Here is a 72,089-nt window from a genome sequence, read left to right as displayed (position 1 = left end):
GTTTTTTGTCTTTGGTGGTGAGCAAATTAAATTTACTGCTTTTCTGTAATGCCACCGAGGTTTCATGTCCTGTGTCAGCAAAGCAGTCAAGGCGGATGCGAAGCGTCATTGAACAGGTGTGCTAATTTGTTGACTAAATACGGAAGCAATTTTTTGCATAAAAAATATGTACACATACATATATATTTTTAAAGAGGATTATAAATATTTGTTCGGCAGCAAATAAGTTTTTAAGCATTTTTAGGTTAACAACCTTGCTGAAGGTCGACGTTTTATGCAACGAATGAATGACAATTTCTAAAATATTTTTTTTTATTTTTGGTAAGAAATCTCATATTATTAGTTATGTGCGACTCAAAAATTATAATTGGTTAATCGGTAACAAATCAGTGTTATCCATCGAAAATAACTTACTTATCTATAAGCAAATACTCCGACCGATATGGAGCTATGGTGCACAACTCTGGGGCTGTACTAACACAAACAATAAGAAATTCATCCAACAATTTCAAAACTAATTGTCAAAGCGTCTGGGTATTGTAGATATGCTGATATAGAGCGTGATCTAGGCGTAAACTCGGTTAACGCAGAAATATTAAAAATTGCAGCAGCACCCAGCGATCTTTTAAATTAGCCAATACTCTCATAGCAGTTTTGTAATTTTGTAATTATTTAGTTAGTTCTTTTTTTTTATTTGAACTAGTTGAATGTATAAACAAATTAAAAAATTTTGGGTGAAAAAAAAATTTGTGATTTTAACTTCCAAAATTATTTTTTATTTTACCAAATTTTTAGTTATTTTTCCTGTAATTTAACTGTTTTTAGCAAATTAGTGCGAAAATATATTTTTTTAATTTTTTTTAAATAAATATTTTTTTCGATATTTTAATAATTCTTCTTCTAGTTTGCAAATATTTCAAGCAGAGCCGCTGATTTCATAAGCATATTTAGTTTTAAAGTGCAAAATAATTTTTTTACTTCACAAATTTTGTTTTTTTGTTTTGTTCGCTAATAACCATTTTCTAGCGATTAAGCTAGAAAATATAAAAAAAATTTAAATTAATTAAATTTTTAGTAATCAAGCTAAAACATATTAAAAATAATTTAATTTAAAAAATTAAAAAAATAATTAATTTAAAAATTTTATTCTATGTTGATTATTAAAAATGTAATTAATTTAAATTTTTTTTATATTTTCTAGCTTATTAAAATATATTTTTTTAAATTAAATTTTCTTTGTAATTCTGTTAAAAACCTAAGGCAACTTGTTTTTTGAATAATAGAACATATAAAAATATAAAAAACTTTAGACTGCAAATATTTCATGCAGATTTCATCATTTCATTAAAAAATTTAATTTTAAAGTGCAAAATATTTATTTTTTATAAATAGTTATTTTTTATTAATAACACCGGTCAACAAAAACAAAATTTTTTTATGGGTTTCTGTTCTCATGCTTGGATTCTGATTCTAGACATTGAAAAACACTTAAATATTAATTTTTAGCTCTTAAAGTTTGCTTTGGGCTGATCTACATCGATAAGTATATTAAGTATATACTCATATGAGCATAAAAGAAATACAAAAAATATTCACTTTTAGACAATAATTCCTTGTTATTTTACATATACATATATTATTGTTTATCACATATCTTGAATAAAAACGACTCTTGTATCTAAAAAAAAGTTTTCTAATTATAATCTATAGTGAAATTGTAGAAAAAATATTATATAAAAATCAGTCATTTCATGCTTAAAAATCGAAAAATTGCTCTAATTTCTACAAAAGCAAACTTTAACCGGAAAAAAAATTTTCCCCTTATTTTTGTCATAGGAGAAACTCAAATTTAACATGTAGATGTCAGACCCAAAAATCGTGTTGACCGGTGTAATCAACTTGCGAAAATAATTTTTTTATACGAATTCTATTCAAAAAAAAATATTTTTGATATAAGTTACATAAAAGAATTCCATAGTGCAAAGATTTAAAATAGAAAATCTGATTTCATAAACAAAAATATAAATCAAAAGTATTTTTTTAATATAATATAATATTTTTTTTAACAAAAACTTTTCTTGAAATATAATTTTTTTTTAGTGATCGATATTTTCAGAAAATTCATTTAAAAAAATGCGTAAATAATTTTTTAATAAAAATTTCTTCAAAAAAATACTTTTGAGTTTTATAAATTACATAATGATAGTCCGTAATGCAAACATAATAAACAAAAAATCTGATTTCATTAGCAAAAATATGTTTACAGTATTTAATAATTGTAAGTATAACATTTTTTGTTTAATTTTTACATAAAATAATATTTTTAGCTTACAGTTATTTAGTGTTTAAAAAATTCTATTAATAAAACTAATTTTTTTTTTTTAATAAATTTAAATTTCAGCTTAATAATGTATAATGTAACTGGAAACCACTTTTACTTTAATATCTTTAGTTAACCAATTAGCCAACTTCAAAGTTTATTTAAAAATATCATTTGTTTATTTTTTAATATTCACCTAATAACTATATCGCTGCAATTTGCATATTAATATTTAGATGGATGATCGCATACTTTACTTAACTTATAGACACATCAGAGAGGATTTTACGAAATTAGCACAATGAGATCACCTTTAAGGTTTACTGTTAACGCCGCAAACACCCCTTGTACGCTTCTAAATCAAATTTTTGCTGACAATTTTCCACTTAAATGAACGTGATTTTATTTATTTACTCTTCATAGTGAAAATCAACTTTGACTTTATTGCGCTAAAGTTTATTTATTTAACTGCTATTAACCACTACTTACACATACATACATATACATACATACATATGTACGTACATGTACATACAATCGGCGGGATATTTCAGGGCATGACGCAGTCGCGAATAGAGTTTAATTTGTATGACTCATAGGGAAGGAAATGAAGTAAACTGCACACATACTCGTATTTATATATGTTCGTATGTATGTATGTATTAGGTTAGAGGTATGCAATTAAATCGCCAGCGATCGTCCATCAAAAGCTTTGTGGATCATTCTTTTACCAACCGCGTTTGATCGTTTATCTACGCTTGTCAATTATGCCACATAATGTGGCCCCATCGCTTGCGATCTGCAGCAGCCAGTCCGGCAGTCGGCAGCAGCATTACTGTCGATCATAAACCAAATGTTTACTTCGCCACAGTATATGTATGTGTATACGTGTGTGTGTGCCTAATAACCTCCTTTGATGGACAGTTAAATAGAGTATTCGCCGCATGAGGATTGAATGTTTATTGTTTTGACAGTTTTTCCTCTTCTCGCGAAATAATTAATTGAATTTGCATGCCTGGCGGCAAATTAGCTCCACAGCAAGCTGTTGAATGACATTGATATTGAAATTTTATTGGATTGATTTTGCCCCTGAAATGTATTTATTTTCATAACGTTTTCAATTAAGCTGGCAAAAAAATTATTGTGAGAAGAAAACGGCGCAGCTGAGTTTATTATTTTTGTGAGTAATTCTTGCAAAGTTTTTAATAAAGGAAAGCGATTAATGAGGATTGCGCGGTGGGGTTCTAAAGAATGTATATGTATGTATGCTCGTATGAATGTAAATATGTATACTTTAACGTAAATTTTTGTTAAAATTGGTTTTTGAGGTTATGTTCCAAATTTTTCTACCCTGAACAATGTACTCTATAGTTTGTCACTAAGTTTATAAAACCTAGAACGAAAAGTCGGAGATCCTATAAATCATATACACTTATAAATTATGTATACCTTCTAATGATAAGTGAGATCTCAGCTTCTTCTTTTTTGGCATAGACTTCGCATACTCGATTAGAGACGAGTTTAACCTGGTAATTAGGTTAGTAGTTATTGAGATATCGTTATGAAATTTTGCATACGTCCTTTTCTCTCCTTAAAACTGTACATTTGTTGGAACCGCTGAAATCGGCCTACTATAGGGTCCAGCTGGACTACTTCTTTATATGAAAAATGTTTTATAAATTATTGTCCAAAGGAACACTACAATCTTGGAACATATTATTGAGATCACACCCTGCTATAGAGGTAGCTGGCGTATAAGCTCATTTTTCAAAGTCAAGACAAAGACAAAGATCTGTTATTGCCTTTTTATGTTAGAAGAAATTCATTTGTTAAGGATATATTAGCTTCGCTGGTCAAAATTAACGTTTTTCTTGAATTTTTAATTTATTTTTTTTTTTTTTTGTAATATTGAGATTTACACTGCCGTACGAATAATTTTTTATTCGAAATTTTAACATTTTGCGCAAACTAATCATTTTTAGTCGCTTGCAACGAGAAATCACAAAATTTTGTAATAAATTGTACACACTAAAAAATTCTGCTATCGCATGCCTACAATCTCATTACTAGGGCTTTCGCATTATTTTTTAAGCTTTATGGCCAGCTTTGAGTTATTTTCTTGTTGATTAATTAGCTGTCGCTTTGAAAGGTATTAAAAACTATTCAAAATTGTATTATTATACGTAAATGCTTAGTTGTTCATTGAGTGCCTCAATGAATTAAATTTTTTTGTAATATTTTCACATAAAGCAAATGCCCGCATAGGTATTGGCCAACTCGAAATGTCACGCGTTGACGTATTACCCGCTCCAATTGTAAGTCAAAGTGACACGATTTCGACTGCCACTGACCATTTGCCAGCCCGAACACACGCACACACAAGTGCATACAAACACACCTTTTGTGTAAAGCAATGTTTCATAGAGCGCAGCGTGTAAACCTTCCTGCATTCCACACATACATACATACACGCGCTTATAAATGGGGATAATAACGCTAAAAGTGGTCTACTGTGTGTCATCTTGTTACAAATAAATGTCTATTTGTCCGACTGTCAGGTCGCTCTGTCCGTCTTTATATATTTTTTTTTTGGTTTCATTATTACACATTGTTTGTTGTTGTGTTTTGGTTATGCCCCTTGTTCGCTTATTGACTTCGATCCTGTTTTATTATTTGTTGCTGTTGTCGTTGTTGTTTCCTCCGTGGGACCCGCTTTGTTTGTGCTAACATATCCAAATATTTTGATTGCGGTTGAAGATGGCTTTTAAAGTTTATTACGATTATTAATTGTATGAAGATTTTCTAGATCTGCTCGAGGTGAATGCGCGAGTTTATGTTACCCCCAAAAAAACAAGAAAAGCATGTCCATGAAACCGTCAGGGCACTGTGGAGCGAGCTCTCTTATTTTGAAATTAACTCTGCGTTTTATGACTGCTGCCTCCGTTGCTGTTGTTGGAATCGTTGTTGTTGTTATTGTTGCTGCCTGGTAGCGTGTGTTTTTGGCCGTGTTTTGCTTGTTGTTGTATTTAATGTGACAAAGACTAATGGAAGGATTAGCTTATCTTAAGTATGTGTGGACAAAAATTTGTACTTATACCCTTTCGATTGACTCAGACGGGCATAAATTTTAACGCATGCAACACACACACACATATATATATTCATAACACATGTGTACATGTGTAGATATGTAAATTGATTGTAATAAGAAGAGATTATAAATGAAATGCCAGGCTATGCGGTAGGAAAGAGAAGCTTAAACAGGTAACACAGTAACTTTGAGGGCTTACTGGGAAATATGTTAGGTTAGGTGTATAAAAACAGCTGATAATCACTAATCGAATTATCAGATAATACCGTGGCTCAAAAGTGAATTCATACGAAATTTTTATGTAGCTTTAATGTGAGCTTGCTGTGCGTGGTGGTGGCAATGTTGCCACAGATAACACGCTTAAACGTCATTAATTGAATGCCAAGTCATTAAACGAAAGAGAGAAAAGGGTAAACAAATACAATGTGAAAAGGAAATTTCAACTTTACATTGCCAGAAAGAAACCCGCATCAATTCATTGCTCAGGCGTTAAACGCTGAACATCATAAACCACCTACCAACTGGAGGCGACTGTGGTCAGCGTCCAACCTTGTCAGCGGTCGTCAAAATTTCTCAACTTTATGAGGTGTGATTACGATTCACCACGTTGAGTTATTGGTCGCTTATTTGCTCGTCGTTGTGTTGGCGTTTAACGCCGACAAACTCACGGGAATGATTTGCAGTAATGCCGCGGCGCGAATGCTTAACCTGCGCACATATATACACATATGTATATATGTATGGACATATGTGTGTGATGATACTTAACCTACTCGCATGTGTAATGTGATAGGCGCCGCACGAATGACGGCTCACAATAAAAGCCAAAACCAAAAAAACGGGCTGTTGTTGTTGGCAAACAAAAACAATTTGACAAATGATGCGCCAAGACGTCTTCGGTTGTAGGCAAATTTGTATGCGAAATATCATAAAGCGAAGTATCAAATTGATTAATAAAAGTCTTAAAAGCCCATAGTAAAGCAATAAAACAATAAATACTAAAGTATCTCAGCATAAAGTATCAATAACCATCAAACGGACGGCCAAAGCGTTCGCGTTTTTGTTGATATTTTTTGACTTAAAGACTGGCTGGCTAGCTGGTCAAGCACAAACCGACATATACGCGCTTCCATGCAAAATATATATGTATGTAATATATATACATATGTACTTATACATATGCATGGAGATCCAAATGTTTCAAGCGAGTAAGTATATAGACACATATACATATGTATATCAATATGTGCCATATATGCGCCTACAAAAGTAAGGTTTGGCAAATATTTATATATATACATACATATGTAAATCGCTTTGCATGTACCAGCTTCAAGCTTGGATTAGCTAGCGCTGATGAATTGTTTGGCTTTTTATTAACTGCAAAAACTCGATTTTTCGTTTTTTCCGATTTTTGTTTGCGGCGTAACGTCGTCGAGGGCACATTTGGCTTCTCGCAGATGTGTTAAGTATATGAAAAATGGAAACATGTTGCTGTTCCCACGCCAATATGCCGCTTTGTATTTTCGGTCATAATCAGATGCTGTATATTTCTGATATTTTCGGCTTTCAGCCGGTATCAGTCCGTCGTAAATTGCAAATGCCGTCAGAGTGATTTATGTCATAGGTGATACAGCGGCTTAATACGTCTATGCAAATACATACATACATACATATGTACGTAAACATTTAAATATTTATATAAAAAGCAAAAATATACATTTAAAATATTTTTACATTTCAATAAGCAAATACGACTTATTTTGCATATCTGGAGAAAAAGTAATTATAAGTAATTACATTACATTTTAATCATTAGTATCTAGTATTACAGATTGGATTTTATTTATGTTGAAAATGTAATTATTAATAATTCATGACGTTTTAACCAATTCTTGAAAATGTAATTGTAAGTAATTGCATTTTATTTTAACCATTATCAGCATTACAAATCGGATTTTACTTATTTTGAATATATGGAGAAAATGTAATTGTAAGTAATTGCAACAAATTTTAACTATCGATAGAAAATATTGACTAATTACATAACGTTTTAACCATTGCTTTCATTACAAATCGAGCTCTCATATACAAATACATATGTGCATATTGTATAACCATAAGTACTTTACTGTTAATACACATACATAAATGCATTTTTCGTGCAAAAAAACAAAAATGCACCTGCACTCACAATATTGCACATTTTTCATTCATTATCTATATCATTAATGTTACTGTAATGTAAACCTCAAAAATACAAACATAAATAAATAATAATTAAAAAAAAATCGAAAACATTTATGTACTCATTTTATTAGCATTTTTAATAACAACAAATGCATGTCTGACATTCCAAAACTATAACAAAATATGCTTGAACATCAACACATTTCCTCGCTAGGATTATTCATATAAATTTGATGTGCTTATGAAGCATGTCAATAATCAGATCATATTACTTCCCCTCATTCAAGTCAGACTAAGCATACAAATCGTGTAATTTTAGACGTTTATGTGGCTTTGTGCCTTTTTTCATTGGTTTTGTTTGTTTTCGGCGCGTTTTTTCGTTAACTTTCTCGAACATACTTTTTTTCTTGTGGAAAGAATGCATTCGAGTTTACTGAAGTGAGCGCAATGAATTGAATTTCTTATTGATTTAAACTGACAGTTAACAAATCATATGGATTATGATTAGAATTTAATTATTTAACCGGCATTTTCGGATCGAGATTTTGGTAGGAGATAAATTGTTTGATACTTATTACTAAAAGATGGTTAAAATTAAAAAAAAATATATATAATAAAAAAATTTATTTGATTTTAGAACATTTTTTTAAATAGACATTTAAACATCAGCAATTTTTTTTTATATTTGAAAATGAAAAATTTTCTTTTTTGAAATACCAAAAAATCTTAGCTGTCATTAATTCGAAAATAACCTGGTCAATGTTTGTAAAATGTATTTTCTTAAAATTTTTTACTAATTTTAATTTTTAAATTTTTCATAAAAAATATTTAGATTTGTAAGAAAATATTATATTTTTGTATAATTATGTAAATGGCTTGTTATATATTGTTTGTTAATTAGAAAAATCGATATTTGTTAAAAAATCAAAATTTATTCATTCAAGAGGTTCAGAGTAATAATAAGTAAAATAATAAAAAATTTAATTTATATATTTGTTTAGTGTATAACCGAATTTTATTTAAAATAAATGAATTATTAAGTTGTATTTAAAAAAGTTCAACTATAATATGTTAGAAAATATATATACATACATATATAAAATATTTCCAAACCGGAAGCTAAGTATTTTCATGAATGTGTATTTTTGTCGAATCAATAAACAGTTATCAAAAATTTAAATATCGCGCACGTTTAAGAAATTCCTTATCTAAATTTAGTAGGAAAGCTTCTGCGCTACCTCTTCGGCTACACACAATTTTAAATGCTATAATCGTAGCTAATGCAGCTTAGTTGCGCTGTGGCAGCACCAATACACACAACCACATACTCACACGCACAAAGATATGAGCACAATGCATAACAACTGACAATTGGTAGGTGTGCAGTAGTTTGTTTGCTATAAATATTTATGTCATTTTCGATTTTCTACTTCAACTCGCTATCCTCGTCCTTGACTACACTCTCCGTTAGGTTTTTGAAGCTCCTGCTGTTGTTTTTACGATGCGACACCTAACATATCACTGTGCTGCTGAATGTTTACACACACATAAACGCGTGCACACGCGCACATTATTTATTGTTGACCTTGTAATAATTTCTCTCCCACACACACACACATGCACACGCAAACAACTCGGATTAATGCACCATAATAGGTTAGTATCCTTCGAAAACCTAGTATGGCGTCGAATTTGTGAGCTGAGTCCCTTGGCCCATCCATTATGGGGATGCTCAGCGTCTTGACATTGATAGCGGCCTTGACTGCGATCATCGAATGGCAATGAAAAGTCGTTTGGACAAACACACAGCACTCGTAGCTCCTTGCCGTTTGCTATTTTGCCAATTGCCACTTGCCACTGATTGCTACCACCATTAACCTTTTGACTGTCAGTTGCTAAGCAATTAACACAGTTTTATTATTTATTTATTGCTTGCCTTTATTATGATTCCACGCTTTTGTTGTGCTTTATTGTTACCGTGAAGTCAGTAGCATTTGTCAAAGATGGTTGATGTAAATATGTTTGACTTGCTTGCCAGCGAAATTTCTCCCGAAATTGGCACACCCGTCGTCTTAACGCATAATGCTTAATAAATGTCAACAAAAGTCCGCTATTGTTGAGTGAGATTCCCAATCAGCAGCGCAAATTCGAAAAGTTATTAGAATTCTTAGAATTATTTGCGAAAAAGTGGTGATTCAATTGAATTCCTTATTAGAAAGTCGAAATTTTATTCATCAACAATTCATTGACATTTGAAAATCTACAGTTTAAGTCACCGTTTGTCGGCTTTCAAAGAATTGGCATTCGAAAATTTGCAGTTTTAGCCAGCAGTTTTCATTCTATGGTTTTAGCCACCGCTTGTCGACTTTCAAAGAATTGACATTCGAAAATTTATAGTTTTATCTAACGTTTTTGGGCTTTCAAAGAATTTGACAGCATCAGCTGTTTTGCTGACGTCACATTTGCAAATGCGCACTTTCATTCACATTCAGCGTCCGATTTCTTTTCGCACAAAAATTTTGCACTTATCCTGCTTTATATTTGGGCTGTCAAGTTTGCTTGCTTTTTCTCAAACAATATTGGGAACAATATTCGTTTATTATTTTCTCTGTATGTTGTATTCTAACCAGAAAAAAATGCAACATTTTTTACCCCTCTCAAAACCTAAGAGAAAGAGAGTTGCTGAGCGACCTTTTATTTATGGTTTTTGTTAATTATTTTTATATTAAGTTTTTCTATTAATTACTTATCGTTAAATTTCGTTAAGTTGAAAATATAATATTTTTTACATTTGAAACATTATATCATATTATGATGTCAATGAGGCAACATTTTCATCAAGAAAAGAAAACTCCAAGCGTTAATAAACAGCATTTCAGCACGCGCAGGGGTTTCTGTGTGTTTCATCGTTGTTTTATGGTTATCGTTTCCAAGAACATGAGTATCTCTTGCGAAAGCCACCTTTCTCGGAAAGTTGACTGTTGTTCACCTGTTAGAAATTTGCAACTAATCTAAACTCAACAATCAAGGTAAGTTCATAGGTTGTTTATAGCTTTGAAAAATAGTTGTAATAAAAAGCTCTTTAGTCAGCACTTTTCAATCGGAAATGCATATTTCGATAAGAAGCAATTGGAAAACTGCGTAGTAATAATATTTTGTCGGAAATTGCCAGCAATTAATTAATAAATTTTTTCTAAGCGATTGAGGTATTTCGAGTGGGTTGAATTATGGGCGGCTATTAACTCAAGGGTTTTGTATTAAAAACGAGATAAACATTTAGAACGGATTTGAAATATAAAACGTTATATGTGGTAAAATAAAAAAATGAAAAAATAAAAGAAAACAATTATAAATAATAAAAAATGTGCAGAGTTGCATTTCGCATAAAAAGCTTACAAAACTTTTAGGCATGTTTGATTCAATTAGAAATTATTAATGTATTTGAAATGCTGAATTTTAGTTGAATTAAATATTTTTGAACAAGAAAAAAACGTTTATAAGGCTGAACCAATTAACAAACCCGATAGAGTGTGCAAAAACATTAAAAATTTCACTATTCAGCGATTTATAAGTTGGAATATAGGGGTTCTGCTTTCTTATGGCTTCTTAAAGGATTATCTATCCACGTGCGAGCTTTGATCAGCATCTAACCTAACCTAAACCTAACCTAACTATTCATCCATTTTTTACAATTAAAAAACAAATTTTTTTGCAATTTAAATAACTAAGCGCTTTTAACCAGATTATAATATTTTAACGACCATATGTTTTTGCGCATGACATTCCCCACTTGCGGAAACAGACTAATATGGCCGATAAGCATTGCATATTTGTGGATATATGTACATATGTATATGTATGTGTGTATGTAAAGTTATTCAACGACAATTTTTTCCATGGCATTGAAAACAGGAAAAATTAATTACGTGCTTTAGTACAAAGCTAGAAATTATGCTAGCGTAATCGGCATTAAGCTTTTCGTAAAAACAAACAGTTATATTTTTTATTAATAATTATTACCAACTACCGCTGGCGATTAAAATTTTTCGGCAAATTGAAAAAAAAGACGGGGATTTCAAGCAAAAATAGAACGCTTATATTAACCGTTATGTTGATAAAGAATAACGCTTAAAAAACAGCTTAGCGCGTATACTTAGTATACTCATCTATATGTGCATATGTATGTATGTATGTATATACAAATATGCATACATGTGTGTATGACTTTGCAATTGGCAGCTAACACTTGAGGCGCCTCTTACCGCGCACCGCAGCATTTTTGTGGATTTTGCCCGACGCAGGTGGCAAAAAGGGCGCGATGCGATTAAGTACCCATGTCCAGCACAATGCACGTAACCGTTATCAGGCGCGTACGTACGGCACACTTTCTGAACGCATTGACCAGATAAGATAATCGCATACAGCTGTCAATGCTTGTGAGTATATGACATATACAGGTGTAAAAGCTATGAGCCGTGTTGGCAATAATTTATTGAAAATATTTTATTACCATTTCAAATGCTTTGTAATGGGAACAGTTGCCGTTTTTTTTATTGTTTTTTATTACTATTTTTTATTATTACTTTTAACACTTTAATCAGCTATTAGCTTTTCACGCTTCCTTATCAGCTCGTGCGCATTGTTGGTCGTTTTCATTAAGTAAATGCAGCTAAGCGGGTGGACATACTCACAAACCAGCAAAGCGTGTTAACCAGAATTAAGTTAGGTATGTGCTGGCAATAAATAACGGATGTGTGAAGTATATATTGAAACAATAAGCTATTACAAGTATGCCGCGGGGTTTATCAACTTTCACACACGCGCACACATACAAACCACTAACAAGCTTAATAAAATCGCAACAAGCTAATAAATCAAAATGTTAACAGTTATCAGTGTTTAATTAAGATTTTTGATTATATATACATATATCATTATCGGCGCATCGCACGTTGCCCTAATGAATCATATACGTGAGCTTCTGACTACTACAACAAGAGCAATGCGCTTACCGTCTATACTCCTATTATTTATGGTACAAATGTACCTAGTTACAATACGTTTATTGCCGCTTTGTATGACTAAATATCAAGCAAAAACGCTTTTGGCCTACATAAACACTACAAATGGTATATATGGCTTTTGTATACTCGAGAGTTTATTGCACTGAATACTGAATTCGATACGCCTACTCAAGGGCGTGCGCAAAAATCGCCCGCGTCCACTTTAGGGGGTGGTGTGTCGGGCATAACGTCACCGAACCGCACTTCAAACTAGCCACGCTGATAAAATGTGTCAGTGTATTACAGTAGTGATGACTTTTACTTTTACTTTCAAGTTGAGGATTTTTTTTTCAAATTGCTAACACTCCAAAAACCATATCAGCACTTGAGGTAAGCATAGTTTTAACCCTCTTTAATATTATTCGCTCTACACTCCATGTTTAGTGGCTGTTGCTCGATAACAGAAATATTTATTGCTAAACATGTGCATTTGCTTATTTATTTAGTAGATATTTTTATTTATTTACGATTTTATTTTATTAAATAAGCACTAAATATAAAGGCATGAAGGCAATTAGCAGGTAAACATTCATAAATTGGTTGGTTATTGCTCTTAATGATCGTAAACACCGTTCTGTGAACGATAACATGCTAGTAAATAGAATCATATTTAATATGCATGCATATATGTATGTATGTATATGCGTATATATGTATGTACATGTGTATATATGTATGGACATGTATATATACATATACTCGTATATGAAAGCACATATGTATATTTTTCTTGGTTTAAAAATAGTTTTGGTCCTAATGTGTGTACATATGAATGATTTGGAGCTCTTTTGGTATTTTAAAAAATTATAAAAAAAAAAAAAAATAAAAAAATATAAATTAAATTAAATAATTACTATTTGTTTAATTTTCCGCATTTATTTACTACGTTAATTTTGATAGTTAAGATTATATGTATATCAGTATTTCTATTTATGAGTTTCTATTTCAAGTACCAATGCGCTTAAATTTATTTTAGTGAAAAACTTACTAAATCAAATTTTTGACTTTAACTAATGTATTTTTGCCTAATGTCACTTTTAATACATTTAAATTTTTTCCTAACTTTAAACTAATTTTAAGCATAATTTAAATTCATCATTTATGATTTAAACTTTTTTTAATAATAAAATATTGGGTAAATGTTTAGGTTAAAAAATTACATTTTTTACATAAACTATTATGAAAAATATAAAAAAAAAATACTTTTATAGCTTATAATTCGTTTTCAATTTAAAGAAAATTAATTTATAATTTATAAAAGAACTGTTAAATGTCTAAAATTTTAAAATGAAAGTTTTATTTAAAAATAACACAAAATATTTTTTGGTTAATAAAATACTAGCAAAATTTAGAATAAAAAATTAAATATTTTTCATAACCTCAGTAATATGAGTTACAGTTAAAATTAAGTTATTAAAAATTAAAAGAATTTTTTATGTTATATATTATTTTATTTAAGATTTATTTTAATGTTTACAGATATTTAAAGATAATTAATAAAAAATAATTTTTTTTTAATTTTTTAGTATTAAAAATAGTACGAACTATTTTTTCTTAAGAAAAAATATTTAATTGTATTTATTATATGAGTTTTTTTTCAAAGGTTAAAGGCGTTTAATTAGCTTTCATAACCTAAAATTTTCTTTCTATATAAAAATAACGAAAAAAAAATTTTTTTCTTAAATTTTCATCATTAGAAAAGGTATAAAAAATAAAATTCAATTTTAAAATTAAAAAAATTACAATATATAATGAAAACCTAAAGCACATTAATGGGGGGGTCTCATAAAGTTATAGGTTATAATGAACCGAAAACATATTGCTATGTCACTGTCATAACGCATCGTAAAATCATAAAATCATAAATTTTTACACTTCATAATTTTTTTTTGTTGGATTATATGAAACCCCTAAGCGTTGAGTATTGTCAATGCTCAAACTCATTTTTGTGTGTAATCGAACAACAATTTTTTTAAGCAAACGTAAACATTTATGATTTTATAATTTTACGAAGCTTTATAACAAGTTGGGAGTCCCATGTAAATATTTTTCATAAGCCGAAATTTCCAAAATTAATAGAATATTTTCGCACTTACTCAAAGAAATTGTGATTATTTTGAATGAAAACGAATTGATAATTCCGTATACTCCACACACACATAACGGTACATATTTATATGATGCTTTCTTCAAAAATAATTATAATTCTTTTGGAGATTTTCTCGCATATTTTATGGCACTTTGGGTTTGTTGCGAAATATGTTTGCAAGTACTCAAAAATAATTAAATAAAAAGCATTAATCATTTGATTAACGATCAGTTAACGTCATTTGCTTTCCCCAATGAAAATGGACTTAAAAGAAGCTCATTTCGCTATCTTTTGACATTTAAGTGCACGTCAATTGTTTTATAATCTTTCGTTAGGTTTATTTGTAATTGATTTGAGTATTTTAAGGAAATTTGAATTATGTACGTAACATTTAGCATTCTGCCAACAAAATTTATGACACTGTGAAGTGCAGTTAGCTTTGCTCATTACAAAATTTGCCCCCATGTGTGTGTGTGTGTGCACATATTTATGGGTATAAATGACATGCCATGGGATGACAATAATAAAATAGAAAAACGCATAAGAAAATTATCCATAAATATTTAACAGTTGTAAAGTGAATGACTGGAGTTATTTGAAAAGCACTAAAGTTAGTGTTTAGTGCACTTCGCATTTTCAATTTGTTGTAAATTACAGTTGGTTGTTTTTACACACAAAAACACATATACTAATTATGATTTCAAATTTTTTCTTAACATTACTGTATTTTGAGATTTATTACAGCGCAGGCTATTTAATATTTTCAGTAAATCCCCGAGTGCGCGTTGGCGAAAACACTTCCACGCCCAGCTAACGCATTATGTGATCAATTCATATACATACATACATACATATGTGTACATATGTAAACATATGTTTGTTTTTGCAGCTGATTTAGCGCTCATATACCAAGTAAAAAATCAAATATTAGCTATTAGCCTAATAACGTTGTCTAAGGTTATTGCTGAAAGGCGCAGAAATTAGCAAAGTAACAGTTATGAAAACAGTAGTAATTAATTGTTTTCGTTTATATTTAGTTTGTAATTCTCAAACCATTTATGACACATTAAATGCGCTTTTATTCCTACTCGAAGATCTGTTTATAAAATCGCCTTCAATCAACGAAACAAAAATTCGATTAAAATAACAACAACCAACTTACCCTTGACATCAGGCGATCAGCGCCGGTGCCTTCATCATCCTTAAATATAATATCGCTATTGTAGTTCGGCACCAAGTCCTTAAATTTCGGTGAATTTTTCTTAATGGGGCCCTCGTTGAGACCGGAAGCGCCCAACGTGCGCTCGGACATATTCGGTACGTGCTGTTTGAAAACCAGCGGCGTCAATTTGCGATATTTACGCGGCCCACCAATACCCCGACCCGGACCACAGCCCTCCGCAGCGGTGAAGAGCGTGCAGATTAGCAGCACAGCGCATAGGCTACGCAATGTTAAGCGGCGGCTTTGCGCAATGTCGGCAACATCAACAATTGGTGCGTTGTGATCTGTTTTGTGGGCGCTGTTGACTTGAGTACCGGCGGAAACTGGCAGTTCAGTTGCGGTAATTGACAGCCTTATATGTAGCGCACCGGGTGCGGGGGGTGCGACCAGTGGTTGTTCCACGGTGTTGCTATTGTTGTTGGACATGATCTGCTTAGCCGCACGACTGCGCTTCTTGCGTTCCGGTAGTTTTTTGCAAATTTTACAACACTTTTCGTTAGTGTTGGGCAGTTGCAGGCGTTGCTCAATATTATAATCGAAATATGGCATGAGAGCGGGTTCAAACATTTTTATTTTATGAAAGAAAGTTATTATTGTTTTATAATGTTGCGTTTGCTTTCAACTTCGTTTAATTAACTTTTTTTTCAAAATTACAAATTTTGTTTTTTGCAAAAATATTTATTGAGATTTATCATATTCTTTCATAACACTTAAACAAATGCATTTTCACACAGTATATTCGCATGCGCATAAATTGTCACACTTTTGTTCGCAATAAAAAAAAAAAAAATTTAAAAAATTTTGAAAAATAATTTTAGTTGAATTATTTTATTTTTTTTTAATATGCGAAATTCTGCACTTTTTCTCTCATCTCACGTTTAAATTATCAATGGATTTGGCACGTTTTTTTATAAGCGAACTGTTGGCCGTCTTGTACGCATGCACGTTTATTTATTTTGGCCACTAATTAGCTGCAATTTGTGACTTTTACACTTTCGCATGGACCGTGTGCACGATTGCGACTAACAAACCTTCGCAATTGTGCTATTAACTTCAACTGTGGCCGGTACTCGCAGACTGATTAACAAATGACATTTCGCCGCTGTATCGACGAAGTTGCTGTGTACTATACATCAGCCGATGGACGTCGTCGCTGCCGACGCCGCCGATAGCGCCGTTACTGTAGCTGCTGCCGTTCGCATGCCTACTTTCCTTCGCACTTATCGTGTTCATCCCGGCAGCGTTCACTAAGCGCCCAAACACCAACACATGCGCAAGCGAGCAGCACCCTCACCCACACAAGCACACCTCGAGCTGACTCGAAAGAAATTCATTTTCATATTCGAGCGCTGCGCATTTACTGATAAACCGAAGAACGAAGCGGCGCGCGCAAGCAGGTAACCGAAACATACATCTACGTAGTAAACACTGAGCCTAAGCGCACACACACACACGCATTCAAACGCGTATATATGTATGTAGTTGTGTTGGTGCAACGAGCGCTGCAAGTGTTGGTGGTTAAGTGCGTAGCGCAGTGTGCAAGGCTTGCATGAACGGCTGTCATGGGCGACAAATACATACACAAAAGCGCACAACACACACACACACGCGACAGAGCTCCCACACATACACATGCTTCCAATTCGGTTTGGCCGCGCCGTCTCATTGGACTCTTTGCTTTGCTTTTTGGCTGCGTGTTCATCAGCGCGCATTGTTGTTGTTGCAGAAGTTTTCGGCCATCAGCAAAGCGACTTGCTGTATGGCCGACGTAGCGCATGCGCGTAAAAGAGACGAGTAGTATGTCTACAGAAGAAGCTCAAACACACTGCCAAACATACGAATAACGAAGCAACCAATTGGCACTCACACACTCGCGTTCGTTTACACAAATACCAATGCAGAAATTTATAAGTGTTTGTGGCTGGTGGGTTAGTGTGTGTGTGGGTATTTAGCTTGTATATAAGAGACCAGTGAAATTGGTCCAGCGTCGTCATCTGTGAAATTAAGCAGCAAAGTCAAGCAGGCAGGCTGCCTTTAAGCCCAATTGGTGTTGTAGCGCTTTGGTTTGGATTTTTTTAACCTGCCTGGACCGTGCGCCGGCTTCTTACAAATGTTAATGAATTTTAATGAAAACTATTTCAATGTTACTCGCAATGCAGACAGACGAGGTTCCGCGTAAAGTATTTATTAATGGTTTTTGATGAAAAGCAAAAAAAAAACACATTTCAAATTTTAGAGTTGCCATTGAGAGCAAATTACAACTATATACACACTTTCATTCACATACATAAGTACATAATCTGTATAAAAATCTTGTATGTTTATTTATACATTTTATGCATACATATGTTTGTGTGTATATAATACAGTTAACAAGCTTTTATTTATTTGATTTATATATTATAATATATATTTGCATATTTATATTATTTGTTAAGCCTTTTGGGATTTCCAATGGTGTCGTAAAATTTTTATAGGTTGTGTTAGACACCCATTACTCCCGCGGTATTCATTCATTCTTTCGAAAAGTTAAGTATTGATTAAAATAATTGGAGGTGAACACGAACTCTACGAAGGAGCTAGCAACCGTTGGGCGTTAAAGAACGTCCTCAAGCAGCCAATGAAAAGCATTGGCTCCCCATTCACTGATTCTTACAAAGAAATCTAGCTGCCATAACGCAAACTCAAGAATCTTTGAATCGTTAGATTTAAAAAATTCTACAATTGTCATCAAACATTTTATTAAATTATTATGTTGTCTGTATATGAATTCCTTAAACTCAGTAGCTGAACGAACTAAAAGATAAACTATTTTTAAGGCAAATTAACAACTTACATACTATGTAGGGATTACTGTCTTCTGAGTTCCGGTAAACGACTGACCTATTTCATTTTTTTAAACAAGTCTGTATTTTTTCTCATTTTTATGTTTATATCCTTCTGTATCTAAACAACTCAAAGACTGGTGTTACAGTATTCAAAAAACAGAAAAATCTTCGGAAATTTCATATTAAAGCTTTAATTACAATTTGAATCCTATATTCTTGAAGTAATATTAGTTTCTTTGAAGCCACAAAATTTCGAAAAAGTTCTTAGGGAAACTAAGTGGAATATAACTTTTAACTTAAGCTCAGATATCTGGCTTTTGATCTTAAAATGGAAAACGATTTTTAATTCAATGTCGTTTAAGGGTTATTCTGGCCCATAAATTTTATGTATTTTTCAAACTAAGATAAAAAATTAAAAACATTTTTACTGTCCCTAATTTATATACATAATTGTAATCGACATCAAAAAAAATTAAAAAATAAAATCTGAAAAATATTCGGTGGAGTGGAGTGGAGTGGGGCCCGCCAGAGAAAAAATTTCACAAAATGGCGCCGACACCTAAAAAATTAGTTTCGAGAAAAACGATCCAATGGTCACTACACTAAAGCGTTATAACTTTGGAAATGATTTAAATTTTGAAAAAAAAGATTTTAGCTATGTATTTTAGAATATATAAACTATCGAATTATGACAAAAAAATCGTTTGTTTTTTCAAATTTCTAGAATAAACTTAAAAAGGGTGAATGTATTATTATTCGAGTTGAAACAAAAATTAAATTTTTAATTAAAGTTTCTTTTACTCCCATACAAGTGTTTTGCAAAGTTCACTATTTTTTTTCTTTTGTTCGTCAGCTCAGGGAATATACATATATGAGATAATATCAGCAAAAAGTTTTATTATTGAAAATTCAAAGTGTTTTCTGGAACCTAAAACATAGATTATGATGCATAAAGAAATTAAGAATACTCGTGTCTTACTCAGATAATTTTTGTAACTTCGGTCTTGGTACAGGTCTTAAAAAAACAGAACAAATGGGTTTTTCGGCAAAATCAATTTATTTTATTCAAAATAGTCTTCTCCAAAAGCATGTTGAACGAGTGTTTTAGCTTGTTGGCCGGTATGGCCGCCAGTATGCCGGTGCAAGCCTTTTGAATGGCCTCTACGTCTGCATAACGCTTTCCTTTCATGGGCAAATGCATTTTTCCGAAAAGGAAGAAGTCGCACGGTGCCATATCAGGTGAATACGGGGAGTGGTTAATGGTTAAAATGTGATTTTTGGTCAAATAATCGGTCACAAGCGTCGATCGAATGTTGGATTCTGAGCAATTTTTGGTCGTCAGTCAATTTGTGCGGAACAAACCGTGCACACACCTTTCGTAAGTCCATATTTTTTTAAGAGGTTATGTACATTTGTGGATTTCAAAAAAACATTTCTTTTACATATGTACATATATGGATATGTAAATATTCTTCGAAAGTTTTAAGTTGCTCCGGCATAAACACGTCTTTCTCGAAACACTGCTTTTAGAGTTGGCAATGAACGGCAAGCCTAATAAACTTGAAATTTTCAGATAACCTTCTAAGATATATCTGTGAGATAACGACCCTAGGAATAAGATTTTTGCATCTGAAGTGTAATTTTTCCACAAGTAATGCTTTTTTTGTTAAGCTGATATTTTATGCAAAATCAAAACTTCGACTACTTCTTGGAATATTAGGAAGCTTAGATGGCTGATCAAAGGTCACACGTGGACTGCTAAATGTAGCCCTTTATAAAGCCATAGAAAAGAAAAACTTCTCTGTTCGAACTTAAAAATTAGCAAAACGCTTAGTAGCCAGTACAAATTTGCACAGGGGTTTAATTTCCAGTCCCGCTAGTTCAGTGGGATGCCTGAAGGTATGCACTCCCAAGTGTTTAAGCCGTGACCTCTTAAACACGGGACATTCAAGAAGGAAGTATTGAGTTGTTTCCATCTCATTTTATTCTATACAGATTCTGCAGATAGCGTCTGGTAAGATTCGCAACCTTACAACATGGACGCCAATAGGGCAATGGCCTGTTAAAAGCACCACAGCTAGGGAGAGGCTTCTTGGAATAATATCTGTATTAAAAAATAATTCACAATTAAACAACTTTTTTTTATTAAATTTTAGTTAATTAGTATTTAGTAATTGCAAAAAACAGATATCACAAAGTAAACCCTGTAAATTTGAAGATCCTGAGAATTATTATTATTTAAGTACAAATTTTATAAAGGTGCCTTTAATCAATAAGACGCCGACATTTTAGACCGCGCTCGTATTTTACTCCACAATTTACTGAGTAATAAATATTAGTAATCAATAAAAGGTATATATTTAGTTAAAAAAAAATATGTATATACATATGTACATATGTATGTATAGACTATATTAAATGGCATACGAATGCGATGCTTAACCTTTTAACGGTTATATTCAGAGGCCATATATTGCCATTGATATATTATGTTGGAATTTATGTGTGTTGAAAGTATGCGCTTTTATTATAACAAAACAAACAAAAAAGAATAAAAATTTAAAATGGAAATCATAATTAGCCACTTTGCCATCATCGCGAGCTGCATTCTTCTGCAGACTCTGTAGAATGTGCAGCAGTTGCACGTCCACCTTCGCCGTGATTACTAGCACATACGCAGCACGACAACCACCATAACTGCCACACATACACACACGCATACACAACACTTAAATTGCCATCGATCGGACGATCAATGCAGTAGAGCAAGTACATGAATAAAATGGAAAAATATGTACATAAGTGTGCATACGTATGTATGTAAGTGTGTGTTGTTGTTGTTGTTGATGACGGTGATGCGCCAGGCTTTAGTGTTCCTGCCCATTTGCTTGTGTTGACGCTACCGTTGTGTCTGTAAGTGTGTCTGTTACTGTGTGTCGAGGTGTGTGTATGTGTGTGTGTATCCATTTGTGGCCAAGTGTTGGAGTGAAGGGGCGGAGTTGCTGTAGGAGCATATTTGTGAATGGAAATAAGAATGAATTCACATGAGAGCCAACATAATAAGCATCAAAGAAGGAAAAACCGAAAAAAGAAGCAACGCACACACACAAGCGCGCCACTGCAATAAAAATGAAAATAAATTAAAAACGAACGACAACAAGGTACCGTGAGAGCAGCATGGAGGCCGCAGTTAAAATCACATTCGATGCCACGAAACTTTATACAAGCCGAAGATAAATGGAAGCGCATATGCTATAGTTGTTTGTTGGCGCTGCTGTTGTTGCACTTTTTGTTGGCTCGCTGTTGTTGATACTGGCGGCATGCTGTAAGAGTCCACATCTAAGTATATACATATGTATGTATGTGTGTGTAGTTGGTATTTTGGGCTCCTGCCGCAACATTTTGTGTTTGTGGTTAATGCTCAGCACCGCAAAGTATCTACGAAAATATTTCATGTTCGCATGCTCGCTGTGGCATGAGGAGTGAACCATTTTAATTTAACATTGCCGCAATCACGTTGGCTTATATATTGTTACAGCTATTGTTAGCATATTGCTTGATTGTATGTACATATGTGTATGTACATATGTAATAGTGATTGCATGTGTGCGCGTCTAGTAGTTAATGCCATTGTTATCTTAACCTGTTGTCATTATATTCCTGTTTTCGCTCGATAATTGTGACGCAAATAAGGCAAAGTCGCTGTAACGCCAGCAAATGCTCCGGAAAATTGAGACAATTATTTCATTTGCACAATTACTCATGTGAAAAAACATACATGCATTAGCTAGAAAGAAACTCCGCGCTGATAAACAAATGATTATAAATTATTTAAAATAAAAATAGCTTTTCAAATCAATTTTTTTACCCCGAACAGGATATATTAAGTTTGCCACGTTTTAACGCTTAGAAAAAACCATCGGAAGACCTGTAAAATATATATAAACGGTCAGCAGGACGAGCAGAATCGCTTTAGCCATGTCCGTCCTTTCTCAGTATATACGCGAACTAGTCTCAGTTTTTGAAATATCTACCTGAAATTATGAATATACCCTAATCTCAACAATAATTTGTTCATTTGTCAGCATATAACTGCCATACAAACTGAGCGGTATCCAGAGCTCGTATGGAAAACCTTTTCATTTGACGAGATATCTACAAGAAACTAGGCATGGGTTCCTGTCCTAGACAACGTCCCCCTGCGGGTAGGGGGACCCCCTCAGGGTTCGGGGGGGGAAACCGAATATACCCGCGGTAAGGCATGCCTGTCGTAAGAGGCGACTAAGATCCTGGCCGCCAGTCTAGAGTTGTGTGGAAACTCAACTGGTAGTAACTTCGGTTACAAGGTCTTACCAGAGACTTTAACCTGGTACCACGGGGAGCAGTAAGCCCGTTGGAGGTAGCTCCAATCTGCTCATTGGGTTTGGCCCTTTGTGGAGATTCGTGGTGGTTGTGGTTAAAACCCAAATGGCGGGAAAAATTGACTTTGCCAGTTCAAATGTGGAGTTGCATTGCAACCTGGCGCCGTGCACATAGTACGGAAGAGGTTTTAGATGGGCCTCGAACCCTACCAAGGTGGTTAGTGTGTCCATGCCACACCACACATGCCAAGTTTTGAGAATTTTTTGAGAACTTCTTCTGCAGGAACTTCAATGCCATGATGAGTGTGCATCAACGCCAGGTCACGTGTTGAATCTATCTATCAATCAGTCAATAAGATTTCCCATTTCTTTGGTTTTCAAAGCACATACTTTTTCTAGAAGCAGCCGACACAATTGAAATCCATCCAATACTTCTCTAGAAAATCGCTTCTTCAAATCTTCGCCGATTGTACTCAGCAGAGGAATGTACTTTGAGACCCACATCGTATTCTTCGCAAGTTCTCACGCAGAAATTTTCGAGTTTTGTTTGTCCGCCGCTGAATCTTGGGTTTTTCATCAACTTTCAGTTCTACCGCCATTTTTTCATGTCTGCACAAAAAAAATTTCCTCATATTTCATCATTATTATCATATTTGATGCCTTTGCCAGATCGATCGATTCTTTCTGAAGAATCACGCTGAAAGAATGAGTTAGGGATAGAATATCACATAGGCAAAAAATTTCAATTATAAACTCAAATTTGTATACGGCTTTTATGAGTATCGTTGCTTTTCCCGCTGTTTCCTTATTATTTCCAGTTAATAATTTTTGTCAAAAATGGAAAATTTTTGGATTATATTTCTGTTGCTTTATATTTTTAGTAAAATTATTAATTAGCCATTTGGCCCTTGGGGCGGAGAAATTCCCCTCTTTGAATCCGCCTCTGATTATACTCTGTAGCAACATGTTGCTAGAATATGAAAACAGAGCTCAAATATTTCTTGAATGTGCTGAATCGAAGATAACATATATCACAACTTGAATTAACATATGGATAGCCATTGAAACCTCGAAAATATTATACAATAGAATCAATAGCTCTTTCCTATAAAGTTCATATTGTGTATACGCCATTTTTATCCATACATTTGCATATGAATTAGTATTTTTGCTTACGAGATACTTGTTTAAGTGACCCTAAAACTGCATAAAACTCCTGATCTGGGGTAATCGGGCTATCTTCTCAAACTCATTTTGGCTGCGATTCAAGCTGGTCTAGGTTCTTGAAAAAATCCCTTACTCCCAGCTACAAAAGTTTCATTTGTTTATTTCCATATAAATAATATACATATATGTATATTCAATGCATGTGCCCGACTGTGCTAGTTTCCAGTTACTCACACAAAAGACCATTGCTGCGATGTTAACAGCTCCCACTGAACTAAAGCAAGAAGGCACTAAGCGAAATTAAAATGGCGCATCCGCTGAAAAATGGACATAGTCGCAGCACACACTTGCGCACATATACAGTCGTATACATATATAATAGTAATATCGCGCAGTAAACTTGATTCGATTAAAGCTTGCGGCAAGTCATGCCCATAAGCGAGGGGGAGGAACGTTCGTGCAATTATTTATTAACCTTGAACAGATCGCCAATTTCTAAACGAAGGGCAAATGACTTTGTGTGTAAATATGCATACATATGTATATATTATATATACATATATACTATATATGTACATACACACAAATTCATAACAATTTATAAGGTAAAAATTGGAGGCATATGATGCATGGGCCGAATGTTCTATATTCTATACACCTATGCTATGTAATACATACATATATATGTATGTATGTGCACATATACATATGTGTTGCTCTTTGAACATTTCCGGTTTTCAGCAGAAAATCGCTGATGTCGTTTTATTACTTTGTTTATGTGGTCACAGTTATGGACTGACCATTTATACTTATGTACATATGTACACACATACATAAACTAATAGTGAAAAGAAAACAAAAGCGAGAAATCGATGAGCAAAGTAATTCAGCAATCCAATAATCGCATACTTGCCAGCGACAAAAACTTTTCTTAGAATCAAACTTGTCTACAATATACATATGTACATATGGTATACGATATATGTATGTATATACGTATATATATGTATATATATTATATACTATGTATAATGTTACACCATTTGGCACAACTTCGTACTAAACATTTTCTCATGTCTATCAAAGTCGAAGAAGCCAATGCCGGACTGCAAACTGGATGATGCCACAAGCATAGCAAAAACACCAACACTACAAGCAGCAGCAGCATGAGCACCACCGACAACAGGATCGTACTTGAATTGAGTATCGGCTCAGAACAAAGGCAACGCGAGCAATACGAGACACAAGCTTACCAAATTCTGGCAGACAGGCGATCGGAAGGTCAGAAGATCGGCCAAGTGAGCAACAGTTAAACCTAATCGAACAACAGCAATAGCATCAACAATGATGCAGTCCACAGCAGGAGCACCGCTTCCACCGGAGTACATTGGTTTGTGTGTGCATGTGTGTGTGAGAGCACGCAAGTGAACTGGAGAGTGCAAGCCTAATGGTAGTTTATGTTGCAACTTAAAAAAAAAATCAAAAAATACCATAACAACAACAGTAATGGTAGCAGGTAGATCGATATCATTATGGTTAATGAAAAATTGTAATGACCATTATCGTAGGAAAAAAAATATTAGCTGCCATTTTTTTAGTTAACCAACGAAACGAGATTTTAAATGGCGATTAACGGAAGGATATAAGTTTGTATGTACGGGCCAAAAACTGATATGTGTTATACATATAATAATAGATATAGTATATAAATAATAAAAAAATATTTTTTATTACCTACAACTATTTGCAACAAGCAATAATTCTTTTTCAATTTTTCTTTACTGGTGCAGAAACCGCTTATGCGGTTATAGCCGGATTAACAACAGCGCGCCAGTCGTTTCTTCTTCGTTTTTGTTCGTCGAGAGAGGAATTTACTTCTCAATTGCCTAGTCAGTCCGAAGTAGCACCTGTTGGCAAGAGTTATTCCGCGCTGGATTTCCGTATTAGTTTTGCGGGGAGCTCCTTTTCGTGCTGTCGAAAGCAGCTTTGAAATCGACGAAGGGGTGATGTTTCTCGATCTTCTTTTCACGGGTCTTTTCCAAGACACGGCGCTTGGTGAATATCTGGTCGGTTGTTGATTTGTCAGGTCTAAAACCCCACTGATAAAGTCCAATTAGTTTATTAACGGTGGGCTTTAATCTTTCACACAATACGCTCGATAGAACCTTATACGCGGTGTTTGGGAGACTTATCCACGGTAGTTGGCACAGATTATGGGGTCTCCGTTTTTGTGGTTTGGGCAGATTAAAAGCCAATCGCTGGGCATGTTTCGTCCGACCATATTTTACAAAGAAGCTGATGCATGCTCCTTATCAGTTCTTCGCTCGGCCGGCAATCCATCGGCCCCCGCCGCTTTGTTGTTCTTCAGACGGGTAATTGCTATTTGAACTTCTTCATGGTCGGACAATGGAACGTCTGCTCCATCGCCATCGATTGGGTAATCGGGTTCTCCTTCTCCTGGCGTTATACTTTCACTGCCATTCAGCAGGCTGGAGAAGTGTCCTCTCCATAATATTAGTATGCTCTGCGATCTTGTCTACTGAAGTCCACTATTTCTGACTGTTTCTTGATTTTAGGTGTGCACGAGTTGATCCTTGTTTTGTCGACGGTAAGACACTATGCACGAGTCCTTCGGTTTCGTTTAAACAGCGTTAAAAACTATTTCATGCAGGAAGACCCACCTAGCTTTTTGAGAATATTCGTTGATGAAACTGTGCTACACGATAGTGAATTTTTGTCTTGCGATAGTGACGTTCTCGTTTTCCAAAATGCTTAGTAGAACAATCACATTAAAACTGCCTTCAATAGATATTTCAAGATTTATTGCCCAAACATAGAACTGTAAAGGTTAAATGGATAATTTTTTCAGCTATTTAAATGGGCATACATACACATTGTATATGTATAGATTGTATATGTATATGTATACATGTAAATATAAATACATTGCACAGTTATTTATCCCAAAATATAGTTTGTTTTTGAATAGATGCCCCCTTCCAACTCCTTGTTATTTATGCACCTATTCATTCACTTCACAGACTTCACGTCTGATTTGGCAAATGACATGTTTATAGGGAACTAAATTCTCTCGGGTGCATTGCGGTAAATTGGAATCGTACGGAAAGGGCGTGAAATAAAAATTGCAAATCATTTTATTTGTTTGTCATGTAAATTGAACAATTCGCAAAAAAGTTGGAAGAAAATTAGAAAAGTAAGAAAGAAAGTAGGGAAGAAAATCGCCACAAAAGCGTTAGAATACATTGTGGTAGAAACATTCAAAATATTCATAGATATGCGAGTGATTGTTAGTCAGAGCACAAAGGTGGACATCAAATAGCCAATAATGGCGGGAATCACAACTACTGTTTGCCAAATATGCGCCACATGAGGCCCAAACAATGACGACAACAGCAGGACCGGCAGCCGCAAATCCCGGTGGAAGTATGATCAGGCAGGCGATTGTCTTTACAGCGTCTCGCTTTGGTGACACAGCATTTTCGGCATTATTGATGACAACGGCGATGCGGGGCGGAGTGACGGAATGGCACGGTCTATGGACGGTGGTCAAAGATCAAAGCAAATTACCAGCTATTTTATGTGCACAACACCACGGGCATCACTACATACAAACACACACACACGCTCATGCAACAGTGTACATTTGATAGTGTTAGGTGGCAATACAACAGATGTTATGTTTTAGGTGTTTTGTTTTTATATATTTTTGTTTTTGACTTTTTGCCTTTCACTTGAAATATATTCTGCGGAAATCCTTGAAGATTCAATGGCAATAATAATGCTTATTTTAGGAATTGCTTTACACATGCATGTGTCCATGTTTGTTATTGGTAGGAAAAAGTCAAATTTATTTCATATGATTACAGCTATAGGACTCTGAAAACCCGATTCTTAGATTGTAACGGGTTCTCTTAATTGGAACGGGAAGGTCCGCGCCTTCATACTTTCAGAGTCTCAATGAGAAAAAAATTTTCGCTTTCTTTTTGTCCCACCCTACTGAACATTGTACCCCTATATTAAGTTTGAAACAAAGTATGTAACATCAAGAAGAAAACGTTGAATACCCTATAAAGTACATATATACATACAAAAAAGATTAGTATGACAGGTTATATACGCGACATGGTCCCTGGTTTGTCTTACAAACTGATCGAACAAAATCAGATCCTTCTATGATCTGGTCGAACAAAATCAGATCCTTATTTATTTAGTAAGGCATATTATATTACAGGTATGGCTTTAATCTTTTCAAAGAACGAGATTGAACCACTATACTCTGCCATTAACACTTTCTGAACAAAATCAAGATAAAGATCTTCCTTATTAAATAACTTGAATTCGAAGTAAAGGTTGACTTTAGTGATATTGTTCTTCTTTATTTGCGTAGATACCGCTTACGCGGTTATAGCCGAGTATGCAACAACGCTGGAGGGTTTTGTTCCATACGGACGACATGGTCTAGTAGCCGCTGTCTTTTAATTCGCTAAACTATTTCAATGTCGTCGTATATCTCGTACAGCTCATCCTTCCATCTACTGCGCTTTTCGTCGTTGCCAATGCGCAAAGCACCATAAATCTTCCGCAGAATCTCTCTCTCGAAAACTCGTAACGAAGACTCATCAAATGTTGTCATCGTCCATTCCTCTGCACCATACAGCAGGGCGGAGATGAAGAGAGATTTGTAGAGTTTGGTCTTTGTTCGTCGAGAGAGGCTTTATGGACCTAAATAAGAAAAATACGACATTACCTGGAGAAATATGGAGATTTCAGAGACGACCCACTTATAAAGATTTGAAGGAATTTGATATAACATTCCTATAGTGCAAGGATAGTAAGATCGGATTACACTTTATGGTAGATAAACAAGGAATTGATTTGGTGTTATGAATAGGCATCAACGAAATTAATAGGCAACGAACGAATCAACCACTGAAGTGTAAGCATTATCGAAGCGTTTCGAATGTTAATTAAGAACAGGAAGAAATCAGCAATACCTATAATCTTTAATGTAAGTATGTATGTATGTATTAAATAAATATAAAAAAGTATAACTGTTTTATTGACATTTCCAAGCATACTTTTCGTGGTTTGTCGACTTTTCCACGCTTCGCTATTTCGGACACACTTGCCTTCACTTTGTCTCAAGAGATTCATAAATTAAAATATATGTACATCTACAATAGTAAGTATGTTTGTAAATAAATAGGTGTGTAACGTTTAACGCATTACATACGGAAAAGTGGATCAAAGAGGTTTTATGCAAAGTGAACAGTACAAACATGTGTAAGTATGCACCACGTTCTATGAATGCAGCACAGCGCAATCGAGAGACAAAAATTAAAAGTCATTATAAACGCGTTGCAAGAGTACAAGTATTTACCACACGCATTCCTCAGTAGTTGCGGTTACCGTGGTAGCCACTTCATTCACTACCGTTCAGTTGATGGTTTACACATTCATCCACTCATTTGTTTACAACACCTTGGCACATAGAGTTCCTGTGAGATATAGTGCAGCGGTGGCACAGTGCGTCATTCTGTTAAAAATTACAAATAAATAATAATTTTAATACATCGGATGTTTCGCTATGAAAGTTAAAGTTTCTATTATCGGAAATTATCTTCCGAACTAAAATAAAAAATACGACAAATAGTCAGTAAATAAGAAATATTGTTTAGTAGAACTTCATCGTAATTTTGATTTAGTAGATAGAGTAGTGACGGGGTTTTTAAGAAGAGCTCTACAAGAGTAGAATAAAACAAACATGGTTTGGGATATCAATGAAATTCTTATTCCTGTGAAAGTACATTCGATGTAATTATGTATGGAACTCGATTTCTTTTGCACGGCCACCATGGGCACTTTTGCAGAAGTCCAGACTCTGTACCCAATTTTCATCCATAAATCGGCCGACACTCCTTTTACAGTAACGTGCAGGTCTTGATCATCACGGAAGCAGTACGGAGCATATTTAGCTTATCGCTGAAGATGATCTTTTGATGAAAATACGGATGTTTTAAAAGTTGTTGTTCAGCTCAATTCACGAATATAGTACGATTCTAGTGGTCAAGCGACTCCAGTACATTCATCAGTTTGATCTTGTAAAGGCGTAGGCCAAAATCTTTTCGTAAAATTCGCCACAACGACGTCACAGAGATGCCCAACACTTGAGAACGACTTGTGAGAGACTGATTTGGATCTCCCTCAATTGATGCGTTAGCGTCAGCAAATACTCTCAACACTACGGGCACTTCTTTTCCTCACTGGCACCGAAAAATATTGTACTGTGCCTGTGGATTAAAGTTTTTTCACTGGCCGCTCAATTGTTGATCTTACAGGACGATTATGACGACCATAAATTGGTCGTAGCGCTCGTAAAGTTGAGGCCACTGACTCCGAATTCTGGGAGTAAATTTTAATAATTTAGTCTCGTTGTTGGATCGTACATATATCTTTCCATGATAAAATGGCAAATCTTACTGAGCTGTTAAAAGAGCGGGAGAAAAATATGGCGTCGTTTGCTGTCCCTATCGGTCTAGTTTTGTAGCGTCTCTATTGAAAAATTAGTTATAATTTTACGGCGAAATTGATTGCATAGAAGAAATCCTATCCCATAATGCTAGAACATATTTTGGACCCAAAAATTCATTGTCGCCATAATACCTTTTTTAAATACAGAATAATAATATGGCGATTGGGAAGAAGGAGTCAATTTTAAGCTTGTCGTGCCTAAACACAAGGTGAAAGCTTGCGAGTTAACTGAGTGTGAACTAAAAGAGAAGGACTTATGTGCTTTAGTTAGTAGGTAACAGTAACCTTCAACCCTTTCTTGAATTATGATTAAATATTTGATCTATGGTCCCTATCGCATCCATCTTTCCTAAACGTAGTGGAAATTTAACATTTGTGAGAGTGCCATACACACCTTACAAACTTATGTATTAATTTAAAGGCGCCCTGGTCTGGGGCTCCAGTCACTGGATTAATTGAGTAGCCTAAGTTCGTTTTTGAAACTATGCGGATTATGGAGCCGAAATAATATTCTTGGACATCAGATAGCAGAAGGAATGAATACAAGATTTATTCGAACTGTAGCGGAAAAAAATTTGATCGACTCAGTGGTTTCTTCAATCTAATTCTTAGACGAAATTTCGCTTCATTCCTTGATGACTATAGCAATCTTCACACGATCACTATATGTGTTTTTCAAGAATTTTCAACTAACAGAATATTGATAACTCTCTTTAGTAGTTAATAGCGTTTTCTTAGAATATAGTCTTTAAAATGTTGGTAATAGATGTCCGAATAATTCGCTGAGGAAGTAATTTTCATTTCACCTTTCTTTTTGCAGGAAGGGTCCCAAAATCCACAGAGAAAATTCCGCTCTAAGACAGGCGCTCACCAATTGTTACATTATAGTCATTTCAATGTAGGTTTAAAGCGAACATATGGGTGTCGGTAGATTCAAAAACTCCACTAGGGTTGTTGACCCCACTTCAAAGTAAGCGCTGAAACATATACAAGAGTAGGGATTTATTGATTATCATATTCTCCAATTTTGCCTATTTTAATGCAAACTTTTTGAGTTATTACATATTGGCACTGCACACTGTGCACGAATCAAGCATATGACAGACATAAGCGCATCAATCGCACACAATGAACAGCGTCAACAATGACGATAACAAAAGCGACAAAGAGGAAAGGAAAGACATACAACCGGTTGCACTGCCGACTTAGAGAGGGTTAATATTTGTTTGCTTAGCATTTTGGATTTGACAGGCAAGTGGCGCTTAAAGAATCAAATATGTACGAGCTTGCATGTAAGAGGATTCAAGTTGAATTACTTTTACATCCATACCTTTCTGCGCGTTCTTTTTTCTGTTTTTGAACGAATAACGCTTGTAAATCAGAGTCATTTAAATACCAAATGTGCCAATTGAAGTGCAGTGTCAAGTGACTGCACAGCACATGGAAAAGTGTGAGAATTTCAATAAAAGATCGGTGGAGTGATGCACCACAGACATTTAACATTATGCTGCGCATGCGCCAATGCGTTCAGGCGCATGAAGTGATTAGTGCCAATCGGAAGGAGAACAGTGAATCAGGTAAACCTTAAAACAAAAGCAAAAAACGCTTAATATTTTATTGCAATTAGACAAAGATCAGTGTTAGACCAAAAATTTTCAACTTGAGCTTCACGTGGTCTCCGATTTTCAACTCACATTAATATATAATCCTAAGAAAAAAATTTACATCTTGTGAATAATGTCATTTCATTCATCAAACAAAAAAAATGTTTGAAGAATATCAAGATTCGTAACACCATTATGTTCCTTGAATCGTAGAAAACACGGGACAACTCCTTCGAAAATTGTTGTTACTCTCTAAAGAAATAGAGATCAATACATATGGTCAACGAGCATTAGCTATAAGTCTAGAGGATATCTGGTATGGCCATTCCGGTTTAGGACTTAACCATTATTAGAAGTGAAACTTCCATGTCGCCTGTCAGGATATATAGTACAAGAGCTTTCAACGAAATTGATAAACTTCTTGTCTTACTGTGTGTATTCTGTATCTTAGTATAAACATATCAGGAATTCTTTTGATTAACATTCAGTTTTCAATTGTAATCGTAACCCAAATTTTTGAAAAATGCATAGAATGGGTATATATTCCCTGCTAGATATCTTCTTCTTTAGCCGAGTTTACAAAAGCGTGCCTGTCGTTTTTCCTTTTCGCTGTTTGGAGATTCCAAGCTATGTCCTTCCCCATCAGGTTTTTCCAACGGAGTGGATGTCTTCTTCTTCCTCTGCTTCCCCCGCGAGTACTGCGTCGAAAACTTTCTGTAGTGTTTTCGTCTATTCGGACGACAGGACCTAGTCAGCATAGCCGCTGTCTTTTAATTCGCTAAACTAGTTGTATGTCAGTGTCGTCGTATATCCCGTACAACTCATCGTATCAGCGACTGCGGTTTGGCGTTGTCAATGTCCATAAATCTTCTGCAGAAACTTTCTCTCGAATATGTACCTCTAAGGCCGACTAATAAATTGATGTCCCCATGCTTCCACGACGAGTACGATGAGTTACTTATAGAATTTGGTTTTAGTTCGTCGAGAAAGGACCTTACTTCTCAATTGCTTACTCAGTCCGAAGTAGGGCCTATAGACGAGAGTTAATCTACGTTGTATTTCGAGGCTTAAATTGTTGTTGGTGTTAATGCTGGTCCCAAGATAGACGAAATCATCTACGACTTTGAAGTTATGACAGTCAACAATGACGTGGGAGCCAAGTCGGGAATGCGACGACAGTTTGTTTGATGACAGAAGGTATTTCGTCTTGACCTCGTTCACTATCAGACTCATTTGCTTCGCTTCTTTGTCCAACTTGGAGAAAGCGGAACTATTAGCGCGGTTGTTATGGCCAATGATATCGATGTTATCGGCAGCAGTTGTACGCTTTGGTAGAAGATTGTACCCTCTCTGTACAGCTCTGCAGCTCCAATTATTTTTTCCAGTAGTAGATTGAAGAAGTCGCACGCTAGGGAGTTGTCCTGACTAAAACTTCGTTTAGTATCGGACTGCTCGGAGAGGTCTCTCTCTATCTTGACGGTGCTCTTGGTACTACATATACTAGAGAATTATCAGCAAAGGCGGATGTCACAGAAAAATTCTCAATTCTAGCATGTCAGTGAGTTGGAATGCGTTTGAAAAATACTTCAATTTCCAATTCAGTCAACATACATCCAGAGATGAATAAAACAACAACCAAAAATTTAACCCAAATATGACAAAATCGAAACAGTGGAACTGGTAAATGCAACAAAAACAAAATAAAAAAATAACAGAAAAAAATACAATGTACAAAAACATTATTAGTTTAGTTAATTCATTTATAAAAAAATGTTATCAATATTTCGTACAGTCGGTATGTTTTTTTCCAAACAAGAAACATTTTTTTGATTACGAAGAACCAAGAATTCGCAGAAATCGTTATATTGCAAAAATTCTTAATTAGCAAATGTCTGACATCACTTTTTTATATTTATTAGTAAAAATTTGACATTGTTGATGTTATACATACATATATACATATATATATACAGTGGGAGTTCTGACAAGTGAACAATGGTCTCTACATACAGTCAAATAGCTTATCAGCGTTCTTCGCATTTTAAAGCGTCCGCATAGATGAGCTTTCACTGTGCTTGCTCTCCATGACGAACGTTAGGGGAATTCACAGAATTTTAAGTGATCATAAATCTTGTCAATGTTCTGTTATAAAATTTCTTTTAATAATTTTACTCATTATTAGAGCTTTCTAGGAAATGTTTAATTGTAGGAAAGGTCAATTATATTTAAGTTCAATTCAATTTATGGAATAAACAAAACGCTAACAATTTAATGACACTTTCATTACTTTTTTATTACCTATTGAGCTTAACCTTGTCGACTTGTAGTAAGCATGTCTTTATTTATGATATTTCTATTTTTGGCACACAATTTTACTGCTAAATGTCATACTAAGTTAGACGTAAAAAAATAATTAAATTTGTGTTATTTGTGGAACAAAGTCAGCCGATTGCCTACTTAGCGCTGACAAAACGACTGCGAAAATTGCGTAGTTAAAGTTGGTATTGGCACTAGCAGTTAGGGGATTATATCATTAGCTAGTCTGAAAAAATCGTTTTATTGGGAAATTTTTTTTGAAGATGTTATCTAGCAAGAAATACTAAATTCTTAAAGTTTAATGTATTTTAGTATTTCATTCATTAAAAAAAAAAAAATTATTTGAAAAAAGGTGCCTGGCGGAGAGAAAGATTTTTTTTTGCTCAAAATTATCTCAAGACAAAAACCAAAAAACAAAAAAGTTATTATTACGATAGATGAAGATGTATGTAGAGGCAATGACCGAAGTATTGGCTTATAAAAAAATTATTTTTTTTTTGTGAAAAAGTTTATCTGATGTGGGTTTAATAAACTGAAAATATTATTTCTTCAGCCATTACCTAACAAATATACATTGTGACAAAAAAGCGCCTGATGATGATATTTCAAAAAAATTTACTTTGCTAAGTTGGTAGGACTGTCTTTAATTACTATGCCAAATATGAGCGTCATCGATCAACCTGATTTTCTAAATTTCAAATTTTGTATTTCTAACAAAATTTCATGTACCGAATCGTTTCAAATGTTGGAAAAGACCTACGGAGATAAAGTTTTATCAAAAATACAAACCTTCAAAGACGGTCGAGAGTTCGTTGAGTTCGCCCTCGTTCTGGGCGACCTCCGACCCCTTCAACTGATGAAAATATTACTAAAATGAAGGGTATGGCCCTTGTCAAGTGTTAAAGAGATGGCAAGAGACATCCTGACATCTGACGCGAGTCCATTTGAATGATTTTGGTGGATGTTTCTGGTATGAAACGCATTCTGGCTCGACTCGTCCCAATAAAGCGGAATTTTTTTTTCGAAAAGAACACCATAAACGGGTCTCTTTGGACATCCTTGATCTTGAGAATTCCGATACCACATTCATGGAGAGAGAGAAAAATCAAACCCGTTTTCAGTCAGCCGAGGAGATAAAACAAAATTCGCTGAAGGAGCTGAAGGCCATCCCAAAAAGTGCTTATGAAAAGTGTTTCGAGGACTGGAAAAATCGTTGACACAAGTGTAATGCATCTGGATTACTTTGCTGTTTGTGGGCATGTTGGCCTTGAATAGTTTGGTGAGCTTGAACAATTTTTGGTCAAAGGTGCACACCGTAGAGGCACTATTCCGGTACATTGATTGGTTCTTGATTCGTATACTGGAATGTGAAAGAATCAGATGGAATTTAAAATAGTGTTATATGGAAAGTAGGCGTGGTTTCTGTCTGATTTCAGCCACTATTAGTATTGTATCTTTGGATTGGGTGCCTAGAAATATGTCTACCAAGTTTCATCAAGATATCTAAATATTTACTCCAGTTAACGCTTGCATGGACAGACAGAGGACAGACAGCCACTCGGAATTTAACTTGTCTCCTCATCCTGATCATTTGTGTATATACATATGTACATACCTATATCTGACTCGATTATTTTTGGGTGATACAAACACCGTTAGGTGAACACAATTATTATACCCGGCAGCAGAAGCTTGCGAGAGTTAAAAATTAATAATATGCACAACAACAAAAATTTAACCTAATAATATATGCACATGTTGATACACATACCCACATACAAATGCATTTTTAATTTACTTAAGCAGAGAGTGTAAGCTTAATTAAAATTTGTTCGCAAAAATCCATATCCATGTTCAGTGTCGGCTATAATTCTTTGCTTTGCATTCATACTTAAGAACGCCGGAATAACAAGAAGGCAAAAACAAAAAATAAAAAAAATACAAAATCGTAGTAATAACAACAAAAATTGACATGAATGCCACTCTCAAGCCGTTCGAATAAGTTCCCATGCATGATTTCGATCAGTAAACTTCTACTTACTTCATACTACGCCGCGCAAGCACTCTTCCCCCGCCACATACAACATTTATGGTCTTCACAGCTTCCACGCTCATATAAATAGGAAAGTGGAAGCAAGGTACGAACGTGAAAAGAGGCAAGGCGGGGATCAAAGGCAAGGTGTGCGCGCAAAGCTCGTAAGAATTTTAAAATGCATGATAATCATTCGGTGATAGCACAGTGGTCGACGCCACTACCACAAGCGATTCCGGCACCACACTCACACACACACTCATACACTCACATAGCAGTGTAGTGTAACAGCCGCAAGCGCCTGGCCACGAGTAGTTACGTATAAGCGTGCGTGCATGCGCACAGCACCGTGTTCGCAGTCACAGCCACAATCGCGCGCAATCACACTCACAACAGCAACAAGCCAGCGCTCGCTCGTTTGTCCGTCCAGCCCGTCCGTCTGTCCATGCACCGGCCTGTCCTGCTGTATGTTTTGGTCCTCATATCGTCAGCTTGTAAAGCCGGGTGCCACCGCCACCACTGTATTGCGCACACGCGGACGCGTTAAATGCCAAAGCAACAATTTTTATTCTGTCAGCGAACGCGTGCCTATGTGTGTGTGGTCCCGGCGATCAATGCACGAGCTAGCCAAGCTAAACGGCCAACACACTCGGTATACTTATAACCTTCATGACGGGACGACCTGCTTTGGCCTGGAGTTGACGGTGCGGTGCACCCTTTTCATTTTGCGCCGCGACAACAGCATCACTTCATGCCTATAAATACATACACACATACATATATATGTATATAGAACCAAACATTAATGTATGTATGTATGTATGGCTGTTTGTGGGCATGTTGGTATGTAAGCTTGCCCATTTCCAGCGATGCCATCAGAAGTGGCTGAACGATGCTGTTAAGGTCCATGTTATTGCTATTGTTATTATGGCTTTTGCTTTCGTTGTTCATTTTTATCTGAGCGCATTTTAATGCTTTGACGAACACTAATGAGCAGGTTCGTCGGTAGCAATGTTCTGTGGAGGGTTTACTTCCAAACGTTTTTGTAATTGTTGTTGACGTTGTTATTGGCTTCTAATTAGCGATTACTGATTAGAATTGAATTAACTAGACTAAAAATGTGTCTAATAAGAATCGTAGGGTTCTCAGAAAGAAAGGAGAAAAATTTTAGCATATAATTAGGCGGCAGAACACGCCCTCTAATGAGAGATATATGCCAATTTTCGACGGTTTGCAAGCATAAATCGGCCGATATTGCTGCAATTTCACGTTCGATATTCGTACGAACTTCATCAATTGTCGGTTTTAGACTTAAGCCAAGTGCGACAGCCTAAAGAACGCGATTTTTGAAAATTAAAAGATAAATTATGTAGTAGAAATTGGTTTAAAATATTAAGGGTATATTCGTACATAACGGTATATTTATGCATGCTTTTTGATTAATCAAATATTTTTCGAGTTTCGTGCGATCTCTGATGGCACAAAAGAAAGGTCTCTCTTTTGCTGTAATTTCTGCCTTTGATGAAACCTAATTTTTTGTATTCGATTTGAATTTTTTAACACTTTCAGACTACTTAGTTGAGCTTCGTAAGACTCAAAATGTTTTAAAAAATGTTTTTTAGACAAATTGAAGGGACTTATCGCCAAACCGACTGCATTTCTTGGGGACCTTGAACCCTCATTTCCTCTTTAATAATATTTATCCTAAGCCGGAATTCGCTGTGGTTGCTTTTCATGTTGTTGTTATGTGCCCAAATGCAGAAAGCTCCCCATTCCCAAACCATGTGATGTGTCTGCGCGTGCTAACTCGACTAGGCTCTGCCAATACCGGGTGACGCACTTCTCAACCGTGCTCGCCTTGCCATGCATTGACGTGCGGTTCCGTGCCGTGTCGCATCGCGTCGCTTTGCTTTAGTTGTGGTTTACATTTGATTTTTTTCTGCGGCTGCCCTCTTTCGACTCCACATTTAAACACGGTTTTTATTGAATTTTTATTTTTTATTGCCACAACTTAAAGTGTGCGCCGCTGCCCCAACGGCGGCAGCTCCCATACATCGTTTTCCTCATTTTAATGGTTTTCAACGTGAGACCGGTCATTGGAAGCTCCCATGGCTGAGTGTGACTTCGTATATGGTTGTTTGTGTATGTTTGTGTGATTCCTGCAAATTTTCAGTGAGTGGGAAATAGATAGAAAGGGAAAAATAAGAAGACAACACCAATTGCTGCAGACAAACATATGAATGTGTGTATGTGTATGGGCATGTAGTTACTATGTTACCGCAATCACGGAAGGAAGCTGCACAAATGTTGCACAGCCACACTTATGGTAGTGGAGTGCCTGCCACTCGCGCGGCTCCGCAATACTTGGTTGGATATATATGAATTTGTATTTATTGTAATTCAATACATATACGCAGACATATTTACAAATATATGCTTGTAGCAGTAACTAAGGTGAGCACCGGATTTTCAAATGTTGTGTCATCGCATTTGCGGGGAAGGGAGTGCATTAAAAGGCGCCAAATATAAAGGCATCCTGTGGTTAATGAAGTATAGACAAATAGACTGCGAATAAAAATACAAATTGTTGTCTTGTTGGCCCTCCGACGCCTTTTACAGTGGTATAATAAAGGTGCTTGCCGCACTCAAAACTAAACTTCGAGCAGCTATAATAAAGCGCTAGCCACTGCCACTCTGCTCCCTGCTCCCAGCTCCCAGTTTGACGCTGTTCAAACGCAATCCGAAGGCATAGTTCCGAGGAACAGTCGAAACAGTGGACTTCGCCTGATGAACATGTTCCGAATAATTCGTATACTATGTTATCGGCCAGAAAGGTTATGGATACCATTTTCGGTGATTTACAAGGTGTGATCAATATTGGCTATCCAAAAGCGGACAAAATGGACTCAAAGCTCTACCATACCGTATTACTAAGCCGATTGGACGCCGAACAGAATTTGGCGAGAGAAAAAGTGCTCTACCATATTTACAATTAATTAGCGTATGTTTAACAGCTGATTGTTTACGACGCTGGCGATATTTCCGATGGTTTGCCGGACAAGCTATTGAAATATGGGCGCGAAGAATTGATAAGGAATGCTCCTGCATCCTGCATCAGCTTTTTTGTAAAATATGGTCTGACAAAAGCATGCCCGACGATTATAATTTAAATGTGCTCTGCCCGATCCACAAAAGCCACAATCAGCGCCAACAACCATGGGCCTCCTCAACATCGCATATCGAGCGAACTGTGTGAAAGACTGAAGCCCCCCGTTAACAAACTTATTGGAATTTATTAGTGTGGCTTCAGACCTGGAAAATCAACAACCGACTAGATTTGGAAAAGACCCCTGGAAGGAATATCGACAAGCACCATCTCTTCGTCGATTTTAAAGCCGCCTTCGACAGCACGAAAAAGAACTGCATCTATGTCTGAACTTGGTATCCTCGCAAAGCTAATCCGGCTGTGTAAGCTAACGTTGAAAAACACCAAAATCTCCATTAGGATCTAGAAGGACTTTTCGAACCGTTCGATACCAAGCGAGGATTCCCTTTTGTGTGACTTCTTCAATCTATTGCGGAAGAAAATAATATGAGCTGTAGAGATAGATAGAGAAGGTACAATCTTCTATAAGAGTGTACAACTGCTGGCGTCTGCCGATGACATCGATATCATTGACCTCAATAAGGCACCGTTAGTTCTGCTTTTACCAGCCTGGATAAGGATACGCTTCGCTCCCGTTGTGAACGAGGTCCCGTTGTGAACGAGGACAAGACGAAATATCTCCTGTCATCAAACAAGCACTCGCTTGACTCCCACGTCACTATTGCCAGTCATTACTTCGAAGCCGTAAATTATTTCGTTTGTCTTGGAACGTGCATTAACAGCATCAACAGCGTCAACCTCGAAATGCAACGCATAATAACTCTTGCCAATATGTCCTACTTCGGACTGGGTAGCCAAGTGAGAAGTAAAGTCCTCTCTCGACGACAAAGACCAAACTCTACAAGCTGCTTATTACCCCCGTCCTGCTCTATGGTGCAGAGGCATGGACGATGACAGTACTCGATGGAACGATGAGCTGTACGAGATATACGACAACACTGACGTATGTAGTTCAGCGAATTAAAAGACAGCGACTACGCTGGTTAGGTCATGTCGTCCGAATAGATGAAAACATTTCAGTTCTGAGACCATTCGACGCAGTACCCGCCGGGGGAAGCAGAGGAAGACTTCCACTCCATGAGAAAAACCAGGTGAAGAAGGATCTAGCTATATTTGGAATCTCCAATTGCTGACAAACTTCGAACACTGTTGCCCGTCTTCCAATTGTAAGCTGAATATATGGTGAGTCCGGTTTTTTGGCTACTAGTTGAGCTTGGTTGCCATTCACCTCGAGAACAACAATAATATAGACGAAATTTAACACATTTTTTAAATAAGTTTTATTCTTTTAAATTAATATTTGTATGTAATCAATTATATATATATTTATGTATATATATATATATATATATTATTCACTCTTCTTATATGCTCCAATTCGATAATGCATAGGTTTAGTTATTAGTATATTTATGTATATATATATATGTTTCTTTATTAATGCATCGTTAAATATTACTATTGCATTTTGTTGCTTTCTTCTTCTTCACTTTTGTTGGCGCTTCACTTGTCTTGCCCATTTGTTAAAATTTATTTCTGTACAGACATACAAACATATTTTAGTAGTTGATTATTTAGTTGTTCCTAAGTTGGCTATTTATGCATTTATTATTGTTTTAAGTAGTTTTTTTGTTATTGTTTTCATATTTTTCTTCTTCTTTCCTATTCTTAATGTGGTTTTTGTATTATTTCTCATAACTTTATTATTATTATTATTATCTAGTATAGGTTAACATTACTTTTGTTATTTAGATTTATTAGCCCATACAACTATACGCCCGCTCTGTTCTCTTTTTCTTCTTATCTCAGCTCAGTTTAGTTTCATTTATGGAAAGTTTCTCTAAGTTTTTATTTGTTTGTGGTTTGTAAAAATTGCATACTCAAGTTTTTTTTCTATTTTTTTCATTTTTATTTTCATATTTTTAGAATACTTTTAACTACATACATACACAAAAAATTAATTACGACTACATATGCAATAATTGTATTAGAAAGTAATATCATTTCTTTTATAGCGTTTTAATTTCATAAATTTTTTTTATTAGTTATATTCAATTGTTGTTGTTTTTGTTTTGCAAATTGTCAACTTTAACGTACGTTCAATTCATTATCAGTTACTTTCACAGATATCTACTTGATGGTTGTTGTTACTTTTTGTTCTTGTTTCATTGGTGTATCTAAAATTGTAAAAATTAAAAATCCATTCCTATTTCGTTATCTTTATTTTTAGTTGTTTTTGTTTTTTTTTTCATTTTATTTCAATTATTTTTTTGTAGTTTAGCTAACACATTTGTAATTGCTTTGAATTTGCCTAACACACCGAACACGATTCTAGCTTCTTTTATATATCAAATATATGCATATATACATATATGCATGTGTATATATATATATATGTATGTACTTAAGTATGTTTGGTGTTGTATTAAAACGAAAACCACTCAAAAATTAGTATAAAAAGGTGTAAATTTGTATGCTTCCCGTGTCTGCGGCATATACTCGTAAATAGTATCGGTATATATTTTAGTATTATTCAATTAGTTAGTTAGTTAGTTTGTTGGTTAGTTAGTGGTAGATAAGTCAACTAAGTATGCCTTTACTCTTCTCGAGGCTGCTAACATTTTTTCATATATATATTTATAATTTATATAATACATATCTAAACTGCCAAATAAGTTTAATTTTAATTTTTTTTATTTTTTAATTAATTTTTTTTGTTAATATAATTGCAATTTGTTAATCAATTAATTAAGTTTGCTCTTTAATTTACTATTTTTACGGTTATTCTAAGCAATTGGTTCACCTAAAAGTTGGTAAATGCTCTCTGTGGATTTGTATCGGTTAGTTGTTGCCCAGCCAAAGGGTAGCCAAGCGCCTTTAAAAAAATATCAATAATAATAATAAAAGTAATAAAATGTTTTTTGTTCTAAACAATATTAAGTTTCATTATTAGCGTTGGTTTTTAATAGGTTCTTTAGTTTGATTATACCGCTTCTTAAAAATACACTTGTACCAATATAAAAATTCCTGTTCGGTGTTCTCAGTTAGTTTTAGTAGTAACCTGAAACATTCTGTTGCGGAGATTGTTTTCAACCATTGTTTAATGTTTTATTTTTTTTGTTTTTGCAATATTTAATTTTATGCCAGTTTCTATTGTAAGCGAGTGGCAAAAGAATGCACAAGTAAGAGAAAGTTTCAAACCCAACCTCTCTCCATTTCGTTCGTTGTTGGTGTTGGGTGAATTTGTTCCTAAACCAATTTGGCAACACTAGTCAAAAACAAAACTATTATACGCTGTAACAGCATGTTGCGCGAGTAGAATTACATTCAGCAATTTGCTATTTAAGCGTGCATTCTTTTGTCGCGCGCTTACCGTTGAACGGTGCTATTTCATCACTATTAATTGTTGCTTTTGTGGGTTCTACGTAGTTACTAGATTCAGTGGGTTTTATAAAACGCTTGCACTACTTATTAAGTTAACTATTTCTTTTGTATTTGTTTAGTTTTTTTTTCATATTACTCCTCCCTCTCTCTTTGCTGAACTTGCTTTATCAAGTGCCAGCTATAATCTTGTATTGATATAATCTTCAAGCCTTTCTGCGTTATTGTTTTATTGTTCTAAGATTGTTTCATGTGTTTTTCCGTTTATTATTTATTTTTTTTTTTCATTGTGCTTGTTTATTTATTCATTTATTTTGTTGTTTTTGCTTTTGTAACTATTTTGTTAACTATCAAATCACTAACTATTTGTTATGTTATTTAGTTATTATTTTTAATTGAAATTCTATTTGTTTTGAATTTGAAAATTCTATATTTAAAGCAGCAAATATCGGTGAGTTTCTCCGACAGTTTTCTTTTTTTCTAAATGATAACCACATTTACAGACAGGCATGTTTACCGTTTTAATCATTATTTTTTTTTTGTTTTTAGTTTTTCCAAGGATAAATATATTTTTAAAATTAAATGAGTATTAAAGTGCAAAATAGTTTAATAAATGTATATAAAGCGGTTTTCTGAAATTTTTTTGTTACTTAATATGAAAAACTATAAAAAATATTTTTAATATTTCACTTTCCAATGCTTTTTTATATGCCAAACTAACAACTTATAAATGTATGAAAAATAAATTTTTGAATAAAATAGATGAAAATATTCGAATTCTGATTAAGCTCTTAAAAGCAGGCAAAATAGGCTCCCAAAAATGTGCAAGAAATTATGAACAACTTGTAGAGTACAGTACGTAAGAAAGAATGCATTCCCAACATAAATTAATAAAAAGTGATAAATTATAAAAAAAATTTTAAATAAAAAAAATATTACAAAATAAATCAAAATTAAAAAATAAAAAAAATTAAATAATATTTAAAAAATAAAAAAAAAAATATTAAAAATAAAAAAAATTAAAAATATAAAAAAAAATATTACAAAATAAAAAAAATTATTAAAAAATAGATTAAAGAGTAAAAACAATAGATTAAAAAAATAAAAGTTAAATTAAAAAAAATAAGAAAACAATATTTGAAAAAAAAAATAAAAAGAAATATTAAAAAATATTTAAAACAAAATTACAATAACTTATCTAAATTTAAGCACTAAAAATATATAAACAATTAAAAGTAATAATAATAAAAATAATAATAAAAGAGATATAAAAAATTTTATACATAAAAACAAAATTAGAATAATTTATAAAAACTGAAACAATTAAAATTATTTTAATTTAAATTATAAAAATAATAAAATTATTATATCTATATGAAAAACCAATTCCAAAATCGTTATTAAATTTAGTATTGCAATTCTCAAATTTATAACTTGAATAAAGTTTAGGAAAATATTTTAATTTAACTTCAAATAATAATGTACAATGTAATTAATCGAATTACATATACATATGTACTTATTATATATTTTACAATATCTTAGAAAATTGTACAAAATAAAATTAAAGAATGGTATAATTATAATAATAAAAATGATTTTTTTTCACTCCGAACTTTAAAAGATAGTAACTGAAAAGTCTAATGCAGATATTTTAGTAAAAAATGAATAAAAATGATACCAAATTGAAAAAAAAAGTTTTTTGTAAAAAAGTACCTTTAATCTACATATGAAAACAAGTCGAATAACATCAACATATGTACAAATATGTATGTATAAAGTATGTAAAAGAATTAATTTAAAATAAAAAGAATAATTTAAAGTAAGAAAAAAATTAAAATACAAAGAGAAAAATAGTTAAAAAATATATAATTTAAAATAAATAAAGACCAATTTAAGTTAAATAATATTTTTATAATTAAAAAAAAATTAAAATAAAAACAAAAAAATTAAAAAAAAATATTTAAAATGAAAAAGTCAAAATTAAAAGGATAATTTAAAATAAACAACAAACAAATTGAAGTTAAATATTTTTTTTTTGTTTATTATTTTAAAAAGGTAAAAAATTCTCCATTTTTTTATTTATTCTTTTCATCAATAAGAAAATTTTATTGCAAAAAAGTATATAAAAAATTTGAAAACTAATTTAACACTCTATAATCGCATGAATGTCTAAAGAAAATTGATTAATAATCGAATCATTTATAATTATGAACCACATACATAATATAAAAATAAAAGAAAATAATTTCACAAATTTTCACACTTTTGGAGACCTTCAAATAAGGTAATAAAATTGCTAGAAATAAACTTTCCTCAATTCTTGACACGGAATTAAAAATTAGAAACAATTATATATAAAAAATTATTATTTGTGATTAAAAAATATGAGAGAGCTTTTTATTCGAATTTTTACCAAGTACTACTTTTTTCAAGTTACATAACTTTCTTCCGCAAACAATTCAACTTCGAACGCATTGGACTCAAAGAAGCATCGGTTTAGCACTAACTTATAAAACTTTTTAATTTTGCCTTTTTTCTTAGAAAGCTGCGACATGTGTACCTTATATTGTATTTATACTTAGTCCAGCATTGACTAGTGCTAACTAGTGTATTTGCTGTTTGCATAAAATATGACAAAATAATTCGTATACATCATCAATACAAATTCGCCGTGCTGCGCTTGTGGTCGCATTCTTAATTGTTTACACTTCTTCATCTCACTTGCTGTATTTGTTGTAATTACTATTATGCTTATTTATAATTAATTTCTCACATAAGCAAATCACATTGTCGTTCATTCTAATATTATTCAAGCGTTTACAATTTAGACTTTTCAAAATTTTCATAGTTTTCATGTGCCATAATTAATTTTATAGCAAATGTTATTGGCATTTATTTGTAAATTATAGCTCGCAAAAGAGAAGTAAGCATGTAAAGCAAGCAACAAAACAATTTACATATTTTAATTTCAAGATTTAAGCCAAATTTGTTATGCGCAAAATAATACAATGTCCAATTAAACACACCTCGCTTCAATTTTAAACTTCCAATTACGACACATAAAATTTTATGGTTTATAGTTTTTGACTTTTAAAACCACTTTTCGCTGTTTGAGTTGACAATTATTGTTACTATAATCACACCAATTCATTGAATATTTCACTTAATTTTTGTTTAGAAAATCTTGTACTATTTTAAAGAGCTTTATTGGAAAATACATAAATATGTATATGTAAAAAACTTGGAAAATATATATTTTTTACAAATCGGAGCTTAATAAATTTTCTATATTGAAAATATATTTTGCACTATTTTGTATATATGAAAAACAATTTATTTTCATCGCGTGTAAAATTCTAAAATTTTCTTCCAATACATAAGGTTTTATAAAAATACATATACGAAAAATTACTTTTTTACAAATTTTTCAAAAAAAAAAACAGATTTTCGAAAAATTTACAAAAAACTACTTTGTAAGATCATTTATTAATCGTCATTTTAATTGCATAATGAAATTATGCAACTACTTACTTAAATAATTTTTTCAAGTCAGATATTAATAATTAATTGAATAATTGGATTTTCGAACTCACATGTAGCATATAGAATAAAATATATATTAATTTCTCGCTGGTTCAGGAGTTTCATTTAATTTAATTTTATGCTTTTATGCGAAGCGATTTCAGAATTTTGCAGCGATAAACACATAATACAAAAAGCTAATATACATATAATTATGTAAATTCTTAAACATATTTAGTATTTATGTGTAAATCAAAACCAAAAATTTAAAACAATTTAAAAAAAATTAAAAAATAAAATAATTTTAAAAACATTAAAGAATAAAATAATTTAAAAAAAATTAAAAAATAATAAAAAAACTAAAATTATAATAATGAAAACTTAAAAATGAAAAAAAAAAAATAAATAAAAAGAACTTAAAAAATAAATAGGAGTCGAAAGTGACAAGCAAACCAAGTGCCTAAAAGTAGGCAATTAAATGTTGCTAACAGAAATATGTATGTAGCATGAATTATTTTCATCACATTGAGTATTTTAAGTCATTTAGCGTTAGCGGAAATAATGAGAATCGAAAAGAGTGGCTAGTGGTCTGTAATATTTTTTTAAATTAGAATTAGGTTTATGTGACGTTACATAACGTAACTTAGGTTTAGGTGACGTAACGTAACATAAACTAAGTAAATGTGACTTAGCGTAACACAAAATAATGTTACGTAACGTGCGCAAGTCAACGACAAGTGACTTAAGTTAACGTAAGATACAATAATATAACGTAACCCATTAACTTAGGAATCGATTAACCTAACTTGACAACTTGCACCCAGATACTGAATCTCATTGTTTGTAGAAGTTTTAGAAATTTCAAAAAATAAGCACATATTTCCCACATTTCGCTATGCCGTTAGCAATCACCAAATAACAATGCGTTTTTTTTTTTTGAAATAATACAAATTATGTTTATGTTTTAATGATCATGAAAAATCACTGCAATGCGAGCGTTAAAACTGCATTACTAAAATATGTATAGAACGAAAACTTTGTTATTTAACCTAAATTAGTACATATTAATGTAAACGGCTGTAAGGATGCACTGGTAAAAGTCTAAATTTAATACTATGCAAGTGAATATGGAATACTAATTTTACAGTTTGTTTGCCTAAATGAAAATTTATCGTAAATAAATTATAAATAATAGATTTGTGTAAATCCTTGTGTAACCATATTTGTTGTTGTTGTCACATTTTTTTGTTTCTGTCTTGCAATGTTTATGAACTTAAAAATAAAATTCGAATACAAAATGTAATTATACTGACGGCTTAAAATAAAAAAAGTATATATATAAACATAGATAGTACTTCATTAGTTTATAAAAATTTGCATTTGTTAACTTATACATTATGTTACACAAAAATATGCAATTGACTTGAAAACGAAATGGAAAAAATGCTAAAAAAAATGTTATAAAATAGGTGACAGTGCTATCATTAAATAAAACTCTTGGATAGATTGTTTGTTTTAAGTGCAAAATAATGTAAAAGAAACATATTTCATTGCTTCTTGATTAATTGCTTATTTGCTTTTCACTTTTTCACTGGAAGTTAGTGTTAGAAAATTCGCATAGAACTATTTTCACAATTTCATCAAATATACGCTATATATGTGTATATATATATATAATTTCACTGATTTTTGACACCTAAAATTATTCGCTAATTGTGCGAATAACACAATTTATGTTAGTATGTATGCATTACATAACTTTTCACTTCAATTCATAAATTTTATAATGATTATTTCTATTACCCAGCTCTGTTTGCTCAATACTTTGTTATTTGAGAACCTATTTTTTACACTTTTAATAAATAATTTGATTGGAGCAAGTATACCTAAACATTTCTTTATACTAAATGCTCTACGCCCATTTCTTATTCAACCGTTTTAAATTTGTTTTTGTTTTACTTAAGTGTGTGTTGTGACTACGGACACCTGACAGTAGGGACATTCCGTCACCGAACAGGCGCAAGAATCACATAGTATGAAATGATTACATGGCTCTAAGGTGACAGTACGATTGTTCTCCTCACATTTCATGCATTTCTTGGCGTTTTCCAAGTATAAAACCTTCTCTACTTCCTCTAAATCTGTGCGTAATTTCGACTGTAAATGAGATGTCAACATAAATAACATGTATTTATAGTGTAAATTAGTTGTTGAAAATGTTTTTTATTTTTTATAGTAGTAAATAATACCTGCAGTTGTTTTAGCTTTTGTATCGATAAATTGCGCAGCTCGGTAGACAAATGAAGCTGCGTTTGCGCCAAATCATAACGATCCTTCCACTCAATGGCCTCCTGCTTGGCTTTGTCACGTTGCAATTCCGTTAAATTTAACTATGAAATGGCAATGAAAATTAATGCAATTTAGTATAAGTAAAAATATGATGATATATGGTATACATACATATATAGTACATCAAAAAAGTATGCTACTAATGATAAGACAAATTTATAGCATCACAAAACATAATTATTTTCCAAAAGAAAAATAATAATATAAAAACAAAATATACATATTAAAAAAAAATATATAAAAAAAAATAAAAATATTAAAAAAAAAAATAAAAATAAAAATAAAAAAAAAAAATATAAAAAAAAAATATAAAAAAAAAAATAAAAAAAAATAATATAAAAAACAAACAAAAATAAAAAAAAATAATATAAAAAACAAACAAAAATAAAAAAAATATGTTATTGAAATCATGGTTGCGAATTTTTAATTCAAAAAATTTGGATTTAAAGCTAAATTTTCAATTTTTTAGTACTCATTTTGAGACCGAAATTGATAGTTTAATTTGTAATCAACATTTTTTTGGAAACTTTAATTTAAAATTCGGCATAACAAATAAAAAAAATATTTTTCAAATTAAAAGCATGAAACACTATAATTAAAAGCAATTAAATATAAATAAAAGAAAAAAGGTAAACTATATTGATATATTATTAAAAAAAAAAAGCTTTTTAAAAGATAACCAAACTGATAAATTCTAATAAAAATTAGTTTTCCTTTTTTAATTTTAATGTATAAGCTTGTAATCACGTTCTTTTTTTTATATTTCAATCCGGTATTTAGGATAATTTTTTTATTTTTCATTCTGTTATTTGAGATACATTTTTTTGGAATTAAAACTTTACTAATTATTTTTAATTAATAATTTTTTAAAAGCATTATTTGCAACCCTGACTGAAATATTGCTTGTAATAATTTATTAAGCCGCCAAGATATATGAAAAAACTATTGTATTCACTAATACTACCCACTTTATATACTAATTAGATAAAAATTACCTTTCTAGCTGTCTCATCAATTCGATTCGTTAGCTTTACAATTTGTGAATTTTTCGTCATTAATTCTGTTGATAAACGATTAACATCGGAGTTATTTTGATTTTGTAGTGATTGCAATGAATATGCATTTTTAGTGGTTGACAAAGTGTTATCGAACAACATATTCCCAACAGAACTGCTGTTGATGTCATCACGTATTGAGTTTAATTCGGAAATTCTACAATGTAAAATTTATTATTAAATGTAAAGTTTTTCATATATACGAGTATTTTTAACTTGATTTACCTAACGGAGGGACTTATTGATAAACCATCAGCAAAACCTGGAGATATGATGCGCGATGGGAAAAACAAGCTGCTACTGTCATTTTGCGTGGCCGCTGAGAGTGAATTACTTAGTTTATTTGTATTGGAACCGCTATAGTTAAATGCATCTGATACGCTAAATAGGTTGCTATGACTGGTTGGGCTGTATGTTAGCGAGTTGCTTGGAATGTTGACAGAAAATCCGGCAGAATTGTAATCTATATGTATAACAAAGTTTTTAGTTTTGCATCGCATTCTCTTTGATGTTTTGCGATAAACTTACACTCACCGTTCATGGAGTTGTTTAGTGTAGAATTAGGAATGTTAATTGGCGCCGAGGAACGTGATAATAAACTTGAGTTGGCCAAACTGGCAGAGAGCGCATTCTCACGCAATTCATCCATAGGGCAAGCTGGAAGTAATAGTAACGAACAAAAATGTAAATATAAATACGAAAAATATTCAAACAGGTGTCTACACTTACGTTCCACATGTGCAAAAGCACAAAAGACGCTACGTGGACAGTAGCCAGCTTGTTGTACATCATTACATTTAGTTGACTTGTAAATTTCCGGATGAAATTGTTGTTCGGTACGTGTGTGACAATATTGACAATTGTCGCCAGCCTCACAATTACCAGGCTCACCCCACTCCTCACCATGCTTTACGTTGGGACATGGTGTGGATCTGCAAAATTTAAAATAGAACACTAATAAATGCTTTTTTCTAAATTCACTAACATTTCAACTGTATTTACCTATACTTAAATTTGCGTGGACTTCGTCGTTTGTCCTTACTATTGTGATACTGTGGACAAGCGTAACCTTGACGGCAAAGTCGCGGTGGACGTTTACATGGTTCCGTCTTGTAATTCGTCAAAACATAATTGGTATCCTGCCATTTGGGATCCTCATTCATAAGATTGCGTTCTTTATCCAGCGCATTTTGTGCATTTGTACCGTCGAGAGCCAGCTCTGCATTCTGCAAGGATTCCAATTCCTTAATATCATAAACCGGTGGACGTTGATCCTGTATGCCATGCGCAAAGGCACAATGATGCCCATTTTTGACACAATAACCACGACTATCAGTGTCATGTACACACATACAGGTTTTGTAGTAACGCAAATGATAGCGTCTTTCAGTATCACCCGCGGTGCGATGAAGAAATGGACAGCTGAAATGACAATTTTAATATTTAGAATTTATTTGTTATTTTTTGTAAACACAAGTATGAAATATTATTTATTTATAAATATAAATTTACCATAGCAACAAAAAGCCTTATTACATATGTACATATTAAAAAGTGGAGCTTCTAAGCAAAACAAAAAAAAAGAAAAACAAACTAAAGAAATTAATTCGAAATGATAACTTTATAGCTTATTCATTTATTCTCATATATAAATTACATATGTACATATATACAATGTAACATAACACCTCCCTAGCGTACGCCTATGCGTATATTTATTTACATTTTGAAAAGGTATCAAGTTTGTTTCTGCCGAAAATAAGGGAATGTCCACAATAAACATAAAAGCGAAAGCGTGAGACAAAGACAAAAAATGTGTGTTGATACAAAAGTCAGTGGAATTGTAGTAAAACATAAACGAATTTGCATCAAAAACACAAAATAGAGCTAAACACACAACAAAAATAAAACAAAAACAAAGAAAGCAAACATAAAAGAAATGGCTGATAATGACGAAAGCACGTAAGCAAAAAAGAAAAATGTTAGGGATCTGTATAAAGCCAAAAGGTGTAGGAAATAATGGAAACGCAATTTCTCTAACTGACTGTAGATGGGTGGTGGTGAAGGATATTAGCGTATGTTGCACAGACTAAACATTGGTTTTTGACTGCAGAGCTATGCCAAAAAAATAATAATTGGAAGATACTTACTCGTCACCATCGGGGCATATGCCTGTAGTTTCATCGTATTTGGTGCAATAATTATCTGCACTATAATTGAATGTACCATCTCGTTTGCGGACAGGGCGACGGCGGCGTTGGTTTTGGAAATGCCAATTGAAGCATACAAATGGTCTATGTTGGTTACATTTGTGTTGCAGAAAAGACTGACACTGTTCAACCCGAAATTCCTTTAAGTACCTGGAAGACACAACGTTAAATAAATATGAAGCAAATGGTTCCAGTATATTGATAAGCACTTATAATCACAATTTTTCAAATTAATTCATTTTATTTACGTGTAATGATTTGGTTTTTCTTGTTGTGTAGAAAGGAGCAATTTACTTGCTTCATTCGCCATTTTGTCACTTTTGAAATGCGCAAAGCGTAGAGAACAAAAATGAAGCGGACCAGAAATCACCGCAAATATGGCAATTTAATTAAAGTTGCCACGTTTTTTCACTAATTACGTATTTTCAATAAGGTTTTTATTTTAGACAGGTTTCAAAGTATCTTAAATATGATTCAAATTATAAGCATATACTATATAAAACTCACAGTAGGTTGATTTACTTTTATTTGTTCATTGCGTATTTCTAGTATTTAATGCATTAAACCACGTTTCGTACTGGTGTTTTATAAATATTTGAATAGTTTTTTATCTTCTGAACCACTGTAAGAGACAGTTGATAAGAACAGCTGTCAAAAATTTTGGCCGGAAGCCACCCGTAAATGTTCTCTTAATTTTAAGGATACGTGTTTAGTAATAATTTATTATTTAATAAGTACTTAGAAATAATAAAGTCGTTCTTAAGTTTGCATAACGACATGGCAGTTGCAATTCAAGACATTAGTAAGCTTCCAAAGTGTGTAAAAGATATTACCAAGTCCGATGAGTATATAAAATATTTGCCTGTAAGTTGTACTATACATGAATATGTAAACAATACAAGAATTGATTATAATGACTTCTTAATTTTAGTCAATTGCAACAAAAGCAAAAACTAAAGAGGAGGCAGAATGTTTACTTCAGCACATTGTGGCTGTAATTGAGTTCGAAATTTTCTCAAAATCGCAAACAGATGCATCGAATGTAGCCAATCAGGTTGTTTTGAATACAGCCTATCGTGCGTATTTTCAATTGATACAACAACATAAACTGCCAGAGATACATTTGAACGCTTTACCTAAGCCGAAATTATTATATGCCGAGGAGGTTGGCTTCCAGTTATTATACGCCATGCTATTAACTGATCAGCATGCGCGGACTTTCGATCCTGAGACCCTACTTATTGATTGCACCAAAGCATTAAGTGACGCCATCAACGACGACTGCGCTAGCTTGCTATACATACTTAAAGTATTGAATTTATTATTGGGTAAATTTCCAAAGCGCAACGTAAATATACCGCTCCAGCAAATCTATTATTGCCTGCAATGCAACCAATGTGGCATGCGCGAAGAGTCGCTGAACCTTTTCTGGAATTGCTGTCGGCAAATTGACTATGCATTCGCGAATTTTCAAGTTATTTTAGAGTTTTGGCCATGGTCAAACCGATATAAATTCTATTTAATTAGTTGCATATTGAAAACGCACAATTTAATTGAATATCTGCAGAGTGCCAACCATTTAGTGAATGAATTTTTCGCTGGTGTACGTCTAAGTTTAAGTCATAAAAGTCTTTTAGCCGCTAGTCAATATTTAGTAAAAGCGTTAAGTACACAAAACTCAGATGAGCTACTACTGTTAAGTACTGATATACTCACTAGGGGTTCAGTTAAAGAAATCAAAAATTTTTACGCGCAATGGTATGGACGTATAGAACAAAAGGATAGACTGTTCGAATTTTTGCAAAATCAACCGGAAATAGTAAATTTCCTCGAAAACACTATCGATGGATCCATTGAACAGGATTATTTTCGTTCAACCTTAATCTTCAGCATGTTTTCACGGCAAATATTCGAAGCTTCAAAGCTACACTTTTTTAAAATCAGCACAGAACTTATAACAAACTGCTTCCAATTCGAATTGGAAACCCAAATGTTGATTTTCAAATTCATAGTTGACAATTTGGCTAGTTTTGCCATTGAGGATTGCTTGGAATTCACTGCTGCATTTATAAAGGAGCATAAATGCATAGAAAATGCTCAGTATCGTAATGAAATTTTGGGTAAAATACCAACCATCGTTAATTATGTGTCAAAAACCTTTAACAAATTACATTATGTGGGTGGAATAACAACACTAGAGACCAGTATACACACATTTTTCAAGCATATGCATATTTTAATTGATGATGACATTGGTAGCAACATTTATCAACCGAAAATATTTTCGTTGCGTCTCTTAGAGATTTTGCTAAAATCACTATACGCTGACAATTTGGAGAAGAATGCTAAAAATTGCTGTTTAACGCAAAATAAAAAACTTGGTAACTTTTTAGTTGAACAAAAGGTATTTGAATCTGCTAGCGTAGCAGCAGCACTTTTTAAACTACTCGACGATCCTTTGGGATTTGATGATGCATTAGAATTGATAATGCGCTTACTACAGCAAATCAAATTTTCCGAAGTGGACGAAAGTGTGCGCTTATGCAAGGAATTTAGCCGCCGCTGCGATGTGGACGAATGTGTTTTAAGTACACTTTATGCTAGAGTTACATTAAATTGCTGCAAAAGTACTGGCGATGAAGAAACGATTTCCATTTTACTTCAGTTCGCTATAACTTCTTTGAAAGAAGAACTAGAAGATTTTCAAAAAGATCCGCTGCTTGTGTGCAAGACACGAAATCACTTATTTGGCTTTATCAATATAGTTGGAGAAGTTGTGCAAGGCAATATCAGTCTAAAAACGGAATCACAGAACGATATACTTGACCTTTTAGAAAAAGTACTAAATTTAGTTTTGGATTTACTGAATGTATGCAAAGCTGATCCCTTGCAAGCTGCTAGTAATGCTGCGAGCTTCCAAGACATGGACGAGAGTTTGGAAATTTTGGTACAGAAAAGCGCCTACAAAGTCGAAGATCATGGAGAATTTCGTAAATTTTTACTTATGTCATTTTGGCTAACATTGAAGGTAGTATACACTAAGAACTAACGAAACTTACTTTCAATAAATCTTTTATATTTTAGGCTGCCTGTGATTTGGCCACAGAAATCGGTATGCGATATGTAGCAACAACTGAGCATGACTCCACTCATTGCCAGATATTAAAGCGTTGCTTGGATATAAATGTAACAGTGCTAACACGTTGTAGACACAAAGGGGCTATCGAAGCAGCTGGCGTAAGTATAGGTGGGTATCTACTCATTACTTAAGAGAAGCAGTGTTTTACGTTAAATTTTTTTCAAATCGGCAGGCAAACTAACTAAAAGTATCACTTCGCATTGCCCTACAACTTCGGCGGTGTACCACTTATTAGACAATTGCTTGAAGCTTTTGTTCGACAATACAAAGCAGGTGAGTGTTACACGTCGGGGTGCCGGTTACTCCATAATGATGCTGCATATCGTGAAGAATGAACAGCAACGCACCAGACCACTACTCAAGTCCGTAATGGATAGAACTATCGCGTTACTTAAGAATTATTGCGCGACTGACGCCTCGCATGTCGAGAATTTCGATCGTTTGGAGGCTTTACTAATGCACTACCTAGGCGTTTTAGTGCGCGATACTGAGTTGCGTGAGGCCACATCACATTATTACAATGAAATACTCTTAGTAACATTGAAACGCATCGAGCATCCCGAGTGGACGGAATTCAATGCAGCGTTGCAACTTTTTGGCGCATTAATACCGAAAATTGTTGGACAAACACTGGCCAAAGATTTTGATGCAGCAGCTGGCAATGAAAACAACGATATTACCTATGATGAAATCATACGAAAACTGCCAACGGCCTGTGATTATATACTCAACTATTTTGCCAGCAAGCAAGACTTGAATACCGACACACGCACCACCGTTTTATTCCTGGGCTTCCTCTCCAAAGTTAAGCATTTACCCAAACAAATTGAGGCGAATGAATGCAGTTTCTTGCAACGCATACGCGAGTTAATGTGGCGTCTATTGGCGCATCGCTGTGAAAGTGTGCGTAAATTGGCTGCGCTATGTTTTGTACGCGCCCACGACTTTAGACTTGAACTACCACAAGCGTTAATAAGCATTTCCAATATACTCGGTAATGTAAGCAATGAGAATTTGTTTCTGGGTTTCATCGCTACGCTTGCGGAAGGCATACTGCGTATGCAACATGAAAGTATGCACATTAACGAAGGGGCTTACAAAGATTTTATGCAACGACTACGTTCATCGTTGGCCAACTTGAAACTCACAAATAAATATGAACCATACTCAATAAGTAAACTGTTGGATATTTTCCTATTGGTTGGCTTTGATGCACAGGTGAGCATTGTGCAGGAATTGCTACGTGCACCAACTGCGGACAAAGCTGCTATTGGCTATGATGTGTGGCAGCAGTGCGCTGAAAAGTTTATGTGCAAATCGTAAATCAAAATACACACAATTATTATAATCAAAGAGTTCAGTAGTAATATGCTAAATAGTTAAGAGGCTTTACATTTAGTTTGTTTATAATTTATTGTACAAATTTGACATTAATTAAGACTAAGTCGAAAAAATTGATTAGACAAAATATGTATGTCAGTTTAAGGCAACACTTTAATTGAGAATATTTTATGTTACATAAACATTCGTATAAAAGTTTTCGATTGCCCATTGAAAAAAAAAAAATAATGCTAAAATTTTAAAAGAAACACCCCAATTACAAAATGATTACTATCTATACCCGCAACCATGGGAACCCATTAAGTTAAGTCTAAACGTAGAAATAACGATAAAGTGCTCTAAATTCCATTACTTTGTTCTTATCAACATAATGCTATGAAGTCACATTAAAATTATTGTAACGCACAATTTTCTAAATTAAAATATAAAAAATAAGTGGCTTACTATTTGGCTTAAAAAATGGCAATCTTTTGTAAAAATAATTCCACTACTAATTTGATTCCCGGAGTAAAATATCACTAATACAAACAAAATAAGTTTCGATAATTATAAGCAACGTATATGTAGCTAGATATTCGTGAAGACCGAAGTACATACATAAGCTACAGCTAAATCAGCTGAAACCTTCGTTATCCTGCTGCTTCTGTTTCTCCTGGGCTTGCGTTTGGGACATCTGTTGCAGCGTGCGACTGAGAATGTTTCGCAAAATATGTGGCTTGCAGTATTCTTCTAACCAGGGTATTACGCCGGTTGTCAGCTGTTTAAAGTTATCCATTGGTATATGCTGGAATGTTTCGAACATCTCGTCCATAAATGCCTGGAACTACATATAAACAAATTCTTTTATTATTATTAATATTTTTTTAAGATTAATTTTAAATTTGTCTAAGAGGCAGGATTTTATGACCAGTAAATGTGAGAACAAATTAGTTTTGGTAGATATTGATATTACATTAGAATATTTTATTTATAAATATAATATTATTTATTTCACAATAGTTTCGTAAGTAGAATTTCTGAATGCATCAGATACCGCACAACGATATTTTATCTACATATATTAATTATTGTAGAGACATTGCTATATAGAAAAAATAATAAAAACAATGCTTATTGCATATTGATGTACTCATTCAAAATAATAACATTCACTTGTCACTGTGTAGTGAATTTCAAGAGTAGTCAGATCTGATATACATATAATTAAGAAAAGTTTTGGTCTGATTCCTCAAATTTCAAATAAAACAATATATATATATATATATTAATACCCTACACAAATAAAAAGTTTTCCATACGAGGACTAGATTTTGATCGTTCAGCTTGTAGGGTAGCTACATATATATTTTTTAGTTGCCCGATCTGAGAAATTTTTTCGGAAATTGTACCTCTACTTCGGACCATAATTCATTGTAAATTTATTCGTCAAATAGAATGGTGTTCAGGCAGCGGCAATTCCATAAAATAAGCAGTTTTTGGGAAGAAATGGACGTGTGCAAATGTGTAGATCGATATATCAAAATGTGAGAAACTAGTTGGCCTAGAAACGCACAGACGGACATGCCTAAAGCGGCTCAACTTGACCTGATGATCATTTATATATATTTTTTTGGGTCTCCGATGTTACAAATTTCGTGACAAAACTAATATACCCCAAATGTGTATAACATTGCTGGCTTACAATATAAACTCGAAACCCGTCTATTGCATTATGTAATCCAGCATAAATGTATAAATTCATATTGAAACTTATACGCTTTTAGATTATGTCAAATTATATTAATATTATAAACTCATTTCAATTCATACTGACCACTTGAAATTTTGCCTCGTCGGTTAGACGCGCTTCTTCGGGCCCAGGATTTGCTTGCTGATGCTGCAACATATGCTCATAACTGTGCTGTATTATGCGTAAAGCTGCAACTTCTTTTTGCAATGCAGCACTTTCCTCTTCTTGCTTCTTCTTTTGTAAGTTTAAGTAACCTATATAGTCAATTGATTTTTGCAGTATGAGCGCTTTACTTAATTTATAACCAGATGCTGAATCATTTTGTTGACATGTAGGCACTAGTTCTTGCAGGCTATCATAACCTTTCTTGATAGCATCACGCCGTTTTTGTTCAGCTTGCGTGTGCGCTTCGCGACGTCTTTCTTTGTAACTTAAGGTTGACGATGAAGCCAGCGCAGAGCTACTACGTCCATCACCACTGTCATCGTCCTCATCTAATTAACCAAAGTTTTGTAACAAAGCCAATTACATTTATATTTCCGTAATACATACCTGTGTTGTGAGCTGATGAATTTGGTGTATGTGTGCTATCATCTCGACTCTCTTGCGTATTTTGGTCTGCATCGTGGTCCATTGTCATGGAGTAGTCGTCTTTTGAGCGCGTATTATTACCTGTTGGTATTTCGTGTATTGAGCTAAATATATACAAGTCATATAAATTTACCAAATTCGGTTTGTGCGGAGCCACGATTTTCCGCCATCATTAAATGTACTTTTAAATTCGTGTTATATGATATCAGCGCTGCTACAAAATCATCAGCTATCAAATTATCAGAACATATGTAAATTCACGTAAGAGAGTATACAAAACGAATACAAGCTATCAAAGTGTCAAAGGAATAAGAAAAAGGCCTGTTCGATTAAATGCTCAGAGTTGTCGGACTTCCAATTAGATATCTGCTATAAACCACATTGGACCTTTCTTGAAACCGTTTTCAAAAGTTATTATTAATAATACCAGAAAAGATGAAATTTTTTTATTGATTTAAAATACTACTTAATAATTTTAATATGGAAGTTTAGAAAATAATTGTAACAACTTAATATTTTGTGTTAAATAAATAAATGTGTTTGTTGCACAGTGTATCATTTATAAAGGTGTACCACTAATTTATGCGATAAGGTAACATTGCTCTTGAAATTGCCTTCGTGTCGCTGGCCGAATAATTTTGCAGAGTAGGTTAACTCAAAGTGATTTTGTATTTTGTTAATTTAGTTACTAGTCGTTCAACTAAAAGAGTTATTTGAAGAATTTTAGTTAAGAAAATACCCTACTGCTTGCATATAAAATTAGGAAAATCAAAATGGGTCTGTTACACGCCATTGGTATTAGGGTAATGAATTTTATGGTGTTTTTCCTAATTGTAATTTTATTGCCGGGTCTGCCACCGCGTACCACTTTTCCATTCAAAGCTTTTGTGTAAGTCCAAAGTACTGTCCTTGGTTGGAAAAACTAGGAAAATTAATAGTATTTCTTCACAGTGTGACGCCTGCTAAAGATTTGAAAGGAGCCTTAGAGCCTAATCAGCACCTAGATGGTGCCGAACGCCTCCTCGAAGGGCGTGTCTATGGCCCAGAATGTCTCATTGCACGTAAAAATGAGATATACACCGGCATACATGGTGGTGAGATAATTAAACTAACTGCCGATCATGTTACACACGTAGCAAAAATTGGACAACCTTGTGGTATGTTGCTTTCGGTTTGGAAAAAATTACTATAAAATTCTACGAACACTTTTGTTAATTTTTCTAGAAGAAATATTTGAAGAAGCCCGTTGCGGAAGACCTTTGGGCCTTGCCTTTGATACGCAGGGTAATAATTTGATTGTGGCGGACGCATACTACGGAATTTGGCTGATAGATCTTAATACGAATCAAAAGAAATTGCTGGTATCGCCACAACAAGAACAACCTGGTAAAGATATTCCACGTGAAGCTAAAATTTTCAACACGGTTGCCGTTGATCAGAAAGGTGACATTTATTGGACAGATTCGGAATCAGATTTTGTGTTGCTCGATTTAGTATTTGGCTCTTTGGCAAACCCCTCTGGCCGGTAAGTAAACTTTCAACTCTATATGACCTAATGTAAAGAAAGTTTCTAAAATAATTTATGCATAAATTAACAACAATATTGTGTGTGTTAATGGAAACTGGTTTTTTCATACGTGTGTGTGTCTAGTTTTTAGTAGTGTTGTCTCACATTGGACTGTTGCCAGCTAGCACGCACGTTTCAATTGTTCCTTAAATAACAATCTCATCACGCTTTTTGACTACGTCATAGACTTTAAAAAATACTTGCTAAGTATATATTTTGTGTGACTATGCTTGTAAATCTCATCTATGTAGCATATATCACAAAATTAATAATGCTTAAGCAACAAATTTTTTTTTTTTATTTTTTATTTTTAACTATTTGTTGTAGTATGTATAAAACCATTGTGCTTAAACAGCCTTCAACCTGCTTTTTTTATTATTGAGTCAGCAACATATTATTTATTTAACGTGCGATTTTCTTTACCATAACAAATGTGGTTTTCAGCTAAATGTTTTTAAGAAATTGTTAGTTTTCTGCAAAGCTTTCACACTATAAACCTTCCAACCCGATCTGTTTACTTCCCTTTCTATTGAAATAAGATCAGTAGATAATAAACAAAGCTATAAATGTCTGACAGAAAATTCCTTTTAAAATCAAGTGCTTGTATATACATATACATACATATATGTTTGCTGTTAAATACACTGAACAGCGTATTTGAAGTTTTCTCGTTTAAAAAACTTTCTTATTTGTTAGAAAAAAAAACACTTTTTGCTATTGATTTTTTCTTGAATAAATAGACCTCTTATGTTTTACCCTCTGTGGTAGAAAAGGAGGTGAACTGAATAAAAAGTAATATTTTAACCATACACTTAGGGTTATAAATAATGAAAAACTTTCTTAAAAAAATATAATTAATTCTGACATCTAAAAAATTTTTTCCAGGCTCTTCAAATATGATCGTGCTAACAATGTTAGCAAAGTTTTGCTGGACGAATTATTCTTTGCTAATGGTTTGGCCCTAAGTCCCGATGAAGACTTCATTGTTGTCGCCGAGACCGGAGCGATGCGTTTGACAAAGTACTATTTAAAGGGCGCCAAAGCCGGTCAGAGTGAAGTCTTTGTAGAGGGTTTACCTGGTTTGCCCGACAATTTGACACCTGATGCTGAAGGCATATGGGTACCGCTAGTGATGGCAGCAGATAGCGAACATCCGAATGGCTTTAATATGTTCACCAACTTCCCCAGCATACGTTTATTCTTGGCACGTCTGCTTAGTCTCTTCGAATTGCCCTTCCGTCTAATTAACAACGCCTTCCCCAATAAGCTGGCCCAAAGGTTTATTCACTTCATCGGCCATGGCGAGAGTATGATGCTCTTGTCACCCAAACGTTCAACCATTGTGAGAGTAGATTGGAACGGTAATATTGTGGGTTCGTTACACGGTACCGATAAGTCGTCGGGCGCTGTTTCGCATGTATTGGAATTTAACGATTACTTGTACTTGGGTTCGCCGTACAATCGGTTTTTGGCGCGTGTGAAATCACCCAGAGCCGGTCGCCAGCCGGAGGTGAAAGTGCGGAATGTCAGGTATGAAGGCGCTAATTTAGAAGCATCTGTTAAGCCATCAACTGCATCTACTACCACTACTAGCAAGCCAAAGCCTGCCGCTACTAAACCACTAACTACGACTGTGCCACCAACAACAACAACAAGCTCGACGACGACGACAACTACACCGCGACCAACTACAACAACACCTAAACCGACCACGACAACTACAACAAGACCACCTACTACAACAACAACAACAACAACAACAACAACAACTAGAAAACCATCCACAACTACAACAGCACCATCACCAAAAACGACGACGACTGCCAAACCCAAAGCTACCACCACAACAACAACAACAACTACAACACCAAAACCAACTTCAGCGCCACCAAAAGCATCAACGGCTACACCGAAAGCAAAATCAAGCACCACAACAGCACGTCCCGCTGCCGAGCAGAAACGTGTGCCTCCAAAGGAGCCAGCACCGATTAAGGAGGAAATACCAAACGACACGAAACCACCCAAATTCGACAAGCTTAAAGTGATCACCAAAACCGGCGAACATCTCGAATTTTAAAGCTGCTAACTAACAAGCTAACTGCAAACATACATACCTATATAGCATTATTCACTTTCCTTTGTTATCCGAGGTGTCGTTCGAACATAACCTAATAACAACATAAACATAAGCAGGCATGTAACAAGAGCGCATATAACGTTACGAATTTCACGTTAAAATGCAACATAGCAATAATCTAGTTAATACCTACGATATATTAGAAGGATTTGGCGGAAATAGGCTGTGTACTGTTACGACAGTACAGTTATTGAGATATTATTGCGGCATATTTTATACAGTTACAACAAACAAACGAAATTAGTGCTTCAACGAATACATTCCAATTTACATTCCAATTGATATTGAATATCGTTTATGTGCATTTTCCGCATTTATTTATAACATTTTACTCACTTGATGCTTACATTCCGCGAAGTTACGGTTTATAGGAAAAGTTGGTGATGTGCACATTTCTAATTTATATTTCGTACTAAATTCGTTTGAACGTTGTAGAAATGCCTATAATGGAGACTATTCCTTGGTTAGCTTAAATAGTTCTAAACTCGAGCTTAAATAGTTAGCTATAAGTGTGAAACTAGTGCGGATCTCTATAAACAAATGTATTAACGAATTACTGCTCGAACAAAAATTTGTGAATGTCCGCTAAGATTTACTATATATTTTTTGTACTCTACATCGATTATACTAGTTTGGTGTTTGCACAAAGTTTATAAAAAAAAACGAATTTTATAAAATTATTTATAAAAACTTTGTTTGGTCATGGTAAATAATCTATTTAAAGTAATAAATAAATCACGGTAGTAATTTTATGTATATCCTTCCTTACCTTTGACTGTTATATATACATAATGAAATAAATGTCCTGTACTGATTTTGAATTATTTTGTAATTTATTTAATAAGCGCTTGACTTACTTTTCTCATTTCAGTTTTACATTCATAAATAATTTCTTTAAAATTAAATAAAGCTTAAAGTGTTTCTTCACAAACTTTCAAAGCTGGCAGTTTTCACTCTTTCTTATTTATTTATTTATTCATTTGTTTAACAGTACAAACTAAAACAGCCACAAATTTCTTAAAGCAAATTTTCAGTCGTAGGCTATAATTAATTGCATACATATGTACATAAGTGTACAAATTCTAAATTTACATAGTTTTTTTTGTTAACAATTATTGAGTTTTGTTGCCAAATTAAAATCTTATCAACAAAACCCATCTACATAACTACATATTGTACACTTAATTACGCTAGCGCACTCCATTAAACATAAGTACTACACATTAAAGATATAAACATATGTACATACATATATGTATATACACACGTACATATCCATATGGTTTTGCGTTCAAGCATGTCTGCTTGTGCGCGTTAAAATCACGTTTCTATTATCGTTTCGGTTATTTGCTGTGCAAATCACACTCATTCCATTGAAGCTTCACGTGCTTTTCGCGCTTCTCGGACGGCTTGGCGGTTCAGCGGGGTCGGTCCAATGCCAATCAGTATACATGACACATTTACTTTGCGAGTCCATATATAGATGCGATTGTGGACAGCGTTCTAGTTTAGCTGGACGGCCTTGTTCCTCACATGTCCAATATTTTGTAGGGTCCCAGAAGTGACGGAACATGGCGTTAACCTCGTGCAATGTGTCGCAGCCGGGTTCGCCATCATAATCGGCAGTATTTTCATGTGTTGATTTCTTCACTGTTGCCATTGTGTACTTTTCCAGTGATACAGCTGGCCGGTCAGGTGAGTAATATGTGGGTGTACTTGTCAAATATTTGCTAATTATTTGCGCACTTGTGTGTGTGTGCCTTTATCTATGTTTTTTTTTCTGCTTTTGGTTTCAGGTTATCCAATCGCTGCTGAGCGCGCTGAAATATTGTACACTTCAATCTCTAACGGCGTTGCTGTAATGGAAATGTTAAAAATAGTTTTATTCAAGTGTTATGTACATTATATAGACAGATTTTGTTGTTATTGCTTTTAGCTTTAAGTGAATAAAATTTTATGTTAGTGTAAATAAGTTGTTAATAAAAGCCATGTGTTTGTTCAAATTATAGTTATTTGTTGTTTTTTAACTGCTTGTACTATGTATGTTTTGTATAAACGTGTCTATTGTTGTTGTAGTAATTACGCAAAACCCGTGTGGTGTTATGAAATTGGCGGTTGTCATCGAGGTTATCTCACGTTAAATTTAAGAAAGCAGTTGCTTCTGCAGCAATTGAACATCTGGGGAATGTTTTATGCTTTAACAACAACAATAAAGTTATAATTGATAAATTTTAACGTTGCTATGGAACAAATAATGGAACCGGTAATTTTTTTAACAGGATTTGTTACTTTGAAAGCTTTCTCATAAGCGATTAAGTAGATTTTGATGGTTGGAACAACAACAAAAATCAAGTTTGGTTTGTACTTTTGTATGAATATTATTTATTCTGTTTTCGGTATTATATTTTGAAACGCTTTCACTACTCTCTTTTTAGTGTCTATTTTTTAATATCTGACTTATTATTTTATATTACACATTTTTTTTTATTTTTTAATTGCAAATCATTACATTTTTTGTATATATTTTCTCTAATTGTATTTATTTTTCAAAGACTTGGCTTAGCAGTTATTTTTACTTTTTATTTATAATTTTTACTATATTAGTTTTTTTTCATTATTGTCATATATTTATTATATTTAATTAATTTTTTTTTATTATTTTTTACCTTCATTAGCTTTTCCTTTATTTAACAGATTTTTATTAACTTTAAACATTTAATATTTTTTCTTAAATTTTTTTTTTATTTTTATAGACTCAGCCTAACAGTAATTTTTACTTTGTTAATTTCTTTTTACTTTTTCATTTTTATTTTTTTATTTCTTTTATTATTATTGATTTTTTTTAAATTAGTTTTCTTTAATTTTTAAAAGTTTATTATTGACTTTAAAAATTTAATATTAAAATTTTATTTATTTTTAGTTTTAATTGTTTGTTATTTTTTGTATTTTTATGAATTAAGTTTTAATTTTTTTATATAATTTTGTTTTGTTCATTGTTACCATTCAACCTTTTTTTCGTAATTTTGTTGTTGTTTAATTTATTTTATATTTTGTTTATTTATTTTAATTTTTTAAGTGTGATTGGCTCCAAAAATTTCTGAACATTGACCGACAGAAAGTTTGTTTGTCTTAATTATTTATTTTCCTTTATTTTTTTGTTTATAAATATATTTTTATACATACATACATATGTATGTATGTATGCATTTGAGACTTTTATTTTTATATTTATTTATTATTTTATTTATTTATTTTTTTTTGTTTTAATTTTTATTATATTTTTACTTAGCTTTTTTTGTAATGTATCTATCAGCATAGTTCATTAATTTTTTATTTTTTTTTATTAATTGTCTCTTTTTTGTTTAAGTTTCGAAATTTGAAATTTAATTAATTATTTTAATTTGATTTTTGCGTATATATTAATTTATTTTTTCATTTATTAAAAAAAAAATTAATTATTACTTTTATTTTTTATTTGAGTTCATTTTATTTATTTATTTTGTATTTTATTATCAATTAAAATAACTTTAATATATTTCATTTTATTTATATTTTATTATTAGACATAAGCATTTTTATAATTCTCCATTATTTAACTATTAAATTAAATTAAATTTTTATTTTTGTTGTTTTGCATTCCAAGTTTTTAGTGTTAGTATATATTTATTTATTTTATTTTTAGCAATATCCTCTGCATTTTTACCACTTTATTTTACCCACGCATATATTTATTTAAATTTTTTGTCAGATTTTTTTTTCTGTCTGTCTCTATGCAATATTTTTAGAGAATTTTCTCCACCATACATTCTATAAATCTTACCTCGACTCGTTAACGTTCCACACTTGGCCGAATGACTTGCTCTCCTGGGCCACACACGTTATTTTTTGTTGAAATCTTTTTAGCTACTAAAATGTGCCGTTCAAAGCGTGGTCGTTGCTACCGCAGCAAATTCGAAATTACTTGCTAAATTTTGTTTTTACTTCTTTATATAATTTCCTTTTTGATTCTATTATCTCTGTGTATCTTTTGTTTAACTGCAATTATTGCAGAAATTGCTCTGTCTAGTAGCGCTGCTTAGTAAGTTTATTGCTGTTTGTTGTTGTACACCAACAACTCTATATAATATTGTATCGCGTTTATTAATTATTTCGAACTATATTCAAAATTTATATGTTAGCCGAAAGGCGACGAAGACGAGTGCACTGCGCGAGCGTTCACGGCGCTGAAGTTGGTTGCGCCAGTATATAACTAATGTGCAGATTTGTCGCGATGTTTTTATATTTAACCCTGAGCATGCTACCGCGTTTTTGTTCTTTCTCTCATATATGCTCATATGTATGCACATGTGTAACTTTTGGCGCACAATCTGCGAACTAATCTCGTCAAAGTGTTTCAAGAATCATTTGGAATTTGTTCCGTAGAAGTGACACGGCGATTCGTGCTTTGGTCTGGCATTAGCTGGCCCAGTCACATATTGCTGGAGAGAGATTTTTATGCGAGTCATTTGTATGTTTACGCGAAAGTGTTGAGAGCTTACTCATATCAGTCGCCAGCGTGCTTATGGAAATTTTGTTAGAGTCATAAGCGTACGGTCTGTAAGAAAGTTTCGTTTTTTCTCTTTTTTTCGAATTTATTGCACAACCATACATCTAGCAACTGTATATTGTTTTATGTGTATATATGTATATATATATATATGTATATATTGACATACCGGTCTTTTCCGCTTTAAACTGCGAGTGTATTGCTGTTGCCCACACACACACACTTACATTCATATATGTATATTGGTGTATTTATTTAGCTTTAGATAAACAAATAGTTTATCTGGCGTTTTATATAAATAACTGTACAAAGTGTATATTTGCTTTTTTATCATTTTTCTATGTCATGTTCATACGTGTACTCCACCCACTTCACCTTTAAAAAAACGTTACTCAATTTCTTTGTGGGCTAAAAAGGGGCACGCATCCAATGCGTGCGTTCATGTGAATTTCGTTTGCCTTGATAATGAAAAATTCTATATTTATGCATACATATTTACGTACACTTACTATGTACATAATACGTAGCTGTGTACGTCCGGTCTGCGCACGGGACGCAGCCACCTATTAGTTACTTTATGACGTCACTAGACACTAATACTTGAAAGCTCATAATTACTGGCAATAAACTGACGCATATGACCCCGTGAGGTTAGGGCCCCAGTTTCTGTTTGGTTTGATACGTCGGCGTTTTTTAAGATTCTACATAGAATTGATTAAATTTTTTGGAAAGTTTTCCGTTTGCCATAAGTTCGGCATGGATCAGCTGACTATTTACCTATATCACAAGAGAATTCATTCACGCTTCGAACACACAACTTTCAGTCGAAGTGTTCGCTGGCCTAGCGCCTGCATACATCGCTACAAAGACGGCGATAGTGTGATTTACACTGCCTAGAAAGAGTATTCATACCCAGAAGTTGCTATAAGCACGTGAGGCATGATTTGCAACTAAAATAGTTGATAAAAGGCTAAGCGGTAGTTTTTAAATGATTTTTTTTTTATATAGAATGGAGTGGGGGTCTTCCTCTTCCTCTGCTTCCCTCTGTGGGTTCTTCGAATACTCTCAGAGTTGGAGTGTTTTCGTCCATACCTAGCCAGCGTAGCCGCTGTCTTTTAATTCGCTGAACTATGTCAATGTCGTCATATATCTCGTACAGCTCATCGTTCTATCGACTGCGGTATTCGCCATTACCAATGCGCAAAGGACCATAAATCTTCACCAGAACCTTTCTTTCGAAAACTCGTAACGCCGACTCAGCAGATGATGCCATTATCCGCACCATATAACATGATGGGAATGATGATGGACTTGTAGAGTTTTTCCTTTGTTTGTCGAGAGAAGACTTTACTTCTCAATTGTCTACTCAGTCCAAAGTAGCACCTGTTGGTAAGAGTTATTCTGTCGTTGTTGTTTCGTTGTTGCTGTTAATACTTTTTCCAATATAGAAATTATTTACGACTTCGAAGTTATGACTGTCAACAGTGACGTGGGAGCCAAGTCACAAGTGCGACGACTGTTTTATTTGATGACAAGTTATATTTCGTCTTGTCCTCGTTCACTACCAGACCCGTTTTGCTTCACTTCCTTATCCGGTCTGGAGAAAGCAAAACTAACGCCGCGGGTGTTGCGGCCAATGATATAAATTCAGCAGTCGTATACACCGAGATTACTTACCTTCAAAATATAACGGAGCGGTTTAATTTTTGATGACTTTGCTGGTTAAAAATAAAACTGAAACTGATCGCGAAATATGTAGGAGGTGAAAATATTTTGTTAGGGTCTCAAATGGATTTTTATGTATTTCTAGCTCAACATTCTTCAATAAGAGATTGTAAAACCTTCAAGTTGTAACATTAACTTTGATCTCAACCCCCGTATAGTAAAATTATCGCAGCAACTTCCTGTGAAATTACTTTCTCAATTTTTGTCTACCCAAAATTTCCTCTGAACGCACGGTATTGAATTTCGCTCACGATTTGGGTACTCTCCTGACGTTACTAGACGTAATTTTCTACATAAGAACTCGACAAGACCTTCTTTCCCATCTTCAGCGTTTTTTTTTAATTGATAAGTATACACATATTTTTCGCGCTCACTGTCTATAAACATATTTAAAAATCATACCCGTTATTTGCATTTATTTTTATTTGTGTCAGTGTACATAATTTTGTTGCTATTTTGCAAATGTGATTTCACAAGTTCGTCAAAAAAATATTCATTTGGCGGCTAGCCAGGGAAGTGCGATGACTTAGCGTGCCTGAATTTGCATATTTGCCGACAAAAGATTTGACAGCGAGTTTATATACTCGGCTGAATGTACATGACTAGCGTCTATGTACTGTAAATAGCTGGTTTCAACTACTTATTGATGAATATTTTTAAATATGTACGTATTGGAATTTGTAGTGTAGGCGAAGCTGAATGGGTACTCATTCACTGATATGTACATATATATGTATATGCATTACTCATTAACCCATTCTGGTGAACCTGAACGACCACTGGCTGTGAGTTCGGCGCTGGCAGTGATGAAAAAAATCAGAAAACGTTTTGTTATATAGAAATTATTCCGCTCACGCCAAGTCACGTTTTTACAATGTAACATTTTTAATACGACAAGTTGTTCCCCGACTTAGTCACTCTGCAACGGAACAAGTTTTTTGCTTGAAATTTTTTGAATTCAATGAAATTACTATTACATCTTTCATAACGTTGTTACTCGGCTTTGGAGCATATATGTAAAGTGTGTCGTGAGGTTACGAACTGTCACATTTAAGAGACTACAAAGGCTTTCGAAGGAGGTGGGAGGATTTTTCACAAAAAAACATTGAGGAGACATTATTTATAACGAACTGTCCAAGTGAGATCTCTGATAGAATTGATCTCTTAACCTAACCTAACCAAACATAGCCATTTAATACATACATATGGCTATCTTAGGCAGACGCATACATTCCATGTGCTACTTAGAGGAATCTGCACGATATCACTAAGGACAATTTGTAGGGAAAAGTGGAGTAAAGAGAGGTTAGAAAGTTAAATTCAATAAATTAAAGACCAGCACGTCCGAGACTTACAAAAAGTGTACCGAAAAAGCGATATCAAAAATTTCTATTTGAAAGAATGAAACTGCTTTTTAAATTTTTTCAGTCGAACGAAGAGTTCGTTGAAATAATTTTTGTATTCCCACCTATATACATAGTTATCCATATATTTCTTTGAAATACTATAGTATATTGATGAATAAGAATTCCTTGTCCCAATTTTGTTTCGCTAAATCTTGCACTGAGTGTATTTACGAGTATGTATATTTGAACTTACAAACACACATGTATCCCGTCAGAACTTAGGTACTACTTGTTGATCACACAAAAAAATTTATAAATGTAAAGGGTGATCCATTTCGGGGCTTTCTACTTTTTTTAAGAAAAAAAATATAATGAGAAATGTTTCTTATCATTCGAAAAACTTTCTTTGGTTCGATTGGTAACTGACTAATGACATGATGATTTGCTTCAAGTTCTCAAACGATATGCGGACTTTAGACTTTACATAACGGTGGATCACGATCTTGGTAGTCAATCCACCGTCCCAATCCGTAAAATCTGCTCACTGAAGTGTTCTCTCAATAAATCCATTGATTGATGCGGTCGTGTTGAAACCAAATATCGCCGAAAGATCCAATTTCAGGCATCAAATACTTAGTCAGTTATCATTGCGGTCGCCATTGACGGTTTAGTTCTCACCGACATCATTTTTGAAGAAATATTGAATTCCACCGGCCCACAAACCACACCAAACCGTTGTTTTTTCTGAATGAAATGGCAGCTTCATGTTGCTCTTCGTCCCAAATGCCGCAAATATAGTCCAGTCATTATAGTAAGTTCACCTCGGAATTCGAGATACACAGCTGTAAGTCTGTAAATACTTGTATATTGACACCCTAAAGTTGTCTCAAAACCTACATATGGTAGGTATACTCTACTCGGACTGACGTTTGAAACAACATGGCGCATTTTTGTCAAGATCTTAAAAACGTCGGATCCTTTTGGAACTTTTTAAGAGATCATAGAGCGAAGCGATGTCGCTTGGGAAGGTAGAGTGGCTTCAGTTTTGCACTAGCTGTATTTTGTACGCTTTCAATCTAAGATCTCGACAAAAATGCGTCAAGTCGTTCCATACGTCAGTCCGAGTTGCTGCGAACGGCGCTGCTATATTTTCTTCACTGCGTATTGAGCGTGGTCTATTCAGTGGAATATTATCTAGTAATGAATGCTGGGTCTCAAGATGGATGATGGTTACGCACAGTACGACGATTATGTTGCTCAGAACTTGAGCGAAATGCCAAACATTACTAACATGACAGCTTGACACAACTCACATGTGATCTGCCAAAAAAGGCTATTGAAAAAAGTACCTGTACTTGGATCACCCGTTACACACGTACGTATCATATATTGTTATTGTTGTATAAATAATATGACACACACAACAAAATCGCTTTAAATTAACATA

At 33.5% G+C, this 72,089-nt stretch overlaps 6 protein-coding genes across 10 annotated transcripts in view; 2 read left to right on the top strand and 4 right to left on the bottom strand.

The window, feature by feature from the left end:
• LOC105227616 (protein hedgehog) overlaps nt 1-17,186 on the bottom strand; it is a 38,658-nt gene extending 21,472 nt beyond the window's left edge. Inside the window, exon 1 of the mRNA XM_011207043.4 lies at nt 15,916-17,186. Coding sequence (XP_011205345.2) covers nt 15,916-16,542 — 627 coding nt within the window. The 5' untranslated portion in view covers nt 16,543-17,186. The remainder of the gene's footprint in view (nt 1-15,915) is intronic.
• Nucleotides 17,187-47,860: 30,674 nt separating this feature from the next.
• On the bottom strand, nt 47,861-52,914 carry LOC105227617 (RING finger protein unkempt). Of its 2 annotated transcripts, none has more exons than XM_011207044.4 (9): nt 52,770-52,914; nt 52,462-52,671; nt 51,314-51,733; nt 51,041-51,243; nt 50,840-50,968; nt 50,537-50,774; nt 50,252-50,468; nt 49,157-49,297; nt 47,861-49,064 (listed from the first exon to the last, which is right to left on the bottom strand). In XM_011207044.4, the coding sequence occupies exons 1-9, from the start codon at nt 52,829-52,831 to the stop codon at nt 48,867-48,869; spliced, it is 1,818 nt and encodes a 605-aa protein (XP_011205346.1). In that variant the 5' UTR covers nt 52,832-52,914; the 3' UTR covers nt 47,861-48,866. The 2 variants fall into 2 exon arrangements, with proteins under 2 accessions (XP_011205346.1, XP_011205347.1); XM_011207045.4 differs by having other exon boundaries at nt 50,846-50,968.
• A 130-nt stretch (nt 52,915-53,044) lies between these two features.
• Nucleotides 53,045-57,229, top strand: LOC105227620 (uncharacterized). Its single transcript, XM_011207048.4, has 4 exons — nt 53,045-53,385; nt 53,453-55,549; nt 55,606-55,768; nt 55,833-57,229. The coding sequence occupies exons 1-4, from the start codon at nt 53,299-53,301 to the stop codon at nt 56,981-56,983; spliced, it is 3,498 nt and encodes a 1,165-aa protein (XP_011205350.2). The 5' UTR covers nt 53,045-53,298; the 3' UTR covers nt 56,984-57,229.
• LOC105227618 (max-like protein X) lies at nt 57,055-59,631 on the bottom strand. Of its 2 annotated transcripts, none has more exons than XM_011207047.4 (4): nt 59,455-59,631; nt 59,283-59,381; nt 58,815-59,224; nt 57,055-57,824 (listed from the first exon to the last, which is right to left on the bottom strand). In XM_011207047.4, the coding sequence occupies exons 1-4, from the start codon at nt 59,492-59,494 to the stop codon at nt 57,615-57,617; spliced, it is 759 nt and encodes a 252-aa protein (XP_011205349.2). In that variant the 5' UTR covers nt 59,495-59,631; the 3' UTR covers nt 57,055-57,614. The 2 variants fall into 2 exon arrangements, with proteins under 2 accessions (XP_011205349.2, XP_011205348.2); XM_011207046.4 differs by having other exon boundaries at nt 59,283-59,402; nt 59,455-59,630.
• Nucleotides 59,632-59,925: 294 nt separating this feature from the next.
• On the top strand, nt 59,926-63,846 carry LOC105227621 (adipocyte plasma membrane-associated protein). 3 transcript variants are annotated; one of them, XM_011207050.4, is made up of 5 exons: nt 59,926-60,210; nt 60,273-60,478; nt 60,546-60,846; nt 61,774-62,418; nt 62,482-63,846. In XM_011207050.4, exons 1-5 carry the CDS (start codon nt 60,095-60,097, stop codon nt 62,963-62,965), a joined length of 1,752 nt encoding a protein of 583 aa, XP_011205352.2. In that variant the 5' UTR covers nt 59,926-60,094; the 3' UTR covers nt 62,966-63,846. The 3 variants fall into 3 exon arrangements, with proteins under 3 accessions (XP_011205352.2, XP_029406706.2, XP_011205351.2); XM_029550846.2 differs by having other exon boundaries at nt 60,549-60,846; nt 61,774-63,846; XM_011207049.4 differs by having other exon boundaries at nt 59,927-60,210; nt 61,774-63,846.
• On the bottom strand, nt 63,836-67,449 carry LOC105227622 (uncharacterized). Its single transcript, XM_019990817.3, has 2 exons — nt 66,846-67,449; nt 63,836-64,881 (listed from the first exon to the last, which is right to left on the bottom strand). The coding sequence occupies exon 2, from the start codon at nt 64,683-64,685 to the stop codon at nt 64,407-64,409; it is 279 nt and encodes a 92-aa protein (XP_019846376.1). The 5' UTR covers nt 64,686-64,881; nt 66,846-67,449; the 3' UTR covers nt 63,836-64,406.
• Nucleotides 67,450-72,089: the final 4,640 nt, after the last annotated feature.

The sequence above is a fragment of the Bactrocera dorsalis genome, chromosome 2 (genome assembly GCF_023373825.1).
Source record: "Bactrocera dorsalis isolate Fly_Bdor chromosome 2, ASM2337382v1, whole genome shotgun sequence".
Classification (NCBI taxonomy): domain Eukaryota; kingdom Metazoa; phylum Arthropoda; class Insecta; order Diptera; family Tephritidae; genus Bactrocera; species Bactrocera dorsalis.
Note: the sequence above shows the minus strand (reverse complement) of the source record. Positions and strands in the feature narration are given on the sequence as shown.

Excerpts from the sequence above, each read along its gene's own strand:
- LOC105227617 (XM_011207044.4), bottom strand. The coding sequence starts at position 52,831 with ATGGCGAATGAAGCAAGTAAATTGCTCCTTTCTACACAACAAGAAAAA. Across the intron at positions 50,775-50,839 it reads CAACTCCATGAACGGTGAGT|ATTACAATTCTGCCGGATTT; the intron begins GTAAGTTTATCG and ends TTATACATATAG. Across the intron at positions 49,298-50,251 it reads TTGATGAGACAGCTAGAAAG|TTAAATTTAACGGAATTGCA; the intron begins GTAATTTTTATC and ends GCCATTTCATAG.
- LOC105227620 (XM_011207048.4), top strand. The coding sequence starts at position 53,299 with ATGGCAGTTGCAATTCAAGACATTAGTAAGCTTCCAAAGTGTGTAAAA. Across the intron at positions 53,386-53,452 it reads AGTATATAAAATATTTGCCT|TCAATTGCAACAAAAGCAAA; the intron begins GTAAGTTGTACT and ends TCTTAATTTTAG. Across the intron at positions 55,550-55,605 it reads CATTTTGGCTAACATTGAAG|GCTGCCTGTGATTTGGCCAC; the intron begins GTAGTATACACT and ends TTTATATTTTAG.
- LOC105227618 (XM_011207046.4), bottom strand. The coding sequence starts at position 59,494 with ATGATGGCGGAAAATCGTGGCTCCGCACAAACCGAATTTG. Across the intron at positions 59,403-59,454 it reads CTCCGCACAAACCGAATTTG|GTAATAATACGCGCTCAAAA; the intron begins GTAAATTTATAT and ends AAATACCAACAG. Across the intron at positions 57,825-58,814 it reads ACGAGGCAAAATTTCAAGTG|TTCCAGGCATTTATGGACGA; the intron begins GTCAGTATGAAT and ends GTTTATATGTAG.
- LOC105227621 (XM_011207049.4), top strand. The coding sequence starts at position 60,095 with ATGGGTCTGTTACACGCCATTGGTATTAGGGTAATGAATTTTATGGTG. Across the intron at positions 60,211-60,272 it reads TTTCCATTCAAAGCTTTTGT|TGTGACGCCTGCTAAAGATT; the intron begins GTAAGTCCAAAG and ends ATTTCTTCACAG. Across the intron at positions 60,479-60,545 it reads AAAAATTGGACAACCTTGTG|AAGAAATATTTGAAGAAGCC; the intron begins GTATGTTGCTTT and ends TAATTTTTCTAG.
- LOC105227622 (XM_019990817.3), bottom strand. The coding sequence starts at position 64,685 with ATGGCAACAGTGAAGAAATCAACACATGAAAATACTGCCGATTATGAT.